The sequence below is a fragment of the Pongo pygmaeus genome, chromosome 22 (genome assembly GCF_028885625.2).
Source record: "Pongo pygmaeus isolate AG05252 chromosome 22, NHGRI_mPonPyg2-v2.0_pri, whole genome shotgun sequence".
Lineage (NCBI taxonomy): Eukaryota > Metazoa > Chordata > Mammalia > Primates > Hominidae > Pongo > Pongo pygmaeus.
The window spans coordinates 31,335,255-31,407,343 of NC_072395.2; positions in this window are offsets into that span (position 1 = coordinate 31,335,255).

The following is a 72,089-nucleotide window of genomic DNA, read 5'->3' on the forward strand; positions in this document are numbered from 1 at the left end:
AAAGCTACAATAGTCTGTTTGGAAAACATTCAAATTCTATTTCCAATTATGTGTCAGTGTGAGGTTTCCTGGGTTTTGCTCTTTATCTTTCTCTTTTAAAATCTCAATGTGATGATTATGGATCTCTCTTCTATAAAGAGACAGCTATAAATGTGAACAAGCAGTATATATTTGGAATATTATGAATGTGTATCCAAATGCACCTCCAAGACACATACAGTCTTCATAAAACAAGGTTTATTTATTTTGTGAGTTAAGCGAACTAAATAAAATGTCATATTTAGGTTACTAACTCAAAATTAGGAGTTATTTTGATCCTTAGTATATTATCAGAAAAATCTTAGTACACTAAGTGAAAAAAAATTTATGTCATTATTAAACACTCAAAAACTATTTTCTCATGCAATGTGAACATTTTAAACTCTTACTGGCTCTCATCAAAAATTGGAAGAAAATATCCCAGAGGATTTAATTCATTCATAAATGTTTTCCTGTTTTTTTTTTCTATAATTTGGCCAATGTCTATCTCTGAAAAAACATGCCCAATTAAGTCCAATATTCTATTTCAAAATATGACATAAATCTTTCTCTATAATGAAACAGGTAGTTTTCTATTGAGGTGGTCCAGATTGCAAGAAGACTAAAATGATATATTTTTTAAAAAGGAAGTGAACATGGTATTCTAATTTCATTTCAAGAGCAAAACAAAAATCATACATATGACTATACAATAGTATTGAACTCCAGTATAAAAGTGAGGTATGAGTTACTATTTTCCTCTTTCTTAAAATAATAACAAGAATAAAAATATAAGAAAATGAGCAAAAAAAGGACAACATTTCTAGTAAAACTGTGAGAAAGGCAAAATTTACACACTCCCAAATACATGTGCATCTTTTCAAAGTTGAGTTTGAACATGAGCTGTGTGGGAGGGCATGAAAAGGACCAGGAGAACACCTCAAAAATCCCCAACAAAAATTCACATGCTACAGATGAGAGTCTTATTTGATGTAGAAACCAAATAACTTGTTCTTTACCCTGTGCCAGCTGGATTCAGAGAAATCTTGCCAACATGGCTGTGTAAAGAATCATCCAGGCCAGACGTGGTGGCTCATGCCTATAAAGCACTTTGGGAGGCCGAGGCAGGTGGATCGCTTGATGTCAGGGGTTCGAGACCAGTCTGACCAACATGGTGAAACTCTGTCTCCACAAAAAAAAAAAAAAAAAAAAAAAAAAAAAGCCGGGTGTAGAGGTGCGCGACTGTAGTCCCAGCTACTTAAGAGACTGAGGCAGGAGAATTGCTTGAACCTGTGAAGGGGAGTCTGCAGTGAGCCAAGATTCGGCCACTGCACTGCGGCCTGGGTGACAGAGTAATACCTCTTCTCAAAACAAACAAATAAACGAACAGAAAAGAATCATCCATATGGCCTCTGAGACTACATAAAAAGGGGAAGAAAGTCAGCTTCCCAGCTCACCCCAGGAAACCTGCAAATTGTCAAACCAGGAAACTGCAATTTATTATGATTAGTAATACAGAGAAACTAAAAACCATTGATAAAATGCTATTTTAAATATAGATGATAAGCAAAATCAGAACTTACTGAAAGATGATTAACACTGACAGAAAATATAGAAATATTGATACAGAAAAAAATTATGATGAGATATTTTGCAATAGTTTTTTTTTTTAATGGAACTTTTACCCATTAAAATATTAGTGGGAGAGAGAGCGAGTAGGAAAGAGAGAGAGAGAACGAGAATAAGGAGATGACATATATGAGCTACCAGTTCTTAGAAAGCGGTGGAAGTAGAATGATCACACTTAAGGACAAAATGAATTAGTGCAGGGGAAAAAAAAAGATGGGGCAGAAAAAAAAAAAAACGGAAACAAAGAGAATAGATACTGAAAAATAAAATAAAATGGCAGCCTAGAGGTAAAAATAAATGCAGGTATGTAGAGTATACCTCGATGAAGTCCTTATGAAGGAAGAGAAGGAAGGAAGACTACAAAGAGACAGAGCCCTTTGATTTCAGTCTGGGCAGCCAAGCACCTGAAGCTACACTGCTGATCAACAACAAGAACAAAAAATCCAGTAGAAATAATTGTATTTCGGCAAAGGCACTTGAGAGTGTTTTATGGTCACAAAATAGAAGGTACATCAGCGCCCAGAATGGAAGTCAACTGTGACTCCATAGGAAAAAAAAAAAATCCAAAATTGCATCAGTTCTTGGTATAAATGGAAATGAAACAGTTGGAAGTGCCTGTTCTGGAGAAGATTCATAAAGATCCAAGTGAAGATTCCAATATTCATCAAAGCACCAAGAAATCAGTGTGAAAGAGAACATCTCAACTGCAGGATCAGTACACGAACTATCATTATATAATGGTATAGTTATTTAAAAAATACATGAAGATACAATCTACATATAGGCAAAGAGAAAAGTAGTTCTAAAATGCAAACTGAAGTTTTGTTGCTGTTTTAAAATTTTAAAAGTCCCTACCATATATATTTAGAGTTTCTCCATTTACAAAGTTTACTTGACTCTATTACTACTAAATTTAATAAATATATAAATCTTCAACATACAAGAATATAATTTTGAGGAATACTGTGAAATTTAGTTTCTCTAGAAATTACTATGGGTGTCCTAAAATTATTAAGTGGACTTAGAGTGAATACTGCGTCGCTAAAAGTACAATATAAAGCATTGCAATGATTTCAATCCATTTATCACCTACCTCGTTTCTTATGCTTTAGATTTCAGAAGAATTACGTCTATATACTATAAACATCTTACAAAACATTAATATGTTTTGTTTAAATAATGATATATATTTTTAAATGTATTAAGAGGAAAAATTGTGGGATTTTTAAACTTTTATTTTAAGTTCACCAGTACATATGTAGATTTATTACATAGGTGAACTTGTGTCATGGGGGTTTGTTGTACAAATTATTTCATTACTCAGGTATTCAGCCTAGTACTCATTGGTTATTTTCCCTGATCCTCTCCCTCCTCTGTTCCTCCAAAAGGCCCCAGTGTGTGTTGTTCCCCTCTTTGTGTCCACGCGTTCTCATCATTTAGCTCTCCCTTATAGGTGAAAACATGTGGTATTTGATTTTCTGTTCTTGTGTTAGTTTATGTAAGGATAATGGCCTCTAGTTCCATCCATGTCCCCTCAACGGACATGATTTTGTTTTTTTTTATGCGTGTGTAGTATTCCATAGTGTATGTGCACACATTTTCTTTATCCAGTCTATCACTGATGAGAAGTTAGGTTGATTCCATGTCTTTACTATTGTGAATATTGCTACAATGAACATACCTACATATGCATCTTTATAATATAAAGATTTATATTCCTTTGGGTATATAACCAATAATGGCATTGCTGGGTCAAATGGTATTTCTGTCTTTAGGTCTTTGAGGAATTGCCACCCTATCTTCCACCTGGGATAATTATGTTTTATATTTACCTGAAGATTTGTCATTTCTGATGCTCTTCTTTTTTTCCTGAAGGTCAAAGTTTCTATACAGTATTCATTTCCCTTAATCTCAAATAATTGCCTTTAACTTTTTTTTTGAAATGTTATTCTTTCAGCAACAATTTTATTCATTTTCTTTGATCAAAAATATCTTTATTTTTGCCTATATTGTAGACTATTTTCTTTGGATATAGATTTCTAAGTTCAGAGTTATTTTCTTTCATCAATTTAGATATGCTGTTTCATGGTCTAGTGCCCTCTGTTTTTTGTGATAAACTGGATTTCATTCAAGACCTTCAAATCTATGCTTTCAATAATTTAATTATGCTGAGGCTGGAACTGCTTTCGCTTGCAAATATCCTGCTTGGGGGGTCACTGGGTTTACTGAATTTCTAAAATATTTGCCTTTTATTAAATCTGGGAAACTTTTGGCTATTTTTTCAAATATGTATTTTTTCTTTTCAATTCTTTCTCTAATTCTGAAATCTCAAGTTTAAAAATATATTAACCTATTTGATCCAGAGTTTGCTGACTCTATGTTTTTCTATTTTTTCAGTTTTTTAGATCAGATGATTTATATTGACTTATCATTTAGTTTAGTGAATCCTTCCTCTGTCTTCTCCATTCTGCTTTACTTCAGATGCTTCATTTTTTAAATCCTGTATTTCCTTTTGCTTCCTTTTTAAGTATGTATTAATATTTCTCTCTGGTGAAGTATCTTTTCTTTTCATTGAATGTGAGTGTGTTTTTCTTTATTGATAATATGATATTAGCTGCCTTAATATCTATGCTTGCTAATATTAATAACGGGATCATTTTTCTTTGTGGTTCTTGCTTGATTTTTTTTCCTCTAAAGACTGGATTACGTTTCACTGATTTTTTATATTCACATGTTGATTAACTCTAAATTTTAGCTTGAATATAGAGAACTTGCATTATGCTATATTCCTTTGAAGAATTCTATTTCTTTGTTTTAGTGGGCACTTAGCTTGGTTGGACAAAAACCAGCAAACTCAGTGTCTTGGAAACATGTCTCAATTCAATTATTTTATCTTCAACTGGGTTGAACTGAATCTGCCTCACACATGCTTGGGTCAGTATTAGTATATCAGACAGGTTTTTGGAGACATTTTAAAAAGAGATTTAGAAACTTGTCAACTCACAGTATCTCCTTTCTGTGAATCCCCTTATTTCTAGCTGTTGTGGTTGCTTCAAACTGTCCTCTAGCTCTAAAATCTGGCAAGAATGCAGGTTTTCTATCAGTTTTAGCCTCCAGGTACAGGAAATGACTGTGGCTGTCAGGTGAATAGTTGTAGAAACATAAAAAAACTTTTCTTGTTAGTTCCTGCTTCAAAGTATTGACTGCCCTCCAAATTTTACTTACATTTGCTCATGATCCAGGGTCTTCAGGTGTTGAGTAAAAATTGTCTAGAGTTTCTGGCTATTGTCTGAAGGAGGAATAATCTTTAGTAGGAAATTACTGACCTCTACGGTAAGCAAAATGTCAAGACAAACAGGCATAAACGTAGAAAAACTGAGAATATTTCATTGCCATGATTCTTTTTTAAGTAAGTACTATAAGGACAAGATATAGTTTGGATATGACTGGGAAAACTATGACAAAATGATTCTTATCAATACTGACAATATTTAGCTGCAAAGCTTATTTAACTGTACATAAAATTGAATAAAATGTTGTGTGCCTTAACTAGTTTGATGAGGTAAGAGAAGAAATGGAGGAGGATATAGATTTAAGTTTGCTGAATGTCCAATCCCTGAGAACAGAGTTAAATAGAGTAATAAAAATACAGGTATATTTCACATTATAAAGGTAAACATGCAAGGCCTAATATTAGTAACTAAAATTGTCAGCAGAAGAGTAGAAGGGGGGTTATAGATGAGAAAACATGTTACTGTTTTATTGCTTACAGTGACTGATACATGTAATATAAATAAATGTCAAACTGAGGAAATACACTTGTAGTGACAAATAACTAAATGATAAACTAATTATATATCTATATCTATTTATTTATCAACATCTATCTATGTATTGAAAGAGTTTTGTGTGGTATATTCATATGTATTATAATACACAAAAAAGTAGAAGTAGTATGGAAAATATTTTCTGATTACAGTGCATGTAATTAGAAATTTATAACAAAATACAAATTTAAAACACCTTTGTCAACAGAAATTTCAAAATGTTTTCTAAGCAATTCTGTGGTCTGAGAGGCAATATTAATTGAGATTTCAGACTTTTAGAACATATCAAAAATAAACACAGTACATAGAGGATACAGCTTAAATTAACAAAATTTAATACTTCTATTGATAATCAAATAACAATGAAAACAAATAACAGCCTATTGAAAAAGATAGAAAAATAACATCAAGATAATAAAAAAATAAACAGAAGAGAAAACAATCAAACACACAAATCAAAGTGTTAAAAAATGTACCCAAAAAAACAGGTTTGAAACAAACAAACAAAACCGGGAAAGATTTGCGACTTGAACCAGAAAGATCTGCTATCTATTAAATACAGAAATCGTACAGAAATTGATTAGTAAAACATTACCCAATAATAAATAGAAGTGTTGAATTTTTTGTACAACATTATCAAGAGCTGTGATAAATGTACAGATCACAGAAAGGGGCATATAAATGGGGTTTAAGCCTATAAAAATATTTAGTTTACTCATAAGATAAAAAAATTAAGGTTTCATTAAGATACTATTTTTGTCTATCATACTAGTTCTAGTTATCAGTGGAGAACATTGCAATTTAGGGAGGTATTTTTAGCGGGCTTCGAATATTTAGAAGATAGGGAACATTGAGGTACAGTCCCTGTAGTAAATGGCATAGATTCACAAAAGGAAAAAAAATAAGCTGGTGTCCCACAGAATTTCCAAATGTCTTGCCAGGCATTCATGTATTAAAAAGAGTTTACGATTTTATGAGCCTAGAACCTCTATTAGGTTTATATATTTCCACAAAATGCACAGAGAATGGGATTCAAATTATATTCAGCATCTTAGTAACATAACTTTACCTTACGAATAAATAGAAGTGTTGAATTTTTTCTGCAACATTATCAAGAGCTGTCCACAATTTGCAATGTCACATCAACCACACAAACTCCGCAGGAGGTATCTGAGTAACCAAAACAACTTGTCTTTGCAGGACACAAATTCTACTTTGTACACACAGCAGATGACATAATTATAATTTCTTATATAGGCACATCTGTGTACTGACATATCAAAACACAAAGATTGTTAAAAGTTTATTTTATTTTCCTTTTTTATTCGAGTTATAACATCGTATTAATTTTTTTTTTTGAGACAAGTTCTTGCTCTGTTTCCCAGGCTGTTGTACAGTGGCATGATCACGACTCACTGAAGTCTCTATCTCCCATGGTCAAGCAATCCTCCCACCTCAGCCTCCCTAGTAGCTGGGACTACAGGTGTGCTACCACACCCAGTTGATTTTTTTTTTTTTAACTTTTAATAGAGACAAAGTTTATCTGTGTTGCACAAGCTTGTCTTGAACTCCTGAGCTCAAGCAATCCTACTTGCCTTGGCCTCCTGGGATTACAGGCATGAGCCACCATGTCCAGCTGAACACTGAATTAATTTATCTTTGAAATTGCATAGATATACAAAGACAAAGTGAATTTCACTACAGCATAGTACAGAGAAGCATGACAATTACAATTTACATATATAGTGTATGTGTACATAAGAAGCATTGTACTTAATATGAGAATAACTGATACATCCAAACGACCACAAAGAAAATGTTTAATAATACACTTACTTTGCAAGCCTCTAGGGAAACAAGCACTTTAATATATTAAAGGTGGGTGTGCGACTTGGTACAATTCTTAGGATTGAAAATATCTGTAGATGTTTGGAAATATCTGTACCATTTTCTAATGTATGTACCATTTCATATCTGAGAACTCACTTGAAAGATGTAATTGCATGCATGAAATGACATTAGTACAAAATTATTCATTGTAGCATTGCTTGTATTAACAAAACATTGAAAACAACTATGTTGTCAATGCTTGGGTTCTGGTGATATAAATAAATTCAAATTTACACAAAAAGATACAGTAAAACCCAATAAAATACAATGAGGAAGCCATTTCTGTTTTGATATAGAGAGGTCTCAAATATTTTATTGAGTGATATAAGCAGAATAATGTACAGACTTGTGTAATTTATTGAGGAAAGGAGGACAACTGAGAATATGTGCTTGTATTTTGTTACATATACCTTTAAAGAAATTTGGAAGAACACAGAAATCCTAAGACACAGTGTTCTCTTTGGTGTGTTATGATGGGAGAGTTGCCAATGTAGAGAAAATGTGCTGTTGTGCACAGAAATGAGTGGCCGAATTTTCAGTGCATGCTTTTTAATTTTAATTACTTAAGTAGTTGGATGTAAGAATAGTAAAATTAAATTAAAATTGAGGTAAAATATAATTAAGATCTCTGCATATAATTTATATCTTGAAACCTTTGATTATAAAGTGTTTCCTAGACCCTTTCACAGAAAAATCTCCGTATAGCTATTAATAAGAGAAAATCCATTAGCACATGAATAACAGATTGTGAATAAAAAGCTAAACAAATACTCATCTCCATTGCTGAATTCATACAGCGCAGTGTTGCATACCTTAATCCTTGTCACTTTATTACAATGACAAAAAAAGTAGCACGTAAGCAGTGAAAAAAATAAAATGTCGAGATATTTTCTGCCTGGAAGGAGAAATCATGCAAAGATTGTCTATTTGTGTTCTTTAAGAAAACATCACCAGGACAGAAAAAGAAAGAAATCCAAGCTTTCTCAGTAGGACGAAGTTTGAGGAATCTGGCTTAAAAAGTCTATTCTCTCCTGCTATCATCTCAACAACAAAAAATACCCATTCTACACTTAAATTTTTCTTGCTTGCTTTCAGCAAAAATAGAGTCATTTTTTAATAAAAGGTTTTTATTTTAGTTTTAGTTAATTATTTGTGATGCCTTCTTCATACACTGTATCCTATTCCAGCAGAAAATCTACTTGGATTTATAGCTGAAAAAATTGTGATACACACATTACCTTTGATCATTATTTTTCATAATGAGAGTCAGCACTAAAATTCCTACATTATAGAAGCTTGGAGGAACAATTCGGTCAGCAAAGGGATGAGTGTGTAGATGATTTTGAATCAGTAGTTACTTAGAAAAAAACTACTTTTACTTAGATTGTTCATTTGAGATTACTAGAAAGAGGCAGATAAAATACATGGTGTTTACAAAGTATGGTAGTAACTCAATGAAAGTCTGAATGCATTAATAAAGATGGAAATATTATAAATAAGAGTAACACAAAATTTGACAGCTATCAAATGTCCATTTGAGGTAGTGACTCATGTATAGCTGTATAATATCAACCTCCTTTACTGCGTATAGCTGAAAATAAGTAGTAGGAAACATAATTTTTTTTAATTTTTAATGGTTTATTTCTTCTTGAATATAAGGATATGTGAGCTCCATCAACAAAAATGCAGTGACTAACAGAAGACAAAGGTAGACAAATGAAACAGATTTGACTTGTCATTTGTTTTCATAGATTCAGATTTCCTGTGTGTTTCCTTTATTTAAAAAGTTTTAGTAGTGTTGTCACACTTCTCTTAGGTTTTAAAAATTAATTTGAAATTTAAATAAACATAAGTCTAATGCTTTGAAGCAATAGAAATGATTATTTGGTTTGTAATTAATGCAGTTGTTTACCATTACTTTTTATAATATTTTACTTAATGTAAGGAATATGATGCTTATTAAACATGAACTATGTATCAGAGTTAGCATGTATATTATTTATTTAATCTTGAAAGACAAATATACATTCACCCACACAGAATGAATAGGGGAAATTGCAAATGTATTGTATGATTTGCCCATACTCTGTGAATCAAGACTCGTTCACACTCTTAAACTTAGTGTCTATGGAACATAGTGGCCTGTTGTGTAAACGATGTCACCCTTTCATTTATTGTTTTATCATTTAAGGTCTTATTTACTTTTATGAGATTTTTCACATGACTGGAAGAGTGTCTTAAGTATGTTTTTCAATTATTTTATTTAAAATAATGACTTTAACAGAGCTGTCATACTTTTAATGGTTTGTCAAATCAATCAGTTACAATCTGTCCAAAAGCATTCTGCTTGTCTATCCCAATTATTACCAGTGTGTCCAGTGAGTAGGTGAAATGTATAATCTGAGAAACTTAAATGAAAAAACAGAAATAGTTCTATTTTATTCGCAAATAAGCAAATCCAAATTACTCATTTTGTATGTTTTTCAACTATTCAATTTGGAGTATGCAATTATATTTGTTTTACTGGCAAAGAGACAATAGCAATGTAACTCATCTCAAATAGGATATCTGATGAATTTATTGGTAAAACAAAACATTAGTTCATAAGTGTATTTGGAGGGTCAAGCTATTTCCAAAAGTCTAAACAATCAAAAGGTAACCAGAGTACTCTTTTACTATTGCTTTCCAATGTTTCTCCAAAGAATTAGAATTATATTTATTTAGAGTTCAATCTAATCCCCAAAAAATTAAGAAAAAAGTTATAATAGTCTAGTTTTAGGTTAAATCATTATTTTTTAACATAATTAAACATTCAAACCTAATAAAGCATTATTTAAATATTAGCAACCTGAATCACTTCACTGACTATTCTAGATAACTATGTAATGTGTTTGGTTTCATGAAATGTTTATATAAATGAATAATTTATAAAAGGTATAATTAATACAAATAATAATACAATATACACTCAAATATTCACTATCTTAAGTGTTATATTCCTAGTATCTCAGAAACTCCTTGTAGAACACTTTTCATTTGTAGCTACTGTTCTCATTCCATGAATGAAAGCCTGTTCATATTAGAAATTTTTGTTTAGAAATAATATTTATAGTTTAGTAATTTTGAAATTTATATTTAAATACAGTCATGTTGTGTGCAATGTTTTGTGATTTGGCTGTTTTTTCCAACATTGGTTTTGTGACGTTTCTTCAGGTTGATTTCTGTAACTACGGTTTTTTCTTTTTTTTATGCATTTTATGTTCGGTCTACTCTTGACACTCATTTAAGGGGTGTGAACGGGTTTTTGTTTGGTTTGTCACCTCTTTTGTTTTTAATCCCAGCTATTTCTAAGAAAAGCTCCTTTATACATAACTCCTAGATTATATACACAGGAGTTTGTTTAGAATTGGAGTTGCTGGGCTGCATATATTTAACTTTAGTAGATGAACTGGGCTAAAATAGATGTCTCCCCATATTTATTGATGTCAGAATCTTGGCTACTTGTTCAGTGGAGAACCTCAGTCATTGTCTTATCCCCAAAAACTTTCATTGTGCTCAACTTGGTAGTTGTCACTTTAGCTAGAGGTTTTGAGACTAATCCAGCCAGATCACACAAGGCCTGAAGCGCCTTTCTACTGCTCTGAAGTGCTCCAGATTTTGTACAGACTGAGATGCCTTTTAATCAAGAAAAGACAGGAAACGGGGCTTAAAAGAGCACATTTCTCACACTCTGTCTCTCTTAATAGTCTTTTCTTCAGTGTGGTGGGTTCATAAAACTTCTCCAGAGAAAATTTACTTCACCGAGCAAACAGCAGTATTTCCTGGGAGGTTTCAGTGCTACTCTACATTACTTTACTCTCTTCCTTCCTCGCTTCCCTATTTCCTTCACTCTTTATTGAGCTAAGACTTTAAGTACACCAAACTCCCTCTAAAGTAAAATGCTCCACTTTCACATGAACCAGCAGTGAGCAACAGATCAATTCCTCCACTACCTCCTTCACACTCTCCATAATCTAACTTCTAGTTTTCTACCAAAATCAAGGACTTAAAAATGGCCTTAATTTTCATTTCAGATTACATTTTTCTGGGTATTATCAGTGTCAAAAGATTAGAGACTATTCCTGTCTCCTCCATGGGATCTCAGTTCACGATGCTTGCATTTCTTCCTTGCTGGTTGTTTGTCTTTTTCTTGTGTTTTTTAATTTGTATGTTTTTTTCATATTTCTATAATGTAGATATTAATGTTCATCAGTTATTTGATTAATATAGCTTATCCTGATTTACTATTTGTACAGTCAGCCCTTTAAATCCCTGGGTTCTGCATCCATGAATTCAATCAATTGCAGATTCAAAATAGTCAAATAAAATTTTGCAAAATTTCAGAAAGTAAAACTTGAATTTGTCAAACGCTGAGTCCTGTGTTGAGCTCATGTAAATGGAATGATATGTAGGCATTGTATTATTTGTTACAAGTTAACCTAGGGATGATTTAAAGTATACGGGAGAATGTGTAGTAGGCTATATGTTAGTACTATTGCCATTTCATATAAGGGACTTGAGCATCCACAGATTGTGGTGTCCGCAGGGGGAGAGGGAGAGTGGGCCCTGGAAAAAAAAATCTCCCATGGATATAGAGGGGGGATGATTACATTTTTACTTTTTATGACATATGCTAAAACAGAAATTTGTAACTTTAATGTTGATAGAGTTATCAGTGTATTTCTTTATATTTTATATGCTTGTTTCTTTTGAGAAATCACCTGCTGTTTCAAAATTGTGGATTATTTCTTATTGTCCTCTAAAGTTTTATAATGTACCTTTCACTTTTAAGTGTTTAGTCCAACTGGAGTTGATTTTCTGCCTGTGTCTTAAGGTGGAGCTAGAAGCCTTGCATCCTTTATTATAAAGTCGATATTATACCCACCTAATATCAATGTCCACTCTGATGTAAATCAAGATTATGTTTACTTATTCTATATTCCATACAACAGCCTAATGTTCTAATTTTGTTCCGAAACTCCACTGTCTTATTTAATAATGCTATATATAAAACGAGGTGTAATATTTTTTAAGTAAAGTCCTACCACATCATTTTTCTTTCTCTGTTTTACTGCCTGGAGGTTCAGAAGCCTTCTTGAAACCATGAACATAGCTGAAAAGAATGTGACCCTAATGTCAATGAGCTTCTGAGTGACTGTCACCATATGCTTATCTCAAGATTTCTCAGTAAACCATGAGAAAAGGAACTCTCTGTTTTAAAGCCAGTGTTATTTGAAACGTCTGTTATGTGCTGCCAAATGTATCCTTAATTGACAAAACCATTCTGGGAGAATAATTTCTAGATTCTAAAAGGTGCTTTTTACTCAGGGCTAATGCCCAGCCACAACACACATTTCAACTAGTGACTTAAACCTAGTGGACATTAAAAGTTTCAGAGTCAACGTCCCCTGTGGTTTGTTGAACTTTTTCATTGTCACTCACATTTTCTCTATTGCACAGTTTTCTACAGAATCACTCAAGATCTAGATGTTCCATATTCTCCCTAAGTACCTTTTCCATATCAAGCCTCTCCTGAGAAAATCTCAGAGAATAAATCTATGAAATGGCAGTTTGCCATGTTAATTTCAAAAACAAAAAATGTCTCCAAAGATTTTGTGATACTTTAAGCAAAAAAATCACAGATTTGAGATTTAAAAATATATAAACAAGAAATATGCCTTATAGAGAATAATGAACAGATCTTACACTTATAAAAGATGGATTTGGGTAGTTAGGACATATCGAAGTGTGTCCAGAGCAATGATGAGTAGCTATATAATCTCACTTAAATTAGTCACATAATTTCCTGGGAGTCCAGGATACCTTCTTCCTAAATGAGAAAGTTTTACTCGGGTCTCAGTGGTTCTTATTTCTTTCATTGTCCAGTTGATACTGTTACATTCTTTGAAAATGAATGTCACAGATTGTTTCGGCACAAATGCTGACCTACCACTTTCCTGCACCTTGTATTGTACCATTCTGTAGAAAACATTTGGCCAGTATTATAAATTATAGAGCCAGAAAGTAAAATAGTGATTGCCAGAGGCTGAATTGGGGGCAATGGGAATGCAGGATTATTATTTAGCCAGTGTAGAATTTGATTTTTACAACATAAAGAGTTCTGGAGGTGGATGATGGTTGTACAACTTTATAAATTTATTTAATACCATCAACTATACACTTAAAATGGTGAAGATTGTAAATTTTATGATATGTGTATTTTATTGCAATAAAAAAGGGGCAACAAGAATTAACCGTTCTTTCTTAATGTTCCCAAGACTGTCATCAGACAATTCCAGCGTTAAAGGCTTCATACCGGCCAGGCATGATGGCCCAGGCCTGTAACCCCAGCACTTTGGGAGGCGTAGGTGGGCAGATCATGAGGTCAAGAGATCGAGACCAGCCTGGCCAACATGGTGAAACCTCGTATCTACTAAAAATACAAAAAATTAGCTGGGCATGGTGGCACATGCCTGTAGTCCCAGCTACACGGGAGGCTGAGGCAAAAGAAACACTTGAACCCAGGAGGCAGAGGTTGCAGTGAGCTAAGATAGCGCCACTGTACTCCAGCTTGGGTGACAGAGTGAGACTCCATTTTTTTTGTTGTTTTTTGTTTTTTTTTTTTTTTAAAAAAAGACTTCGTAACTTGAGTGCAAGCCCACTGCATATAGGAGCTAACTTGAAATGTCATGTTCAAAAGCAGTTTATAAAACACTTAGAGATACTAGTTATCTTTCCCTTAAAATAGCAAGCTGGGGCACAGGCCAGCACAAACTGTTTTGTCTTTAACTGCCTCCATTAGAAGAAACCAAACACACATGTTCTTCAAAATAGTTAATTCTCTAAAAGTATCAGTCAGGAAACACCTATAATATGCGCAGTGTCTTCTCCTATGCATGGTTTAGATTGCAATTTTCCCTCTAACCCAGGTTTCTCATTTATTCCATTACTAATTTTTCCTATATTTTCTAAGAAATTCTGCAAAGTGTCTGGTTTGCTAATGACTCCCTTTCTAGAAATTAACACTGTGGTAGATCTATTTTTGTTTATATCATTGCTATCATTTTAATGCAAGATTATGAGAAAAGAGTGACATTTCAAAAAAAAAAAGAAACAAAGTGTAGAAACATTAGTGTACAGTTTAAAACACTGGAATAGTAAACAATGACCATTAACTTATTTGTCTTTGTAAAAATAAAAGAAAAAACAGTACTCGAATTGTAAACACAGTAGTGGGGAAGTAAAACGTGTTTGGAAAGAAAGAGGAAAAAATTCAGTGCCTTATTGAAATAGAGAAAATTTTGTATTTATTTGAAGAGTGCTCTCTCTATCTCACTGATGCAGTAGGTAGGAATAAAATAAATAGTTAAGGTTACTTATATATTGAGGAAAATATTATGAGAGTTAATGAGCTATTTAATGACATTATCACAATCTTTTCTCAATAAACTAGGAAATGACCTCAGCTTAATAAGAGTGAAGATTGTGGCATGAGAAGAAATGAGACCCTTTTTTTTTATTATTATACTTTAAGTTTTAGGGTACATGTGCACAATGTGCAGGTTAGTTACATACGTATACATGTGCCATGCTGGTGTGCTGCACCCATTAACTCATCATTTAGCATTAGGTATATCTCCTAATGCTATCCCTCCCCCTTCCCCCCACCCCACAACAGTCCCCAGAGTGTGATGTTCCCCTTCCTGTGTCCATGTGTTCTCATCGTTCAATTCCCATCTATGAGTGAGAACATGCGGTGTTTGGTTTTTTGTCCTTGAGATAGTTTACTGAGAATGATGATTTCCAATTTCATCCATGTCCCTACAAAGGACATGAACTCATCATTTTTTATGGATGCATAGTATTCCATGGTGTATACGTGCCACATTTTCTTAATCCAGTCTATCATTGTTGGACATTTTAAGCAGGACAATTAGAGACTAATCAAAATATCAATGACCCACAACAAAAATCAAATTTAAATTAGAGGTCATGAATCTGTAATTTATAAAGTTTTTATGTCTCTTCCTATTTTTCCAACAATGTTTTGTTCCTCTGGAGAGAGAGGCGATGAAAAGAGAGAGAATGCGGCTAGTGTGATATAAATTAATTAATTCATTCCACATTTTATTTCATTCAACAATTATGTAATACTTATGATAAGCTAGGCATGTTTAAATCAAAGCAAATGAGAAGCATTCTCTGTCAGCAATGAATTTTCAGGCTATCAGGCAACCGTTATTTAAAGAGGGTGATAGTATATTTTGTCAAATGTTTTTAAATAGTTATTTAAATGCAGGATTAAATTATTGATTAATTTGTAGAGAAAATATATTTTTGTTTTTAAAAATGTGTATCAAGCTGTGATATGGTTTGGCTCTGTGTCCCCACCCAAATCTCATCTCCAATTGTAATCCCCATATGTCAAGGGAAGGATCTGGTGGGGGGTTATTGAATCATGGGGGGAGATTTCCCCCTTGCTGTTCTCGTGATAGTGACTGCTCACAAAATCTGGTTGTTTGATAAGTGTCTGGCACTTCCCCATGTTTGATGTCTCTCACCTGCCACCATGTGAGACCTGAGTTGCTTCCCATTAACCTTCCACCATGATTGTATAACTGGGAGTCAGTTAAATCTCCTTTCTTTATAAATTACCAAGTCTCAGGTAGTGTCTTCATAGCGGTGTAAAAACAGACTACTACAGGCTCTAATGAAATAATTTGGGCATTTTCAATTGTCAATGGTAATGTTATTTCATTGGAGTTTTCACAAATCAGTAGGAAAAATAAACTGCCCAAGAAACATGGATTGAGTATCATGTCCGTAATTTCCATGCAATGGACACATGCCAGTCTCTGTGCAGATCTCTGAGAATTACGTTTTTATATAGAAATGTTCTAAAGAAAACATATTTGGTATAATGTTTAAAAATAATCTCTAAAAGATCATTCTCTAGGTGAAAATAAGTTGAAATATATAAATTACTTCAGTTCAATGCTCTTATTGCCTTTCCTCTGATGAGGAGATGTAACACATTAAGAAAAAAATCATATGTGGTTTTTGTCCCAGCTTCCTGACACAGAGCTGCTAAAACTCTTGAGGTTTCCTGAGTAATGAGGGTGACAGGAACACCTTACACAGAGCTCCTAAATCCCCTTGATGTGGTTTGGATCTGTGTTCCCACCCGAATCTCATGTTGAATTGTAATCTCCAACATTGGAGGTTTGATCTGGGGAAGGTGATTGGATCATAGAGGCAAATTAGCCAGGTGTGGTGGCGGGTGCCTGTAGTCCCGGCTACTTGGGAGGCTGAGGCAGGAGAATGGCATGAATCTGAGAAGCAGAGCTTGCAGTGAGCTGAGATCCGGCACTGCATTCCAGCCTGGGCAACAGAGAGAGACTCCATCTCAAAAAATAAATAAATAAATAAATAAATAATCTGATCTCAGGTATTTATTTATGGCTGTGGGAGAAGAGACTAATACACCCCTGGAATTTCCTGGGTGATAAGAGCATCACTTATCCTAATCTGGTGATTCCTGGTGGGTTCCTAGATAGCTTCAGGATAAGAGCTGTTCATCAGGAAAACTAAATTATGATGAGAGAAGCTTAGAACTTTCAGTCCAACCCCCATCTATCAGAGGGTGAAGAGAGGCTGGAGATTGAGTTAATAAATGATCATGGCTATGCCTATAATAAACGATCTTGCTACCTGTCATTTTTATGGAAGCTTCCATAAAGATCTATAAACTATAGGGTTTGTAGAGTTTCTAGGTTGGTGAATGCATCCAACATACCAAGACAGTAGAGCACTCCAACTGCGTGGGGATAGAAGCCCCTGAGCTCCAGACCCCCTGGAGCTCACCCTATGTACCTCTTCATTTCTCTGTTCACCTGTACTCTTTAGAATACATTGGTAAATGTAAGTAAATGTTTCCCTGAGTTTTGTGAACTGCTTTAACAAATTATTAAAACTGAGGGGAGAGATGTGGGAACCTCTGACTTTGTAGCCAAGTTGGAAAGAATTGTAGGTACCCTGGAGGCCCATTATTTGTGACTGGCATCTGACATGAGGGCAGTGTTATGGGGACTGAGTCTTTAAACTTGTGGAGTCTGACACTACCTACTTGGTCACTGAATCTGGGTAGATAGTGTCAGATTTGAACTAAATTATAGGGCACCTATTTGGTGTCTGGGGAATTAGAAAATTGGCTGGTGTGAGGAAGAAAAAAATGACAAAGAAAAAAACATACATATGGTATCAGAAATACAAAATTTCTGATCTCTGTTTTGTGAATAGGGATACAATTTTTCCTTTAAGAGACAATTATTTTTCAGAGGAAAAATGTCTGTTTTTTGACAATTAATGGTAATTAGAACAGATATGAAGATTTTAAAGACTTTGCCTGATTTTGCTTTCTTAATAAAATCTGTGTGTGTGTGTGTGTGTGTGTATATATATAGTGAGATCAGTTACCTATTTGAGCATGAAAGTACAAATACTTTTATTTTTTTTTTCCTTAATCATTGCTTATCAATCTAATCTTCTGATAATGATAAAAATACAGGTGAAAAGTGAAAGAACAATGTAAAAATCTAAAGCAACTTGATAAAATACCATCAAAACATACTGATTTTCTATACTTTACAAAATTTTTCCATAAAGAAGTGTGACTTTGGAAAATATTAACATTGCACAATTCATTCAATATCCCATATTAATTAAAATAAGTAAATCTGAGACCCTGTTTTAAGATACTGAAGATCTGCACTAATATGTACATGTTTTATCTGTGTGTACCTGTTTGTGGGAGTGGCATTTTCATTCAATGTAGTTGTAATGCACTTCTTTAGATGTATCAGGGAAGAGGGGAGGTATTTGAGTAATTAGAAGTTAGGACAGCTAGCTTTTGAATGGAATGAGAAATTATGAAATCTTTAACTCATGAAAGCTACTCGAGAAACTGAGAGCACATTTGTAAAATGGAAATTAATATGAAAACATCTTAAAAACTTTTTATTTTTCATTTTTGTGAGTACATAGTACATGCATATATTTATGGAGTACATGAGATATTTTGATGAAGGCATACAGTGCACAATAATTGCATCAGGGTAAATGAGGTATCCATTATCTCAAGCATTTGTTCTTTCTTTGTACTAAATTCAATTATACTCCTTTAGTTATTTTGCAATGTACAATAAATTATTTTTGACTGTAGTAACCCTGTTGAAATATCAAATACTAGATCTTATTAATTCTACCTAATTATATTTTTTAATCCATTCACCATCCCTTCTTCCCTCACATCCGCCCACCATGCTTCTCAGCCTCTGGTAACTATCCTTCCACTCTCTGTCTCCATGAGTTCAATTGTTTTAATTTTCTGGTCTCAGAAATAAGTGAGAACCTGCAAAGTTTGTCATTCTGTGCCTTGTTTATTTCCCTTAACATAATGATCTCCAGTTCCGTCTATGTTGTTGCAAATGTCAAGATCTCATTCTTTGCATGGCTGAATAGTACTCCATTTTGTATAGCTACCATATTTTCTTTATTTATTTATCTGTTGGTGGACAATTAGGTTGCTTTCAAATCTCAGCTATTGTGAACAGTGCTGTAATAAACATGTGAGTGGAGGTATCTCTTTGACATATTGATTTACTTTCTTTTGAGTATATACCCAGCAGTGGGATTGCTGGATTATATGGTAGTATTACTTTTATTTTTTTGAGGAATCTCCGAACTGTTCTCCATTGTGGTTTCATTAATTTAAATTCCCACCAACAGTATATGAGGGTAGCCTTTCTCCATATCCTGGCCAGCATTTGTTATTGCCTGTCTTTTGAATAAAATCTACTTTAACTGGGGTGAGATGACATCTCATTCAAGTTTTGATTTGCCATTCTCTGATGATCAATGGTGTTGAGCATTTGTTCATATACCTATTTTCCATTTTATATCTTCTTTTGATAAATGTTTATTCAGATCTTTTGCTCATTTTTAATTGGATTGTTATGTTTTTCCTATTGAGTTGTTTGAGCTTCTTATATATTCTGGTTATCAATTCTTTGTCAGACGGGCAGTTTGCAAATACTTTCTCTCATTCTGTGGATTGTCTTTTCATTTTGCTGATTGTTTCTTTTGCTGCGCAGAAGGTTCTTAACTTCCTGTGGTCCTATTTGCCCATTTTTGTGTCTGTTTCCTGTGCTTGTGGGATATTACTTAAAAAATATTTGCCCTGGAGTTTCCCCAATGTTTTCCTTTGGTATTTTCATAGTGTGAGGTCTTAGATTTAAGTCTTTAATCCCTTTTGATTTGATTTTTGTGTATGTTGAGAGATGGAGGTCTAGTTTCATTCCTCTGCATACGGATATTCAGTTTTCCCAGCACCATTTATTGAAAAGATGGCCCTTTTATGAATGTATGTCTTGGCACCTTTGTCAAAAATGAGTGCACTGTAGATGTATGGATTTATTTCTCAGTTCTGTATTCTGTTCCATTGGTCTATGTACCTCTTTGTATGCTAGTGACATACTGTTTTGGTTACTATAGATTTGTAGTATTATAATTGGAAGTCAGGGGATGTGATTCTTCCAGTTTTGTTCTTTTCATTCAAGATAGACTCGACTATTCTGTGTCTTTTCTGGTTTCATATAAATTTTAGGACGATTTTTCTCTATTTCTGTGAAGAATGCCATTGGCATTTTCATAGGCATTGCATTGAATATGTAGATTGCTTTGGGTAGTATGGACATTTTAATGTAATGATTCTTCTAATCCATGTACATGGAAAACCTTTCTATTTATTTTGTGTCCCCTTCAATTTTTTTCATCAAAGTTTTATACTTCTCCTTATAGAGACCCTTCACTTCTATGGTTAATTCCTAGCTATTTCATTTTATTTGTAGCTATTGTAAATGGGATTACTTTTTTATTTATTTTTCATATAGGTCCCTGATGGCATATCAAAATGCTACTGATTTTTGTGTGTTGATTTTGTATCCTGCAACTTTACTGAATTTATTTATTAGTTCTGATATTTTTCTTGTGGAGTCTTTAGATGTTTCCAAATAAAAGCTCATAACATCTGCAAACAAAGATAATTTGACTTCTTCCTTTCCAGTTTGGATAACCTTTATTTATTTATCTTGTGTGATTGCTCTAGCTAGTATTTCCAGGTCTATGTTGAATAACAGTGGTGAAAGTAGGCATCCTCATTTTGCCCCAGACCTTAGAGGAAAGGCTTTTAGTTTGTTGCCATTTAGTATAAAACTAGCTGTGGGTCTCTCATATGTGGCTTTTATTGTGTTAAGGTATATTCTTTCTATAGCAAGTTTTTTGAGAGTTTTTATCATGAATGTATGTTGAATTTTGTCAAATGCTTTTTCAGCATCAATTGCAATGATTATATGGTTTTGTCCTTCATTCTATTGGTATGATGTATCATGTTAATTTATTTGCATATGTTGAACTATCCTTGCATCCCTGGGATAAATCCTACTTGGTTATGATGAATGATCATTTTAATCTGTCATTGAATTTTGTTTGCTAGTATTTTGTTGAAAAATTTTGCCATCAAGAATATTCATCAAGAATACTGTCCTGTAGTTTTCCTTTTGTGATGTGTCTTTTTCTGTTTTTGGTATCAAGTTAATACTAGTCTTGTAGAATGAATTTGGAAGTATTCCCTCTTTCTCTGTTTTTCAGAGTAGTTTGAGTAGGATTGGTATTAATTCTTTAAATGTTTGGTTAAATTCGGCATTGGTGCCATCATGTCTCAGGCTTTTCTTTGCCAGGAGACTTCTTATTATGGATTCTATCTCAATAATTATTATTGGTCTGTTCAGGTTTTGGATTTCTTTATAAATTTCTTTATAAATTTCCTTATAAATTTCTTTTTCTAATTTTTTCTAGTTTTTAAAATAAATTTCTTTATAAATTTCTTTTTCTTTATAAATTTCTTTATAAATTTATAAAATTTATATATTTTATGGATTTCTTTATAAATTCCTAGACACACACCAAGGTTCAGCCTTGGTGTGTGTGTAGGAATTTAACCATTTCTTCTAGGTCTTCTGATTTATGGACATATAGTTGTTCTTATTATCTTCTAATGATTCCTCAAGTTTCTGCAGTACCAATTTTAATGTCTCATTTTCTTTATCTAGTTTTGTTTATTTGGGTCTTCTCTCTTATTTTCTTAGTCTGGCTAAAAGTCTCTCTATTTTGTTTTTCTTTTCAAAAACAAAATTTTTATTTGGTTTACTTTTTGTATTTTCTCTTCATTTCAGTTTTATTTATTTCTGCTCTTATCTTTATTATTTCTTTCCTTCTACAATTTTACTTTTGGTTTGCTCTTGCTTTTCTGATTCTTTAAGATGCATCATTAGGTAATTTATTTGAAATCTTTTCTACTTTTTGGTTTAGCACTTTTTGCTATAAACTTTTCCATTAGAACTGCTCTTGCTGTACTCCATATGTTTTGGTACATTGTGTTTCCATTTTCATTTGTTTCAAGAAATGTCTTAATTTCCTTCTTAATTTCTTCATTGACCTTCTGGTCGTTCAGGAACATATGGTTTAATTTCCATGTTTTTGTGTAGTTTCCAAAAGTTCCTATTGTTATGTATTTCTGGTTTTATTTCATGCTGATCACCAAAGGTACTTGCTATAATTTCAACTTCTAAAAAATTTTTAAGACTTGTTTTTTGGCCTAAAATATGGGCTATCTTTGAGAATGATCCCTGTGCTGAGGAAAGGAATGTGTATTCTGCAGCCGTTGGATACAATGTTCTGTAAATATCTGTTAGGTCTATAATGCAGATTAAGTTCAATATTTCTTTTTTTGATTTTCTACCTGAATGATCTGTCCAATGCTGGGGGGCAGGGGGTATTGATGTTTCTAGCTATTATTGTATTGGATTCTAACTTGTTCTTAAGGTTAATAATATTTGTTTTAATATACCTGGATGCTCCAATGTTGAGTGCATATATTTATAAATATATTTACAATTGTTATATCCTGTTACTGAATTGACCTCTTTATTATTATTTAATTACCTTCTTTGTACTTTTTTTTTTTTTTTTTTTGATGGAGTCTCTCTCTGTTGCTCAGGCTGGAGTGCAGTGCTACCATCTCGGCTCACTGCAAGCTCCGTCTCCCAGGTCCACACCATTCTCCTGCCTCAGCCTCCTGAGTAGCTGGGACTACAGGTGCCCACTACCACACCCGGCTAATTTTTTGTATTTTGGTAGAGATGGGATTCCACCGTGTTAGCCAGGATGGTCTCGATCTCCTGACTTCGTGATCCTCCCGCCTCAGCTGCCCAAAGTGCTGGGATTACAGGTGTGAGCCACCACGACTGGCCCCCTCTTTGTACTTTTTACAGTTTTTGTGTTGAAATATATTTTGTCTGATAGTAGAGCTACTCCTGCTCTTCTTTGGTTTCCATTGGTATGGAATGTCTTTTTTCATCTCTTTATTTTCAGTCTATTTGTGTCTTAAAAGGTGATGTGAGTTTCTTGTAGGGAACAAAACACTGGGTCCTTTAAAAAAAAAATCCATTCAGCAACTCTCTGTTTTGATTGGATAATTTAGTCCATTTACATTCAATGTTATTATTGATAAGTAAGGACTTAGGCCATTTTCCTATTTGTTTTCTGGTATTCTCTTTCTTGTTTTCTTCCTTTCTGCATTACTTTTAATGAAGGTGATTTTCTCTGGTGGTATGTTTTAATTTCATGGTTTTTATTTTTTGTGTATCTGTTGCATGTTTTTGGATTTGAGGTTGCCATGAAGCTTGCAAATACCTGACAGTGTTGATGTTGATGATAATGCTGTTTGCATAAACAAACTAACAATCAAGCAAAGAGAAGACATTAAAAACTCCACACTTTTTATCTTTTGGTGTTTCTATTTTTATTGTACTGTCTATGTTTTGAAAAGTTGCTGTAATTATTGTTTTTCATTAGTTCATCTTTTAGTCTTTCTACTCAAGATATGAGTAGTTTACATACTACAATTACTATTTTATAACATTCTGTGTTTTTCTGTGTTCTCACTATTACTTGTGAGTTTTCTGCCTTCAAACGATTTCTCATTGCTTGTTAATGTCCTTATTCTTTCAGATTGAAGGACTCTCTTTAACATTTCTTGTAGTACAGGTCTAGCATTGATGAAATCCCTCAGCTTTTGTTTGTCCAGAAAAGTTTTTATTTCTCCTTAATGTTTGAAGGATATTTTCACTGGATATAACATTCTAGAATTAAAGGATTTTTTCTGTCAGCAGTTCAAATATATCTGCCACTCTCTCCTGGGCTGTCAGCTTTCCACTGAGAATTCTGCTGCCAGAAATATTGGAGTTCCTCTGGATGCTATTTGTTTCTTTTCTCCTGCTGCTTAGAATCCTTTCTTTATCCTTGACCTTTGGGAGTTTGATTATTAAACGTCTTGAGGTAATCTTATTTTGGTTAAATATGCTTGGAATTCTATAAATGTCTTTTATTGAAATGTTGATATCTTTCTCTAGGTTTAGGAAGTTCTCTGTTCTTATCCCGTTTCTACTTTCTACCCTGATTACTCTGTCTACCTCCTCTTTAAGGCTAATAACTCTCAGATTTGCCCTATTGAGGCTGTTTTCTAGATCTTGAAAGTGTGCATCATTCTTTTTGCTTTTGTTTCCTCTGTGTACTTTCAAACAGCCTGTCTTCAAGCTCACTAACTAATTATTTCTTGTGCTTGATCACTTCTGCTGTTAAGAGGCTCTGATGCATTGTTCAGTATGTCAATTGCATTTTTCAGCTCCTGGATTTTTGTTTTTTTTTAATAATTTCAATCTCTTTGTGAAATGTATCTGATGGAATTCTGAATTTCTTCCCAGTGTTATCTTGAATTTCTTTGAGCTTCCTCAAAACAACTATTTTGAATTATCTGTATAAAAGGGCATCTATTTCTTTCTCTCTTGGATTGGTTACTGGTGTCTTATTTAGTTCATTTGGTGAGATCATGTTGTCATGGATGACCTTGATGCTTGTGAATGTTTGTCGGCATTGAAGAGTTAGATATTTGTGGGCCTTGAAGAGTTAGGTATTTATTATAATTTTTGCAGTCTGGGCTTATTTTACCTATTCTTTCTAGAAAGGATTTCCACATATTCGAAGGGGCTTGATTATTGTGATCTACATCTTTGGTCACTGCAGCTGTATCTGCATTGGGGGCACCACAAACCCAGTAATGTTGTGGCTCTTACAGACTCAAAGATGTCCTGCCTTGTGTAGGTCTTGTGTAAGATCTAGGAGAATTCCTTGATTATCAGGCAGAAACTCTTGTTCTCTTCCCTTACTTTTCCCCAAACAAACGGAATCTCCTCTGTGATGAGCTGCCTAGAGCTGTGAGTGGGGTGACACAAACACACCTGTGGCTACCAACACTGGGACTGTGCTGGGTCAGACACAAAGCCAGCCTAAGGGTCTTGCCTAAGGCCAACAATGACCCCTGCCTGGCTACTGCCAATGTTTATTCAAAGCCCAAGGTCTCTACAATCAGCAGGTGGTGAATCATCCAGCCTTGTTTCCTTCCTGTCAGGGCAATGAATTCCCCCCTAGTTAAAGATGGGCCCATATATGTCAACTGGGAGTCAAGGCTTCAAGTCAGGAACCTTAGGAAACCTGGTGCTCTACTGTAGGTGAGCTGGTCCTCAAGACACAAGAAAAAGTCCTTCGTACTCTTCCCTCATCTTTCCTTAAGCAGAGGAGCCTCACCCTGTGGTGATCACTGCCCCGGGCCTGCAGTGAGGAGTGCCTGGCTCCTGCCAATGTTCCCTTAAGGCTCCAAAACTCTTGAGTCAGCTTGTAGTAGATGCTGCTACTCCTGAGTCTGTTTCTTCAGGGGATTGGACTTCTTTGTGGCCCAGGGAAGACCCAGAAATGTCATCCAGGAGTCAAGGCTTAGAATTGGGGACCCTAGGAGTCGGCTTGGTGCTGTACCACACTGTGGTCAAGCTGGTACCCAAGCTTCAATACAAAATCCTCTTTACTCTTCTTTTTCCTTTCTGATCGCAGAAGGAGTCTCTCCTTGTAGCCACCACAGCTTAAAATGTGCTGCATGACACCTGAAACCAGCGCAGCTCTGAGTCTCACCCAAGGACCTGTGGTGCACACTGCCTGACTGTCACTATTGATTATTTAGGGCCAACAGCCTCTCTCTTTAACCAGCAGGTGATGAATTCTGCCAGGATTGGGTCCTTCCCTTCAAGGCAGTGGTTTCCCTTCTGGCCCAGGGAGTGTTTAGAAATGTCATCTGGGGGATGCAATGGGGGACTCAGGACTCTGCCTGGTGCCCTGTTCTTCTGTGGCTGAGCTGGTATCTAAATTGTAAGAAAAAGTCCTCTTTATTATCCCCTCTCCTCTCCTCATCCAGAGGGAAGGAGTTTCCCAGATCTGCCAGCTGCGCTGTGTGGGGCTGAGAGGGATGATACAAATACTCCCTTAGCCACCCTGGCTATTGTCTTGCTATGTCACATACACCACAAGTCCACAAGCTCTGAGTCCAGCACAGCACCAAGACTTGCCCAGAAAGTGTAGTCCCTGTGGCTTAGACAGCCTTTCAAGTTCATTTAGGATCCCAGAGCTCATTAACCAGTGGTGGCAGTGCTTGCTGGAACTCAGTTTCCAACCACTGGGACAGGTGATTTCCCTCTGGCTAGGGCTGGGCTGCCGGCTCCCTCCACTGGCACTTGCTGAGTTCTGTTTCATGCTGCTTTTCACTGCTACAGGGCAGCACTGAGTTCCAATGCAAAGTCCCACATCACTGCTCTTTCCCTCCCCTAAGTGCTCAGATTCTTTCTGTACCATACAACTTTGCCGGAAACCTGGTGAGGGGTGGTGTAAACAGTTCAAGATGGTCTTTCCCACCATCTTCTCTGCCTCTTTCCTTAATATGATGTTAAAACCAGGTACTGTGATCACTCACATGATTTTTGGATCTTATAAAGTTGCTTATAAAGGTTTTTTTTTTGTGTGTATGTGAATAGTTGTTCAATTTGGTATTCTTACAATGCAGTTGTTGGAGGCTTCTATTTGTCCATCCTGCTCTGCTTCCTCCCAACGTAAAAACATTTTAATGTCCAAAATTAGTTAATGGTATTAAAGGAAAAACCCAAGACAAGTTAAATTTAACAGAGTTTATTTGAGCAGGAAAAAAATGGTTCAGGAACAGTGTAGCACTCAGGATAAAAAGCAGTTCAGAGAGCTCTGTTCCGGAAGGAGTTCATGCACATGTACAGAAAGAGAAATGGAAATGACCTACAGAAATAGCCTGACTGCATTCAGTTTAGCTTTTGCCTTATTTGGGCATGTTGTGGTAGTTGTCAGCCTATGATTGGCTGAAGGTTTGGCTATTAAGAGTGGCTGAGAATAGGCTACTTGTTACAAGAGTATACACTCAGGTTAGGTTGCAGTTTGTTTACACATTAAGTTAGGTAATAATTCACTATGTATGGAGGTAGCTTTCCACCAAACAATAGTTAGTAGTAAGTAACAATAGTAATAAGGAGCAATACTTAATATTGCTTGTCTATTTCATGATTTGCTTAGAACCTGCTCTCAATCAAACAAATTAAAGGCATTTTTCTCACTATGATTTGCATATTAAAACATTCTAAAAAATAAATGTTGGCATTTGGAAGCTATTTGCAAGAAAAAATTAGAATTTCAAATTTATATCTTTCTTACATTTCAAAGATGCGTAATAAAAGTTAGTTGTGAGCAGTTCCAATTTAGGTCTCTATTCTTCCTCTTCTCTCATTTTTTTTTTTTTTGTGATCGACTATATTCCTCCATTTTTTTCCCTCCATAAACTGAGAACAATTTCAAGTTTATTTTCTGCACCACAAATTTCCTTTTTCCTACAAATGTGAATGTGGTAAATCTTAATTATGTTGTCTTTCTGAGTTCCTTACAATCTGTCCTAATCACATCCACCTCTATTTTTGTATCTGTAGAATTATCTTGTTGTTTTTCTCAGAAAGCCTAAGATTTTTTTTTAATTAAACTAAAGGGAAAATAGATAATTCTTTAAACCTTTTTTCAAACATTTATATAATTGTCTTCTATTGTATTTACTATTTTTTTTCCTAGAGTTTGAGTTTGTTTGTTTTGTTTGTTTCCACTGGATGAAAGATGCAAGCTGGATTTGTGGACTGTCCTTGAATCTGCAACCCCATTCCTGTGCCCCCTGGTTGCTGGGCTTCCTGACTCTGTATTATAAACTTAAATGGTCAGTTCATAAATTCTCCCTGAGAGAAATGATAAGGAAATATGGAGATTTCCACAAGAGAGGTAGGGAGGTTAACCTATATGCTGGTATTTTCTGTGGGCCTCATTATTTCTCTTTTTCTGTCTCTCCTTGTATATACACATTATTTATATATGTTACATATATTATGCAATATATTATTCATGTTGTGTATGTGTGTGTGTGTGTGTGTATATATATGTTCACTGCTCAATCCAGCTTAGTGCTCTTGCTTGAAAGATACATGTAATTTATAAAACATTATCTTAGCTTTACAAATCAGTATAACCATTAATTTAGTAGCATAATAACAGTTGGAGAGATCTGATTCCTGGCACTACAAGCTCCCTGCCCTCACTTAGGGCAAAGACTACCTCAGACATGGATGTGCTTTGTGTCTAGGTGTACTCTGAGATATGTAAGCAGTTCAGCACAGAGTTTGGGGTGTTCCAATTAAATGTAAAGGAGATTTTACTGTAGATAAAAGTTCTTGTTCTTCTTTACCTTATACTCACCCTATACTTCTTTACCTTTTACTCACATAAAGGAAAAGAGAGGACCGGTTTCTTGTTCAACTACTATGGCAGTATTAGTTTGATGGAGTAATGTCTCTTGTAGAAGCGGTGTAGAAAAATATGTAGCACAATAAACATGCTACAAGGCTTGTTAATGTATGTGTGGCAAATGTTCATTCAGACTGTTTCTGGATGAACTGGTTGTTCTGCTGCAGAGCCTCATCCTTCCTCAGTCACAGCACATTTGGTGATGGCCTGGAAGGTTTCTTTAAACATTTTCCACACATACATTAACAAGCCTTGTAGCATGTTTATTGTGCTACATATTTTTCTACACAGCTTCTACAAGCGACATCACTCCATCCAACTTCTACTGCCATAGTAGTTGGACAGGAAACCAGTCCTCTCTTTTCCATTATGTGAGTGAAAATATTATTTCTCAAAGGCAAAGTCTTGCTAAATATACAAACAATACATAATAAAATGATAATATTTTAGCATTTTAGTTTTCAGCATCTGTATTTACATGTACAATGACACCACAGTTTTGTTTTTTATTTCCCCCAGGAAAAATATGAGGTTATTCTATAATTTTTTTGTTAGAAAAGATTCCATTTTGAAAGTATTTCCAAAATAAGGGAATCTGTCATGAAGATAAACTGTTGAAATTGAAAATCCAAATGATTCACGACTTTTACAGAAAAGTTCTGCTAAAAAAATAAAATGTCATATCACAACCTCTACGTGCATGCCCATCATATCCATATATCTGTCTGTCTTTCCTCTGGCTTCGGTGACACATGTCACACGTGTCTGTCAGGGAAAGAGGTGGTGGCTGTGGAGATGGAGGCAGCATTCTGTCTTGTTTTTGCTGTCTAGTCTGACCTCTCTTGTGGACACATTATGGCTATGCATTGCCACTGGCTGGGCTTCTGCCTACTGCGTCAAGGAGGAGCCTCTACTGGTTGTAATTGCAAGGACAATCAGAGAGGTGCTACGTTGGAATTCCACGGGTATACAGTCATAAATTGCATTTTAAATAAAATTTTTCCATGCCTACAAGACCCAGGCTCCAAACTGAGGGCTTTGGGGTGATGGGGATCTTCTTCTGCTTGTTTCTTTTTTACATAAACCACACTGGAAGGTAAGAATTTTCAGGAGGAAAAACATTGTCTTACTTCCGTGTTGCCCACCTGCTCTGTATTTTAGCTGAACTTCCTAACCACGGTGTGTGGAAGGTACTATCCATGATTTGGGGCTGGACTTGGTTTGCTGATGCCCTTTATAGGCCTAGAGATTTCAGTGTGACCCAGATGTCAGGCAAGGATGGGGAAGTACTTTGTCTGGAATAATTTCATGAGTGTCAGCAGAAAAGAGCCTACAAAGGAGTGCTCCAAACCATCCCAAGATCGGGCTGTTTGAGATTCCAGAGAAGCACAAAACACCTGGTGGACCAGCCCGAAGCATTTATTACACCGTGCTTCAGCAATCCTCTAGAAGACAGCGAGAGAAATGCACGTTCTACCTAAATATGGCTCTAGTGAAGGAGGTCCAGTTATGGCATTTTCAGGAAGGTTTAAGAAATTTGGCTCAGGGCCAAGGCCAGTTTCTTTCAGTGCTTTGGGCAAAAACCTAGAAAACTTTATCAGTGCCTGGGAATGTTTGAGATCTCAGTTTTGTTTGAAGCTTACTGGGAAAAATCTAAAGTTGGCTGGGTCACAGAGCTGTCAAAGCATTCTGTGATTTTCCACCAGGAGAAAGAAAAAAGACAGGGGAAACTGGGAGACCCTGCAAAGAAACTAGACACATGTGTTCGCATTGCTTGCAGGCAGTCTTCTAGATTGGAATGAATCTTTTTTGATATTAACTAAAAAGCTGGTAATCATTCACTTTCAATTATAGTAAAGAAAGTTGACTGAGGTAGTACTGCAATGGTTCCAAGTTAAGCCGAACATATTATTATAACATCTTGTGCAGTTGACTTGGTGCTTAATCACTTAGTTTCTTCATCTGTAAAAGGGATAGGATAATAATAGTATAAGTCTCAATGGTCTCTTGCAAAAATGGAAAACAAAGCAAAACATATCGATAGTATAAATAATATGAACAGGTCTGGCATACATTAAATTTATATATTCTTTCTCTTCCTCTACCCTACTTTTTCATCATTATCATTACAATTATAAACAAAATAAAACCCTAAGTCTTGCAACTGAATAAACAAACCCCATCTTGGCCAAAGGGATCCCAAAGAAACCTTAAAAATTAATTCCTAGTCGTGATGGGATGGAAGGTCAGACAGGCCTCACCCACATTATACCCACTCCCTTTTCCAGACATTAACCAGCATTCACGTTAAAATAGAGATCGTTAGACTGACAGAATGGACTCTTTGTGTCAATAAGATGCCAACTTATAAATAAGACCTAAGACCATGCCAGGCAAGGGTAAAGTCACACACCCCTACACTTAAAGAATAAACTATATACTAACTGCCATAGGTTTTTGTTTTGTTTTGTTTTTCTCTGGTAGCTAGACAAACACTGGCCTAAGACAAGAATTTTAAAACAATTTTCAGCCCAGCCACCACCAGACGTAGACCTGCAGCCTGTGTTCTGCAAGCCATAACTACAGCTTTGATTGCACAAGAGACTGATACCAGTGACTTTCTCGTGATAAGACCACTAACTATGGACTGATTCCAGCCAGTTTACAGAGGGTGCACACTTGAGCCCCTTTGTGTCCTGAAAAGACCTTTTATATGGATAGGGGCTAATTGTATACCTTTAAATGATAAGTCTTGGGTGAACATGGGTGTTATGTAACCTGCATGTTTATTCAGTACACATGTGTTAGGACCACCTTCATGAATAAATATTCATAGCTGCTCCTATAACCTGCTGAATATGTATGTTTAGCCAGCCCATTTAGCATAAAGCCACCTCCCCAATGCCTCCTCCTTCAATGTGTCCGCTGACAGCTGAAGGCCACACTTCCCAACCTGTCAGGAGGGCCACCTTGTAGGTGATAAGCCTTTATATAAAATAAAATCTTCTTTCCAAATGTATAAATTGTGTGAATTTTTTTAAGTTAGCACAAGGGTGAGTACTATAATTATCAATGGCTTGAACACTTAGATGAGTGACGCCACTCAAACTGAATTTAGAATTCAAATTACTTCACTATTCTAATCTCATACTTATAGCAGTTAAATAATTCCAGACTAAACAGAGGAAAAGCATTAATACCATCTAAATTTTAGTCTTTTTGATGTACTAGTCCACTGTGTATCAGTCTTTTTAAATTAATTCACTCCAATCTTCCCAGCCTTCTCTAAAGAAAAGACAAAGTGGACAAATGGTAAGATTGAGGCTTAGTGGGGAGGAGCCAAGATGGCTGAATAGGAACAGCTCCCAGCGCGAGCGACACAGAAGACGGGTGATTTCTGCATTTCCATCTGAGGTACCGTGTTCATCTCACTAGGGAGTGCCAGACAGTGGGCGCAGGTCAGTGGGTGAGTGCACCGTGTGCCAGCTGCAGCAGGGGCGAGGCATTGCCTCACTCGGGAAGTGCAAGGGGTAAGGGAGTTCCCTTTCCAGGGGTGACAGACGGCACCTGGAAAATCGGGCCACTCCCACCCGAATACTGTGCTTTTCCGACGGGCTTAGGAAACGGTGCCCCAGGAGAGTATAGCCCGCACCTGGCTCAGAGGGTCCTACGCCCACAGAGTCTTGCTGATTGCTAGCACAGCAGTCTGAGATCAAACAGCAAGTCGGCAGCGAGGCTGAGGGAGGGGTGCCCGCCATTGCCCAGGCTCCCTTAGGTAAACAAAGCAGCCAGGAAGCTTGAACTGGGTGGAGCCCACCACAGCTCAAGGAGGCCTGCCTGCCTCTGTAGGCTCCACCTCTGGGGGCAGGGCACAGACAAACAAAAAGACAGCAGTAACCTCTGCAGACTTAAATGTCCCTGTCTGACAGCTTTGAGGAGAGCAGTGTTTCTCCCAGCACGCAACTGGAGATCTGAGAACGGGCTGACTGCCTCCTCAAGTGGGTCCCTGACCCCTGACCCCCGAGCAGCCTAACTGGGAGGCACCCCCCAGCAGGGGCAGACTGACACCTCACATGGCCGGCCAGGTACTCCAACAGACCTGCAGCTGAGGGTCCTGTCTGTTAGAAGGAAAACTAACAGAAAGGACATCCACACCAAAAACCCATCTGTACATCACCATCATCAAAGACCAAAAGTAGATAAAACCACAAAGATGGGGAAAAAACAGAGCAGAAAAACTGGAAACTCTAAAAAGCAGAGTACCTCTCCTCCTCCAAAGGAACGCAGTTCCTCACCAGCAACGGAACAAAGCTGGACGGAGAATGACTTTGACGAGTTGAGACAAGAAGGCTTCAGACGATCAAATTACTCCGAGCTACGGGAGGATATTCAAACCAAAGGCAAAGAAGTTGAAAACTTTGAAAAAAATTTAGAAGAATGTATAACTAGAATAACCAATACAGAGAAGTGCTTAAAGGAGCTGATGGAGCTGAAAACCAAGGCTCGAGAACTACGTGAAGAATGCAGAAACCTCAGGAGCCGATGCGATCAAATGGAAGAAAGGGTATCAGCCCTGGAAGATGAAATGAATGAAATGAAGCGAGAAGGGAAGTTTAGAGAAAAAAGAATAAAAAGAAACGAGCAAAGCCTCCAAGAAATGTGGGACTATGTGAAAAGACCAAATCTACGTCTGATTGGTGTACCTGAAAGTGACGGGGAGAATGGAAACAAGTTGGAAAACACTCTGCAGGATATTATCCAGGAGAACTTCCCCAATCTAGCAAGGCAGGCCAACATTCAGATTCAGGAAATACAGAGAACGCCATAAAGATACTCCTCGAGAAGAGCAACTCCAAGACACATAATTGTCAGATTCACCAAAGTCGAAATGAAGGAAAAAATGTTAAGGGCAGCCAGAGAGAAAGGTCGGGTTACCATCAAAGGGAAGTCCATCAGACTAACAGCGGATCTCTCGGCAGAAACCTTACAAGCCAGAAGAGAGTGGGGGCCAATATTCAACATTCTTAAAGAAAAGAATTTTCAACCCAGAATTTCATATCCTGCCAAACTAAGCTTCATAAGTGAAGGAGAAATAAAATACTTTACAGACAAGCAAATGCTGAGAGATTTTGTCACCACCAGGCCTGCCCTAAAAGAGCTCCTGAAGGAAGCGCTAAACATGGAAAGGCACAACCGGTACCAGCCACTGCAAAATCATACCGAAATGTAAAGACCATCGACACTAGGAAGAGACTGCATCAACTAACGAGCAAAAGAACCAGCTAACATCATAATGACAGGATCAGATTCACACATAACAATATTAACTTTAAATGTAAATGGACTAAATGCTCCAATGAAAAGACACAGACTGGCAAATTGGATAAAGACTAAAGACCCATCAGTGTGCTGTATTCAGGAAACCCATCTCACGTGCAGAGACACACATAGGCTCAAAATAAAAGGATGGAGGAAGATCTACCAAGCAAATGGACAGCAAAAAAAGGCAGGGGTTGCAATCCTAGTCTCTGATAAAACAGACTTTAAACCAACAAAGATCAAAAGAGACAAAGAAGGCCATTACATAATGGTAAAGGGATTAATTCAACAAGAAGAGCTAACTATCCTAAATATATATGCACCCAATACAGGAGCACCCAGATTCATAAAGCAAGTCCTGAGTGACCTACAAAGAGACTTAGACTCCCACACATTAATAATGGGAGACTTTAACACCCCACTGTCAACATTAGACAGATCAACGAAACAGAAAATCAACAAGGATACCCAGGAATTGAACTCAGCTCTGCACCAAATGGACCTAATGGACATCTACAGAACTCTCCACCCCAAATCAACAGAATATACATTTTTTCCAGCACCACACCACACCTATTCCAAAATTGACCATATACTTGGAAGTAAAGCTCTCCTTAATAAATGTAAAAGAACAGAAATTATAACAAACTATCTCTCAGATCACAGTGCAATCAAGCTAGAACTCAGGATTAAGAATCTCACTCAAAACCGCTCAACTACATGGAAACTGAACAACCTGCTCCTGAATGACTACTGGGTGCATAACGAAATGAAGGCAGAAATAAAGATGTTCTTTGAAACCAACAAGAACAAAGACACAACATACCAGAATCTCTGGGATGCATTCAAAGCAGTGTGTAGAGGGAAATTTATAGCACTAAATGCCCACAAAAGAAAGCAGGAAAGATCCAAAATTGACACCCTAACATCACAATTAAAAGAACTAGAAAAGCAAGAGCAAACACATTCAAAAGCTAGCAGAAGGCAAGAAATAACTAAAATCAGAGCAGAACTGAAGGAATTAGAAACACAAAAAACCCTTCAAAAAATAAATGAATCCAGGAGCTGGTTTTTTGAAAGGATCAACAAAATTGATAGACCGCTAGCAAGATTAATAAAGAAAAAAAGAGAGAAGAATCAAATAGATGCAATAAAAAACGATAAAGGGGATATCACCACCGATCCCACAGAAATACAAACTACCATCAGAGAATACTACAAACACCTCTACACGAATAAACTAGAAAATCTAGAAGAAATGGATAAATTCCTCAACACATACACCCTCCCAAGACTAAACCAGGAAGAAGTTGAATCTCTGAATAGACCAATAACAGGAGCTGAAATTGTGGCAATAATCAATAGCTTACCAACCAAAAGAAGTCCAGGACCAGATGGATTCACAGCCAAATTCTACCAGAGGTACAAGGAGGAGCTGGTACCCTTCCTTCTGAAACTATTCCAATCAATAGAAAAAGAGGGAATCCTCCCTAACTCATTTTATGAGGCCAGCATCATCCTGATACCAAAGCCTGGCAGAGACACAACAAAAAAAGAGAATTTTAGACCAATATCCTTGATGAACATTGATGCAACAATCCTCAATAAAATACTGGCAAACAGAATCCAGCAGCACATCAAAAAGCTTATCCACCATGATCAAGTGGGCTTCATCCCTTGGATGCAAGGCTGGTTCAATATACGCAAATCAATAAATGTAATCCAGCATATAAACAGAACCAAAGTCAAAAACCACATGATTATCTCAATAGATGCAGAAAAGGCCTTTGACAAAATTCAACAACCCTTCATGCTAAAAACTCTCAATAAATTAGGTACTGATGGGTCGTATCTCAAAATAATAAGAGCTATTTATGACAAACCTACAGCCAATATCATACTGAATGGGCAAAAACTGGAAGCATTCCCTTTGAAAACTGGCACAAGACAGGGATGCCCTCTCTCACCACTTCTATTCAACATAGTGTTGGAAGTTCTGGCCAGGGCAATTAGGCAAGAGAAGGAAATCAAGGGTATTCAATTAGGAAAAGAGGAAGTCAAATTGTCCCTGTTTGCAGATGACATGATAGTATATCTAGAAAACCCCATTGTCTCAGCCCAAAATCTCCTTAAGCTGATAAGCAACTTCAGCAAAGTCTCAGGATACAAAATCAATGTACAAAAATCACAAGCATTCTTATACATCAATAACAGAAAAACAGAGAGCCAAATCATGAGTGAATTCCCATTCACAATTGCTTCAAAGAGAATAAAATACCTAGGAATCCAACTTACAAGGGATGTGAAGGACCTCTTCAAGGAGAACTACAAACCACTGCTCAAGGAAATAAAAGAGGATACAAACAAATGGAAGAAAATTCCGTGGTCATGGGTAGGAAGAATCAATATCATGAAAATGGCCATACTGCCCAAGGTAATTTACAGATTCAATGCCATCCCCATCAAGTTACCAATGACTTTCTTCACAGAATTGGAAAAAACTACTTTAAAGTTCATATGGAACCAAAAAAGAGCCCGCATCGCCAAGTCAATCCTAAGCCAAAAGAACAAAGCTGGAGGCATCACGCTACCTGACTTCAAACTATACTACAAGACTACAGTAACCAAAACAGCATGGTACTGGTACCAAAACAGAGATATAGATCAATGGAACAGAACAGAGCCGTCAGAAATAATGCCACATATCTACAACTATCTGATCTTTGACAAACCTGACAAAAACAAGCAATGGGGAAAGGATTCCCTATTTAATAAATGGTGCTGGGAAAACTGGCTAGCCATATGTAGAAAGCTGAAACTGGATCCCTTCCTTACACCTTATACAAAAATTAATTCAAGATGGATTAAAGACTTAAATGTTAGACCTAAAACCATAAAAACCCTAGAAGAAAACCTAGGCAATACCATTCAGGACATAGGCATGGGCAAGGACTTCATGTCTAAAACACCAAAAGCAATGGCATCAAAAGCCAAAATTGACAAATGGGATCTAATTAAACTAAAGAGCTTCTGCACAGCAAAGGAAACTACCATCAGAGTGAACAGGAAACCTACAAAATGGGAGAAAATTTTCGCAACCTACTCATCTGACAAAGGGCTAATATCCAGAATCTACAATGGACTCCAACAAATTTACAAGAAAAAAACAAACAACCCCATCAAAAAGTGGGCAAAGGACATGAACAGACACTTCTCAAAAGAAGACATTTATGCAGCCAAAAAGCACATGAAAAAATGCTCACCATCACTGGCCGTCAGAGAAATGCAAATCAAAACCACAATGAGATACCATCTCACACCAGTTAGAATGGCAATCCTTAAAAAGTCAGGAAACAACAGGTGCTGGAGAGGATGTGGAGAAATAGGAACACTTTTACACTGTTGGTGGGACTGTAAACTAGTTCAACCCTTGTGGAAGTCAGTGTGGCGATTCCTCAGGGATCTAGAACTAGAAATTCCATTTGACCCAGCCATCCCATTACTGGGTATATACCCAAAGGACTATAAATCATGCTGTTATAAAGACACATGCACACGTATGTTTATTGCAGCACTATTCACAATAGCAAAGACTTGGAACCAACCTAAATGTCCAACAATGATAGACTGGATGAAGAAAATGTGGCACATATACACCATGGAATACTATGCAGCCATAAAAAATGATGAGTTCACGTCCTTTGTAGGGACATGGATGAAATTGGAAATCATCATTCTCAGTAAACTATCGCAAGAACAAAAAACCAAACACCGCATATTCTCACTCATAGGTGGGAATTGAACAATGAGAACACATGGACACAGGAAGGGGAACATCACACTTCAGGGACTGTTGTGGTGTGGGGGGAGGGGGGGAGGGATAGCACTGGGAGATATACCTAATGCTAGATGACGAGTTGGTGGGTGCAGCGCACCAGCATGGCACATGTATACATATGTAACTTACCTGCACGTTGCGCACATGTACCATAGAGCCTAAAGTATAATAACAATAATAATAATAATAATAATAATAATAATAAAAAGAAAAAAAAAAGATTGAGGCTTAGCAGGGGGTCAGTAGCAGGTGCTTGTGCTGGTTCAGATCATACTCCTGGATTTGAATCCAGCTCTACTACTTATTTTCTATGTAAATTTGGGCAAGTAGCTAAAAATCTGTATGGCTCGATCATCTTTTGTAAGTCAGAGAATAATAGCCCATACCTTAATGAGTTACAGGAAAATGTAATAAGGTGATCATTAATCACTGAACATACAGCCTGGCACATGAATTTAGTTTAACAAATGGCTGTTATTCTTTCATTAGGAGTATTATTAGTGATTAAAATTTTGAATAAATCAGGGCTTTAAGCTTATGCTGCTACTTAACAATCCTTTTAAAATTTCTCGTAATTTCTCTGCTCTCTGTTAGCCATGAGGTTTGCCCCAGATTTTCACCCAGGGACAGGTGAAGATGGCCACTCCCATCCCTTACAGCCAGAATAAGTTTTAAAGGAATGATAAGAGGCCAAGATAAAATTGTGTGTGGATTAGCTGATTAGTCTTGATTGTTGGGCCTGTTATATACATTATCACTGTCTTCAAAATCCGAATCTCCATCTCTGACAGCACATAACTGAGAATAATGAGATATAGTTTTTATAAATAAAAAACATCTTGTTAATCAACTAACCTAGAAATTATTTATATGAACCTTAATATGCGTGTGTGTGTGCATGAATATAATGTAAAAACTGTGTACATATCTTAATTTTTTCTACATAAGTTGAAACATTAAAGCAATGAATTACTTTCAGGGTTAAATTACAAGTATATCCCATATTCATCTAATATATATAGTTGTTTAATCACATTACAAGTTATTCTAAATAGTTTATTGAGTTTTTGAAGATTCAACTAGTTAAAACATGCAAATCAGCCAGGTTACTTTCTGGAAGACATTATGAAATCACTAATATATGGATGTGCCAATTGTTCATATTTTGAGATTTAACATTCAATACCATTTTCTAGAGGCTTTAGATGTGGTTGAAAATAAAATATAAATTCAGAAGGAAAATAACTGTTTGAGTGGATATCTTCCTTCTAAGAAAGACTGTGTCCAGTGGTGCTACTTTTTTATGGGAAAGGTGCTTTATATCATCATTGCCCTCCAAATAGAGAGAGAGAAAGAACAAATATTTCTAATAAATCAATAGCTTCCAAACTTCCAGCACATTAATTGAGTCCTAAGTAGTATTCGATTTTATACAAGTATTCAAAGAAAGGTATATTATAAAAGTATAACTATTTATAATTCTACATGTTCTACTAAAAATGCAACCTTCATATTCCTACTTCTCAGAGGTGTACTAAAAATGTAAAAAGTAATTGTGTTGCAATCAGTTACATAAATGTAATATTGCAACGGAAAAGCACCAGTATATCATTATATTTGAAATATGACAAAATATTTAGGAGGTTATATTTGTTTGCCAGGGCTGACATAACAAAATAACTAGGTGGATTAAAAAATAGAGATTTTTTTTTTTATTGTTCTGGAGGCTAGCAGTCTGAGATCAAGGTGTCAGCAGGGCTGGTTTCTTCTAAAGCTCTCTCCTTGACTTATAGCTGGCTGTCTTCATGTTCATGCTATACACATATGTGTCTGTGTCCTAAATTCCTCATATTAAAATAGGGCCCACCTAATGACCTCATTTTAAGTTAGTTATCTATTTAAAGGTTGTATCTCCAAGTACATATTCTGAGGTGCTGGGTGTTAGAACTTCAATATATGAAACTTCAGAGGAACACAGTTCAGCCCATAACAGTCAAGAGAAGTTACACCTTCTGAGGAAATGTGTGCTATCTGGAGAATGCAATTGCCTTTTCCAGCCTCTAGAGGCAGCTTGCATTCCTCGGCTTCTGGTCCCTTCCATCTTAGGGCCAGCAGCAGCAGTGTTCTCCCCGACATAGCATCACTCTGACACTGACATGTTTGCCTCTGTCCTCCACATTTAAAGACCCTTGTGGTTACACTTAGCCTCCCTGCATAATTTAGAATAATTTTCCTAGTTTAACATCAGCTGATTAGCAGCCTTAATTCCATCTGCTACCTTAATTCCCGTTTATCATGTAATATAACCTAGTCACAGGTGTCTGGGAATAGAACATAGACATCTTTGGGAGAAGAGAAGTTACTCTGGCTATCACACTTACTAACTGAAATAATAAAAATCAGTCTTCTGTATTGAGATTTAGAGCCATCCAGGACGCCAGTCTCTGACAAATATTTTTGCTTTGGGGCTTGGAATAAGAATATTAATGACACAAGCTTCATAAAAATCTATTCTTAAAAGAAGATTATCTTAAAAGTTACTCCATCAAAATGATGAACCAAATTGTATAAATAATTTCAAACTGATATATAGCTTCCATTTGAATTCCCATCAAAAGTAGCACTTAAGTAACCCTTGATCAGGCAGTTTATGTGATAGATATTGCTAGGAAGTACAAGCGAGGCACATGGGATTGTGATACGTGAAAAAAGGAAAGTAATAACAGGTTCATTAACTAATAGCAATGTTAAAAGCAACGAGGGCTCACTCATGCTGTGAGCCTTTTGCAAACTATGTAACCCACATCGGAATGTTTTCTTAAGAAGCCAGGGAGGCTGGCTGTTTTCTTCTGACTCTTATCTTTTATTGTTTGACTATTAACCCTAGGAGATTGAAAAAAATCACAATTCCAGGTTGCACCTGAGTATGGCAAAGTGTGGTTTTGTCATGCTTGAGAAAGACCTCAGTCAGAGGAGCAGAGAGATATAGAGGTAATTAATGTAGGAAGCTGTTGGCATGCAGAAAACTGTGTACAAAAGTTGCAAGTCAATCCAGAAGTGTTCTCGGCAGATATGCGTGAGCAACTCTACGACTCACTCCTTGTTCATTTTAATCTATACATGTCCTATACCAACCACACTCTGTTACTTCAGAGTAATTGCCACAATTTCTATGAAAGCCATAAAATGAAAGCTTAGTGAAACCAGCTACAGTCTGTGTTGCTCTGGCTGATTCTGATGCCATAATAAATGTACATCATTCTCCCTCTCTACCACCCATTCTATATTTCCCAGATCCTTGGCTAGCAGTTCTGAACACCTTGCCTGTACCCAGGCCCTGCTTATAATGCTGGGACTGCAATTGCTCTCTGCTGCTATCATCAGGCATGGACACACTATGAGGCACTGAAGTGAGGGTCTCATATTCAGATCTACTGCTTCTTGCACCTCAGTAGGTTGTGACAATCTTAGCTCTATGTAATAATTACTGCTGAGAACCTAGTAGCTCCTTTATTTGGTCTGATATTTTTGATATACATGAGGCCCAAAATTGCTAGATGGCAGTCATAGTTTTAGGACAAGAAATATTCTGATTTTATGGATCGTCATAGAATCTTTTACCTACAATCCATCCCACAAAGGGACCATGACATTTAATCCTTCAGAGACTAAAATTGCAAGGTTAGGAGGCCTAAACTTCTCCAAAGGGTCAAGAATGATAAAGAATGCTGTTAATCCTACTTTCACCCTTTCTTTCATTTTGCGTTTTAGCTATTGGGGACACGTGATGTGTACTGCATTCCAGAGGACAGATTGGCAGCCCTACAAAATGCCATCTCCAGGCTGACATCCTAGCTAAAAAGTCGTTCCACATTCTATCAATTAGGCCACTAACTTTTGGGTGATATGTAAAGATATAGATATAGATATAGTAATAGATATAGGTATATTGGTTATAATGGTTTCACTTTTTATGCATCCAATGTCAAAATTATTAGCTACAAAAGGATCCTTTGGTCCAAAGGGAAGTTTTACAGAATTCCAGCCACTCAGAAAGCCCTGGCAGAGGCATCGTGGGCAGAAGAGGCAAAACCACGTGCAATATATGTATGAATCACAAAAAGATGAGTTATTGCCTTCTCCAGGAAGAAAGGGGTTTTAAGTAATTAACTAGACATCAAGTGGATGGTCTCTTCAAAGAATGGTACCATATTGAGAGTTGGGGCAGTCGCCAATACTGGATAGGTCAGATATTCAGCAGTGGGAATAATTTTATCAGTCTTGATGTAAAAACAAGCACATGAGTGGAAGCAATGCTAGTACAGTCATTCCTAACCTCCAAACCAGCCACCAAGGATTCACTGTGGGAGGATAGGGTGGCTGAGGACAAATGCTGGCTGGTGTACTTTTAATGCACCATTATTTCCGTTTGGTTTTTGGTGGCTCTGTGCAGTAGATACTCTTTGGTGGGTGGTGATAGGATACACCAAGATCCACCCGCTTTCAGTGCCTTCCACTAGTCCATTCTCATTCCACGTTCACAGACATTATTGTTTTCAAACTCGCTCCTCTCAGGTACTTGGTTATTCAGCCATGTCATGGCCAGTACCCATTCATAACTCAGAAAAGCAACTAGAAATTGATAGGTTGGGTCTAGGAAGATTCACATGTATTTATGTTCTTTAGTTAGTAGAGAACAACGAGTAATTTTCTTTTTTGAATGTAGATAATAACTTGGAAACATCTATTTTCCCCATTGGCTATTAAAGAGATATTTATTAAAATAGTTTAAGCCCAAAGCCTCACACTAGAAAACTACTAAGGTAAAATACATGAATTTACATAATACGTACTCTACAAATAATATTAACTCTAATTATTTTAAGAAAAAGTGTATGAGAAAAGGATTGGGAAGCCCTGTTACACAAATATGAAATATGCATAACCTAAGCACAAAACACTGATTCCCATTAAATTAAAACAACTGTCTAAACATATATGTAATTCCCATTTACATAAAATGTACAGAACAGGCAAAACTATAAAGGCAGAAAGTAGACTAGTGGTTGCCTAGGAATGGGCTGGATGGAGTGGCGTGAGAAGTGGGGAGTGTAACAGGGAGTCATTGCTAATGAATGCAAGGTTTATTTTGGGAAATATTAGTTCATGTTAATGCTCATACAATTTTGTAAATATGGTAAGAACCATTGCATTTTATGCTTTAAATGGAGGGATTTTATATATGTAAATTATATCCCAAAAAGGCTGTTAAAAATGAAAGTAGAGGAACCAAATATGTGTCCCATAATATGAAAGGCTCAATTATTAAATATCTCTCTTTTTTACTGGAGGTTGGAAGGGGATAGAGCATGACATATTGGGATATACCTGGTTTTCTTTGCTCCTGCTTATAATACTGAGAGGGCATTAGGGCCAGACCTGATATTTGATGGAAAGGCTAAGCATGTTCCATTAGGATGTTAACATAGGTTGCTAATTTTAGGAGATCAAGTGTTACACTTCTTGCTTTGTTAGATAAATTGAATCACAGCAAATTTTACAAACATAATTTGTCCATATTTTCATAATAAACTCTATGTAAACATCAGTTTTCTTGTTCCTTTAAAAACAAAATAATTCATACGAAACTATCTTGAATAGGAAAGACAAACCAGTCTTGTTCCTTTAAAAACAAAATAATTCATATGAAACTATCTTGAATAGGAAAGACAAACCAGTCACAAGTCCACAATATTAAAGCAGAAGTAAAGTGATGAATTTTCTGCTTAATTTTCAAGTTCAGGATCTTCAAAAGTTAGTTTCTAAAGGGTACAGCAATGCTGTTTGTGTCAAATAACTAGCTCATCAGCTGAATAGTCCACACCAACTTTCCAACAAAACACACATCACCTATACTCAATTTGTGGCATCCAGGGTGAAATGATGTTAAATCTTTGTGGGAAGTTTTCTCTGATCTTCGTCAAAATCCAGATATGTTTATTCTCTTAATTAAAGTACCTAATTATATCCAAAAATATCAAACTTCATCATCTGATGGTAAATCCTTGTCATGAAATATCTTATTCTTTTCTTCATTATATATGGTTTCTTTTCTTTGCTTTATTTTGTTTTGCATATGTTTCTGTATCCAGTCAATATAGTTTCTCTATTTTGTAATCCTTTCTAGTTTAGGACCATTGTAATGGTTGACAGCTTTGAGCTTAATGCATTTCAGTCTTCAGTTCTGCAACTGTTCCTGGAAAAGTCAGAGAGCATCCAAGTATTGCCAAATCCTTTGTTCACTCTAAATTTATTTTTCATAGACATAATGTCACCGAAATCTGAGTTAAATAACTCAACTTCCATGAATTACACTTTTATTAATCAATTACTCCAACCTGGCAATTGTTGCAGCAGAAGTTTCAACAAGAAGAGCAACTCCCAGAATATTTAAAATGGTATTTTTTTGAGCCATTTTGTGCCCTTGATCAATACTACTTGGTCTGTAATTTTTCATTGAAAGGTAGATATTTTATATTATTTATAGTTTAGGTCAAGTAACTTAACATATTTTGTTATGCGTTTACTATTTTTCAGTGTCAGAAATAATTTCAAGAAAGAAGGCTAAATTTTAGTAAAAAGTATGTATGTGCAAATATGTCACATAAAAGACATAAGAAAAATACTACTTAGATGTAGAGGTAGATGTGTTAAATTCTAATAATTTTGGAGAAATCCAAGAACACTTTATAAAAGATACAGAATCGTATTATTTCTTCAACGTAAGCAGCATTCCAGCTGTAAGAACTATGATGAGCAAAAACGTAAGGGCAAAAATACTCAGAGAATGATGAACACAGCCAATAGCAAAACCATATCCTTCCTTTGTACTGGTAATCTGATTTCAGATTAAAAATATGCATGTTGAGCTCAGTTTGTAGAGTTGTTTAACCTCAGTTTGTAGGAATCCTCATGCAAGACTGCTCAAAACATAAAATCTTTGATAGAGAATACTCCTTCAGTCTGGCAGTCTTTTTTAGAGCCACGCTGCAATCTGAGGCTCTTCCTATTCAATCTTCCTCATTTCTTTCTCTCCTTTTGTAGGTGGCTGAAGGCTCACCACACCTGTTCCTGTTTCTTAACTCTTTCATCCTTCACACGTATTTACTGTAATAAGCCTGGTACATGTCTAATTCAATCTTCATGATTGCTTCGAAGGGTGACCAAACTGACATAGCACGCCCCTAGTCTTCCTTTCCAATTTCCCTTAACACTGACCTTTTCCCAATCGTCCCAGGCAACTGAATGCCTCTTTGTCTTGTTAACCGCTATTTCTTCTGCCTGAGATTCCATTTTTACATTCTATTCGTTTTAGTCAAATAATATTCATCTTGATTGTGATTTCTGTGATAACATAATTCAACAAGACATTCTCTCACCTTTTTACCAAAATATGTAAACCTCAGAAAGTTATCTATAAAAGTCTGTATTCCTAAATGGTACAAATTTAGAAATGGAAACTGTAAGTTATATCACTTTGGGCTTCAACATTTTTATATGAATCAGTATACATGACCTTTTGGGGATGAAGACTGTTATTAGTAATAATTAGCGTGTGAAAAGCATGGACTTAAAATATATTTATGTAAGTTCTTCCTCCCTCCCTCCCTCTCTTTTTTCCTTCCTTCCTTCCTTCCTTCCTTCCTTCCTTCCTCCCTCTCTCCCTCCCTCCTTTCCTTTCTCCCTCCCTTCCTTTCTCCCTCCTTCTTTCCCTCCCTTTCTCACTCCCTTCCTCCCCTCCTTCCTTCCTTTCTCAGTGGTATGGGAGAAAGAATAGAGAGTAGGAAGACAAGGAAAGACAAAGCCATGATGCCTAAGGGAGAGACTGGCCTGAGTAGGTTATTAATAGAGAGATCTATGAGCAAACAAGGTATACCAATAATATGAACATCAGCAGGGTATTGATGAAGAAATCAAAAAGACAGAAGGAAAAATAATTATAAGAGATTTTCATTATACTTTCTTATTTTCTAGAGGTCTAACACTAACCTTAGAAACTTGATTTGGTCATGGCTGCCCATTCAACAAAAGGAATATTATCTCTACATAATACAACCTTCCTGAGCATATACTTTCAAAAGGCCTGAAGCATTCCTTCAGGCATTCTGGAAAGAGGTTTCTGAGGAAACTGAAAGGAAAGACAAGGTTGCAATGTTAATATCTAGACTTTTTGAAGACGTATGTGTAACTTCGGGGTGTGTGTGTGTGTGTGTGTGTGTGGTTTCTTTTCTACCAGAAACTCATTATAGAAGGCATATTGCAGGGCCGGGTGCGGTGGCTCACGTCTGTAGTCCCAGCACTTTGAGAGGCTGAGGCGGGTGGATCACGAGGTCAGGAGATCGAGACCATCCTGGCTAACACGGTGAAATCCCGTCTCTACTAAAAATACAAAAAATTAGCCGGGCATGGTGGTGGGCACCTGTAGTCCCAGCTACTCGGGAGGCTGAGGCAGGAGAATGGCGTGAACCCGGGAGGCGGAGCTTGCAGTGAGCCGAGATCGTGCCACTGCACTCCAGCCTGGGAGACAAAGCGAGACTCCGTCTCAAAAATAAAAAGAATGCATATTGCATAACTTTATCACTTTAGGGATAGGGTAGCCAGATCACGATGTTTTAGCAATTTGCCAAAGGAATGTTAGAATATTAGAAATCAATAAGTAGATAAAAACCGTATTTAATGTGCCAGAGAATACGACATGCTGCAGTACTATTTTGCAAAAAAAAAAATTTTGCTTCATATAATTTTTGAAATAAACTCATACATCATTAATATATTTAACTCATATATACATACTTCTAAGAAATATACCTGCAGACTTACGTTTCTAACACATTTTATATCATCTCCCAAGTTGGCAGTTGCCATAAGATGCTTGGAAAATCAAGGTTTAATACTCAGCACCATCGATATGACCTTGTGTCCCTGATAAATGGATGCATTAAGACTCTACCAAACAGGGTTGCATTTCCCACCTGCATTTTGACCTGTTTCCTTAATGACCTTGCCAGCTGATATAAATTGCTCTTTGGAGGGAGCCCAGAGGAGTGATAGCAAGCTTGAAGGTTTTGCTACATGTTACAGTAGATGGCTTTTAATGGTGAAAAAAAGTGGCAAATTCTGACATATTAGATATGCCTCTTTATCTGGACAGTAGAGAACAGCACCTCTTCTTTTAAGTATCAGGGAAGGGGTGTTATTTAAAAAGAGATATGCTAAATAAAATACACTAATGAAAATGATGTGCCACTTTTTCTAGTATTTGTATTGTGACCTCTGTATAGGCTGTCCCCATTGTGATCACTTACACTTAACTAATCCAATATATTGTCTATTGTTTTCAACATAAAAACGGTATGTATCTCCAAGACAAGAGGTGTTTCAATCTCATAATTAGGCATGCAAAATATTATCTTCAAATCATATGCATGAGGTCCAGGGAACAGCTGAAGATCATTGCTCCTCTGAGGTTTGTAAAGAAACATAATTTTGTGGTGTTCCAAAGTGACTTCATAATTTTGTCATGTAGTCTCCTATTTTGACTTGAAAATCTATTATAAATAAAGTGATAAAGTAAAAAACATCCGTAGCAGGAACAAGATAAAGCTAATTTGGCATTTTCAACCAATGTCCATATTAATATAATTTACTTTTATATTTATCATATCAAATATAATTAAGATGTTCCAGGTCTGCCTAATGTATGAATGACTTATTGAAAAGATATATATGCCAAATAAAGTATTAGATGATTTCACTTTAATGTAGACTTACGCGCACATACACCCACATGCGCACACACACGTACATACACACATGATGTTAATTTATTTACCCTACATGATGTTGGAAATTATTCAGGCTTTCAAAATGTATTTACACAACAAATTTACATTGTTTTATCCAGATTCTATGTATATTATACATTTTTTGTCATGCACAGTCTGTTTTTTATTTCTGTATTTTTTGGCAGCATCAGAAATAAATGCCATCTTTACACATACATGTATTCATCATTCCTCACCCACTCCACCAACACACAATCCCAAGAGAACAAAAAAGATGTGAAAATGAAAGTAACAGAGTGTATTACATTCCTCTGAGTAACTGAAATATCTTAAAAAATAAATTGGACAGCAAAATGAAAAATGTAGAAACAGACCTAATGTTTTAAAATACAGCAATCAAATGTGTAAAGGTATGATTCACTTGGGAAACATCGCAAGCAATTTAAATAAAGTTTAACAAAACACTTGAGACAATAAATTGCTTTCTGTTCAAGGAAATTTACCTTTTACCAGCCTGGCATAATGTCATCTGGCAAAATGTACCCCATTGGTATTTCCTGGAATACTTCTTTCCCCTAGAGATTCTATCAGAATATTCTATATTCAAACATGCATAGAAAACAGAACAATATAGAAACAAAAATACCCCCTTTAAATCCAGACTATCACTACAGAGTATCAACACAAAGTTATGGTATAAAGTTAGAGTTATTCAAACCCCAATTGATCGATATATTCATTTCACTCACATGATATAAACAGATTGAAACTTTCACAGTAAAAATCCAATTTTACCTATCAATCATTGTGGCATAGGCTGTGACCAAAATTATGGGTCCAGTAGCCATTTTCAATGTAGCTCAAACATTTGGTTTCTGTGAGTAAGATATAATACAGCTAGAAAATTATAAATTGCTTTTCATTGGTTTGATGCATGAGCAGGTAGGCAATATCATAAAACTGTCTATTTCATGTGGTTAATATTTTTTGTTTCTGTAAACATTAATTCACACTTCTTTGGAAAGTTTTGCTAACAGAGAAAGAAACTAATGAAACTACTGATGGTGTCATAACTTTTTTCTAGTACCTTTTGTTAGAACATAAATATGGGTTGACATTTCTTTCATTTCCACATAAACCTGTGAAGGTTATCAAAAAACCCAAAGATGATAGGTTTAAAATTACAGTGAGGATGGGTTAATTAGTTGGAACATCATCTTGATAGGAAATTCATACCCACTCATTTGAAATTCATGTGCAATTTTTGTTATGAAAGTAGGGAAAAAATCAAAGTGCCATGAATGCCTGACAAACAACAGAGTCCTTCTCTACAAGGCTGACCTTTTTTAAAGTTTATACTTCCATTGTATGTGATGATTATAACAAGTGTTACTGTGTTCTGGCTTCTTTGTATTCAAGAATTGCAGTGGAACATTTAGATACATTGTTGGACATCTAAAAGAACTCAAATTTTCAATCAGATACAAATTTATATAAAATTGTACTTCAGAGATCCTTAGACATCATTTTATTTTTATAAATATTAAGATTCAGAGAAAAGGAAGCTCAGAAATGGGGTGTAAAAAATTCTAAAGAGATGATATAAATTATTCTCTCAAACTCCAAATCAGCCTCCATGCCTTAGCAATAAATGCCTTCACTTTTCTCTCCTTCACATCAGGCTTCAATATTCTTTTCTAAGGAAAACTTGTTTTCAGTTATCCTTAGTCTCAACAGGGGTTGCAAACTGAAAGAGAGGTGTTAGGTTTTGAAGCACAGTTGCTTTTTCAGTCATGAAAGAAAAAGAAGAGAATTGCTAATAAAGATAAAATTTAAAGTAAAGATGATATGCTTTAAAATAAAGAGTATTCAAAATGAAAATTGGCATTGCCTGCATTTATATTTTATGCTATTTTTCTTTTGATATAAGAAAGCAAAGATTTTCAATTTTTTTTAATTTTTATGAAAATAACTCCCTGTCTAAACATTTTCACCTATATAAGGCATGTGTAGCCCATTCTAATTCGAATACATATATATTTATTCAAATAAATATAAAATTATATATTATATATAGTTAAAATATTTTTATTATTATTCAGAAGCAATTTACAGAGCTTCTATTATGTATAGGCATCATACAAGGTGTGTTGATACTAGGTGAATAAAATCAGACCTGGACCTTGCCTTCAAGTAGAGGAGAAAACATGATACCTATCAACTATAACAGAAAGCAATATGGTACCATAAGCATATGCAAGAAGAGGATATAATATAGTTGATTCCTGAGGAAATGCGATTTGAGATGGAATCCAGAGGTTGCATAGTAATTAAACAACTCAAAGCAAATAAAATTGAAGAATCCCTATAAATATTATAAGCAAGATTAGTTCATGTGATAATCTTTTAACAGGATGGTGTAAGACACAGTCAAATGTGAACAAAGTTCAGTATGGAAAGAGAGAAGCAGGTTGTAAAGGCAACTGTTAATTTCTAACCAAAACATGTCATTCTTCTTCACACACATTCTGTCATGTTTCACACACAGCAATTTCCTGTCTTACCTTACAATCGTGTGTGGCCACGTGACTGAACTTTAGCCAATGAAAAATGGATGGAATTTATATGTACTGATTCCAAGTGGGGTCTAGTAAACTTTCCTCTCGTGCTTCTCCAGACTGGTTGCCTTTCCACCAACTGGTTGGAGATGACCATAATGACTTTGAGCATTACCTGTTGAGATAGGCAAAGTATCCATCTGCTTCTGTTACTAAGTGACAACATGGAGTAGTATTTCTAAATCACTGGTGTGCGACAGAATCATCCACAAAATTAGTAAATCACAGATTATTAGGCTCTGCCCCAGAGTTTCTTGTACATTAGGTCTAAGAAAGATCTGAGAATGCTGTTCATAACAAGTTCCCAGATAATAATAATGCTGTTGGTCAAGGAACCACAGTTTGAGAACCATTTGCGTACAGCAGAGTACTTCCTCTCTCCTAAGAAAAATCCTGAATATTATTGAGTATGTAAGAGAAACATTTTATCTCTTTTTTATTGTATATATTTGGCTTGTTTGTTAAAAAGGAAACGTTACCTGAATTACCAATATGGAACTTCATGTAATATAAAGTGGGTAGTCTTCTTTGTAAAGATGCCTGTTCTCCAATCACTACCACTGCTTTACACAGTCAGCATGTGACTCAGTTCTGATTAATGTTAAGAAAGAGGGAATTTGTTGTGAATGATTAGAAACTTTTTTTAAATTGCACATCCACATAGCAGGTATTGTGGAGACGGTCAGTTTCTGCCTTGTCTGAAGCCAGTGCCTAGACCTCCTGCAGCCACCTTGTGATAATGAGAAAAGACAAAATGAGGGCAAAGCTATGTCAATAAACGTGACAAAGCTGCTCTTCAGAAGGGAAATCTTGCCCAGAATAATGGAATGGAGACCAGAGGCACTGACATTAGAAACCAAAAGAATTCAAGGGTTGTGCTAGATGGCAATATTTCAGTGCTTCTTATAGTATTAGTTAAAAACTGTATGCATTATTATATATATGTGTGTGTATGCATATATATGTTACTTTTATATATACATATTTAAATATATGTTACTTTTAAGTTGTTTCTATAAATAAAATCAAGGCTGGGTGCGGTGGCTCACACTGTAATCCCAGCACTTTGGGAGGTGGAGGCAGGTGGATCATGAGGTCAACAGAACGAGACCATTCTGGCCAACATGGTGAAACCCCATCTCTACGAAAAATACAAAAATTAGCCAGCGTGGTGGCACGCACCTGTAGTCCCAGCTACTTGGAAGGCTGAGGCAGGAGAATAGCTTGAACTCGGGAGGCAGAGGTTGCAGTGAGCTGAGATCGCACCACTGCATTCCAGCCTGGATGATAGAGTGAGACTCTGTCTCAAAAAAAAAAAAAAAAAAAAAAAAAATCAAATAGAACAAAGGAGATATATGCTGAAATAATGGACCATTATCTAGTTTATTAAGATGAGTACTCAATTTTTTCTTCCGTGAGTAGTTACCTAAAATTTTTTCAGGGCTGCTAGAGCTGAGAAATTAATCGCTCCAGCTCCAACTGACTTAGAATAACTCATATTACTAATATCTTATAATAATTTAACTTACCTTGCAATATTTACTCTAAGGTATGTAACTTCGATTTTGCTACTATTTGAGGCATAAAATGCCATTACTTCTAGTTCAAATCACTAATTTTATAGAGACTTTCATGAATAATAGCAAAAACAAGTTATTCTTAATATATTAGAGAGTTGTAAGATTTGCATTATTGACAAGGAACTTAAATGAAAAATCTTGACTTGAGCTTTAAGAGATTATTCATCAGTTAAATCCATTTTTCCAGAGTAAATAACAATTTATACAAACATGCTTGATACAAAGTACATGGGCAAAGTCTAAAGGCATTTCTGAAAGGAAAAAATAAATAAAAGTAAAAGAAGATAAACTCGAGATAATTAAACTTCAATGTTAACAAATATAAAATTTTCAGTTATTCAGTTTATTAATGATTAAGATCATGAATTACTAATTCTCTTTTTTCTTCCTTTTACCAAAAATCAACTCATTCATTTTTTTCTCTCGATCCCAGTCTTTCTCTTTCTCCAGAATTTGTAAATATTTCTTATTTCTACTAAGTGTTCAACCTCACTCTCTTACCTGTTTTTATCCTATAATCACTTAAAGTTCCTAGCTTTCCCATCCAAAAGAGAGAAAAAAAATGCATCAACAACAATCTGAACAATTCATTCACTCTCTCTTAGTACCTCATCTTTCTCTTCCTTTATATAGCCAGACTTACTTGAAAGTGAATATCAACATTAAAAATGCAAATGACTACAACAGGCAACTTATTATGTCAACTGTGATGGCCGCCAAATTTCTATTTTACTTGTATACTTTTTATATAAGCTTAGTTTTGATTATTAATCGTGTATCAATATATTTTTCTGTCTTGAAGTCATATTCTTCCTTCATCTTTCTTAATATTGGTGGAGCTTTTAATGTATCTTTAATTTGTCTGTTTTTGTTAGAGGCAGTGGGTGAAGCAATATTTTTACCTCTTAATTTTCCAATAAGAAAACAAGACCATGAACAATATGCAAAATAGCAAGTGATATCCAACTCGATGTCAAGGAGATTGCAAAGAACAGTTGGCACGGAGGCAAATTCTAGAGCAGTCCAATTCAAAATCACATTTGTGGACTTTGCTGACATAGACACGCTTTGTCAGTGGTGCTCACAGAAGTAAGTATAGAAATCACGAATAGGCTTTTATCTTATCTCTTTACTGATTGACAGTTTTAAAGAGCTCTATGTGATTATCTCATTGTGAACCAATACAAAAACCAGACCCCACACAGAGAAATACTTTCCAAAGAACACTATCTATTGAACAGAGACAGCAGGTACTCATTTGTAGCCATTCTTAATTGTCTATGGTGTAATGTGAGATAATGCATTATTGAATTATGAGATTTTTCAAGAAAAGCCAAGGAGCTGAAAGTTTATATAAAATAATTTCATGTTTAATATTGTTAACTAATGCCATTGAAATAAAAGACTCATCATAGTGGGTTAAATGCGTTCTATAGTGCCTTTCTGGTAAACAATCTTTCTCTCAAATTTCTCATTTCCTATTCCAGTATCAAAATACTCCAAATTGTGTTGTGTTTTTACATTCTACTAAGATTGTTCTCACTAACATCATCATTAATCTTCATGTGGCTAAATACAGTAAATATATTTTTAAATTTTCACCATATTCTATATCTTAGCAGAATAGGGCACCCTTAACCTGTACTAACTACTTGAAGTATTTTTTTCCCTCAGGTTTCCTTCCATGTCTCCAGGAGTTCCTTTTCAACTATATTTATTGGCTTTTTTTTTCTCCAAGTTTACTTTTAAATGTTGAAGTAAATCAATTCTCTTCCTACATTAGAATCTCATCTAAGAAGTCTCATGTTTTCTTATGACTTAATTTACCATCTGATGCAGACAGGACACATATTTATATCAGAATCCCAGATTGACATTTCTTGCATATCCTAAATACCTTTCATTAATATCATCTCCAATATATTTTATTAGTCATTAACTCTTACTTATTCCAACTCCTAAATATTGCTGATTTCAATCTAGTTTGGTATACCTTTATTGTCCTTATCTAAAACAAACTGTATTGTAAACAACCTTACTGATTACATTACCAGTAAGAAATCCAGTGAATGTATTGCCCACTTTTAATATGTTATACACAGCACAGCCAGAATAGTTTGTTGAAAACACTCATGTGAATTAGGGAATTTGCTCTTAACATCGTTCAGTCTTCCCCTTTTCCCTCTAGAGAAATAAGAAGCAATAGCTTTACGTATTTCTCTTCAGACTTGTTTTGTGCCTTTTTCTCACTTGTCATTTAAGATCCATCCAATGCTTGGCTTCTTTTATTTCTCAAATGGGTTTTTCAATTTCCTACCTCAGTCATTTTACTTTATCATTTCTTTTTCTTGAAATGTTATTTCCACTTCTTCAGTTAATTCCAGCTTTTTTTTCCCCCAAGAATTTTTCCTTCTCACTCACTCCATTTCCCTATCTTTTTTTGTTAGATTTTAGTTATTTTTTTAAATTTTATTATTATTATACTTTAAGTTTTAGGGTACATGTGCACAACGTGCAGGTTTGTTACATATGTATACATGTGTCATGTTGGTGTGCTGCACCCATTAACTCATCATTTAGCATTATCTCCTAATGCTATCCCTTCCCATTCCCCCCACCCCACAACAGTCCCCGGAGTGTGATGTTCCCCTTCCTGTGTTCATGTGTTCTCATTGTTCAATTCCCACTTATGAGTGAGAACATGCAGTGTTTGGTTTTTTGTCCTTGAGATAGTTTGCTGAGAATGATGGTTTCCAGTTTCATCCATGTCCCTACAAAGGACATGAACTCATCATTTTTTATGGCTGCATAGTATTCCGTGGTGTATATGTGCCACATTTTCTTCATCCAGTCTATCGTTGTTGGACATTTAGGTTGGTTCCAAGTCTTTGCTATTGTGAATAGTGCCGCTATAAACATATGTGTGCATGTGTCTTTATAGCAGCATGATTTATAGTCCTTTGGGTATATACCCAGTAATGGGATGGCTGGGTCAAATGGTATTTCTAGTTCTAGATCCCTGAGGAATCGCCACACTGACTTCCACAAGGGTTGAACTAGTTTACAGTCCCACCAACAGTGTAAAAGTGTTCCTATTTCTCCACATCCTCTCCAACACCTGTTGTTTCCTGACTTTTTAATGATCGCCATTCTAACTGGTGTGAGATGGTATCTCATTGTGGTTTTGATTTGCATTTCTCTGATGGCCAGTGATGATGAGCATTTTTTCATGTGTTTTTTTGGCCACATAAATGTCTTCTTTTGAGAAGTGTCTGTTCATATCCTTTGCCCACTTTTTGATGGGGTTGTTTGTTTTTTTCTTGTAAATTTGTCTGAGTTCATTGTAGATTCTGGATATTAGCCCTTTGTCAGATGAGTAGGTTGTGAAAATTTTCTCCCAATCTGTAGGTTGCCTGTTCACTCTGATGGTGGTTTCTTTTGCGGTGCAGAAGCTCTTTAGTTTAATTAGATCCCATTTGTCAATTTTGGCTTTTGCTGCCATTGCTTTTGGTGTTTTAGACATGAAGACTTGTTGAAGTCCATGGCTTCTACATTACAGTAGCTACTTGGGTTTCCTCTCGATGACAATTGCATTCATTTATTCACATCTATTTTCCTCATTGCACTGTAATCTCCATGCAGGCAGCCATTGCACTGGTTTTCTCTTTCACAACTTGAAGTTTTTCTCCTACATAGTGTATGTCACACATATATCTGTAAAATGCATGAATAGATGTTTCCAAATTTGGGTGGAGGTGAAGCTAGCTTTCTTTTATTTTTATTTTCTTCTTTCTTTTCTTTTAACGCTACAAAATAAACAATTACTGATTACACATTTAAACTATTTTCACATGTTCTAACATATTTAACCTATTAAATATTCTATTGATATTCTGATATGATTTTACAAACCATATAAAATTTACCTTTCATTTGTTTTATTTAGCTAGTTAAGATATACATATATCTTGTTTTTAAAAAATATTGAAACAATTGTATATGTATTCTAATTTTACTCTAACTGGTATACTTATTCCATAAAGTTTGTCAAAAGTAACTTCTTATTACTGTATACATATGTGTGTGTGTAAAAACAGATAGAATATAAAGCTATTTTTAGAAAGCCAAGATTCTAGTATTGACTCCAGGTAAACATCATTGGTAGTTCATTAAACTATGCCACCTTTTGATTTCTATCCACGTAAAATGGGAAATAGAAAAATGGAACAGTGACAGCATAATTATTCAGTATTTCTAATGAACTAATAAAATAATGTGAAATGCCTTTGTTAATTTTAAAATCTTAGTCAATTCATCCTACCATTAATTATTATTAAATTAAACCTGTAAAATTATTCCACATCTTTATTGTATATTAAACTCAGATGTAGCATTTAAATATATAAGAAAAAGAGTTACAGATTATTTGTTATACTTTTAACAATAAATGTAATATTCTAATCTTTGGAGTGATACAGATCTGGTTTTGAGGATTTTCTTTCATTTTTGCATATTTAGGCTGTTGTCTCCACTCAAAAATTCCTTACACAGTCTCACATATTTTCTCTTTAGACCAACCATCTAATTGCCATTTTTATTCTCTGCTTTATAATAGCTGTCATTGGATAATGGAAGAATCAATCAAACTCTCTTTCCTTCATGTCCCTGCAGCAACAGAACTTCATTATTTTTACTTCAGTGACACTGAGAAGCTTGAATCAATATTGACAAAACATCAAGTCTTTCTGAAAAACTTTGCTATGATAGCACTCAAAGCTTAACCATTTCACATCTTTTATAGCCATGGAAACTCAAAATTTATTTTTCCCACAAACACGTACATCTTAATCCCTTGGAAAATCATTCTGCTGCGTTTGAAATGCAGTTACCATAATTGACTTTCAAGGCACAGAACTGGGATTCATCTCCATATCTGAGAATAGAATCAAGCCCTAAACAAAGGGAACTTTATAATCAGGTTTTGAAGATTAATGTTTCTTTAGAAGGGGAAGCTGGCCTTGGAAGCAATCTGATTTTCTTCCTGCTATTGATAGGAAAGTTGAGTTTCTAGCTGAACTAGTAGAAAAATTTATTTGTAGATAAGTGGACACTTCAGCCCTCAAAACAATTTACACTTAACCCTTATTGTTCATTGATATTGATCACTTGAAAATGCTCTGAACCACATGCATAACAAAACCTCTTCCTATTGAACTACTATTAATATAATTCAATATGTTTTAATTTTTAAGCAGCAAGATGAATAATATAATACCCTGTTACTTGAATAGCTCACATACTTTACTATCCAATTCTATGATTACTCTAATAAATTATCTCAAAATCCAGCATCAGATCCCGGAAGCTGTTTCGTGGTTTGGTTCGTTTTGTTTGTTTTGGTTTGTTTCTTCGGCTCTTTTTGCCCTTTAGTGCTGAAAAAAAAATTATGTTACCTAACTGAATCTCCAGCGTTGCCATTGAGTAATGCTCCTCAAACAGGACATATCACTCAATAGTTGATCTCATACTTAGTTATGAGCTTAAAACTTGAAAAGAGACAGAAAATCTGTAATGCAGTAAATGGGAAATCAGACTATGGAGCGTGAATGCATAAGGATATTTGTTTTGTGAAACTCATTTACACGAGTCTTCTTTGGTCTTCAAAGCAACATGTGTTTTCACTAAATACACTTGTGCTAAGTACACAGCCTGTGATGCTGGCATCTTCCTCCTTTTACGAGTATGGATCCTAAGTCAAATCTCATTACACAGTGTAGTGTAAAGAGTTGATAGATTTCTAACTGTAACGTAGGCCTCCCATCCATAGTTTCAGGGTTCTTTGTATTATAGCATACTGCCTATTCCAATTTAAATATAAGTGTGGAAGTTCTCATCCTCTGTTCTTTCTGAGTTTTGACTTTATGTGCCAATTATTACTTTTTTTTTCTGATTCCCTCGCTCTACTTTCTCTTCTTTGTAATCAGTGGCTTTAATATCTGAGATCACTGGCTTCTGTGTAAGAAAGAGTTACTGTTTTTAAAACTAAATAGTATTTAGTGATTTGCAAACTGTTGAATATTTAAATTGATGTGATTGTCATCAAAACCTTAAAATTAAAAAAAAATTTAAATCATAGTGCTTTTAAAAAGCACTGAGAGTAAATACTTCTATATGTATCTTTTAGTTATGCAGCATTGTATAGGCATCCAAACTATGTTCTCATAAAACCAATTTTATTTTTTAAATTTATTTTTTCATTAAAGCCAATTTTAATGTGTTTGAGTTCATGGTTAAAATGTTTCTTGATTTTTATATGTGACTCATAATAATACCTGAATTAATCATGGAGCCTGGAAAATTAGTAATAGCAGTTCTAAAAGGGAAAATAGGTCTATTATGTATGTGTGTGTGTGTTTGTACGTGTGACACATTTTTACACATTTAACAGAGAGATGAATTCTTATATCTGTACCTATTTATTAATCTATGTAAAAGTAAATGCCACATCCTTTCAAATTAGCCTCATTTAATATGTCTGCATCTATATTATCATTTAAATTATCTTTTTTAACAGCTATGTACTGAAAACAATCACAAAGTTGATTTTCTCACATGGCAAAAATGAACCCCTCACTTTCAGTTTATATTGGTCTAAGTATATAGTGGCTTGCAGAAGGAATTTTGAGCAAATAAATTAGAATATAAGTCAAACCTCTTGTTTCAAAAGAGTCAAGCATGATAGAAAACACTAAATTTATTTAACCTCCATGTTCCATCTAGCAGAATTAAACTTTCCAAAGAGAAAAAACATAGATTGATGTTTTTAAAATTACTAAAGGGTAGAAACTATGCTTCTAGTACTCTACAACAAGCCAAACTTATTGGCAGAAATTGTCCATAAAATTGACATTTTTAAGCAAATTTACATTCCTTCATCAGTGTTATGCATGCTATTGCGGATAAAGTTGATGATTTGAATTCCTAATTGATTTATGAGTGTCATAGAAATGAGGCAGAAAATATTGGACTTCGTTGCCAAGGAGTTCAATTTGGGCAACCAGTAATTACACTGAGGATTAGATTGTATGAATTTGGGAAAGTGTAGAAGAGTCCATGACATCAGTAATTACAATGAAAATAAAATGAATATCATATGGAATATGCTTTCATATATAATTCCTCCTCTGGATATTGCATTTTCTTTATGTCCATTTTCAGAGCTGGCTCATATTACTCTACTGACATCTGTTTTAAAGTGAAGTAAGAAAAAAGAACTAAAGTAAATTTTTCTTTAAACTTCATACATGAAAATAAAAGTAAGTTTAGGATGCAATTTTTAAATTAATATTAATGCACTTTCATAAACACAATCTCTGTCATTAACCTATCTTTCTGTTAATAACTGGCCAGCTAAAAGTTGGCAAATTCATTCATTTTAAATGCTAGAGGCATTAAAAGTTCTTGTTGAATAGGTTATTTTGTTTTCTTGGTTAAACATACACATACATATACACGTAAACATTTTATTCATTCTATAGTTCAGAAAGTTTTAACAATAAGATGTTCAAATCTTACTGTCAGCAGCAACTCTACAACTAAATCATCTTTTTAGTAGGAAGCTCCAAAGTTAAATACAGAGTTTTTAGGAATATTGAAATTTCCTTTAAGCCTTACCACATGTCATTCAAATCAGAATATTTGATATCACTTTATTATAATGTTAAGGAAATACAATTTATATATATTTTTTAAATTATAAATTCAACTAATTATAATTTAAGTGCATGAATAAAATAAGTATATTTATAAGTTTGGTTACATACTATTTTCAGACTGAAATACTCTTCCAGCCATGTCAAAATTTTGCCTAATGTCTCCTAAAATGTTTATTTAGTGATAGGAACTAAAAATGTTTTAGATCAACCACAAATTGTTTTGCTTATGACCAGTAGATTAATCTTAGTAAAGAGATGTTTTCAAAATGTCATTCTCTATTTCAAGAATCTACAATCACTCTGAGTTTTTTGTAAAATAAAGTCCAAAATAAAATTATCTTAAAATGGATTTACTGAAGGTGGCCAAATAGGAACAGCTCTGGTCTACAGCTCCCAGCATGAGCGACACAGAAGACGGGTGATTTCTGCATTTCCATCTGAGGTACCGGGTTCATCTCACTAGGGAGTGCCAGACAGTGGGTGCAGGACAGTGGGTGCAGTGCACCATGCGTGAGTGGAAGCAGGGCAAGGCATTGCATCACTTGGGAAGCGCAAGTGGTCAGGGCGTTCCCTCTCTAGTCAAAGAAAGGGGTGACAGACGGCACCTAGAAAATTGGGTCACTCCCACCCTAATACTGTGCTTTTCCAACGGGCTTAAAAAATGGCGCACCAGGAGATTATATCCCGCACCTGGCTCTGAGGGTCCTACGCCCACGGAGTCTCGCTGATTGCTAGCACAACAGTCTGAGATCAAACTGCAAGGTGGCAGCGAGGCTGGGGGAGGGGCGCTCCCCATTGCCCAGGCTTGCTTAGGTAAACAAAGCAGCCAGGAAGCTCGAACTGGGTGGCGCCCACCACAGCTCAAGGAGGCCTGCCTGCCTCTATAAGCTCCACCTCTGGGGGCAGGGCACGGACAAACAAAAAGACAGCAGTAACCTCTGCAGACTTAAACGTCCCTGTCTGACAGCTTTGAGGAGAGCAGTGGTTCTCCCAGCACGCAGCTGGAGATCTGATAATGGGCAGACTGCCTCCTCAAGTGGGTCCCTGACCCCTGACCCCTGAGCAGCCTAACTGGGAGGCACCCCCCAGTAGGGGCAGACTGACACCTCACATGGCTAGGTACTCCTCTGAGACAAAACTTCCAGAGGAACGATCAGACAGCAGCATTCGTGGTTCACGAAAATCTGCAGTTCTGCAGACACTGCTGCTGATACCCAGGCAAACAGGGTCTGGAGTGGACCTCTAGCAAACTCCAACAGACCTGCAGCTGAGGGTCCTGTCTGTTAGAAGGAAAACTAACAAACAGAAAGGACATCCAAACCAAAAACCCATCTGTACATCACCATCATCAAAGACCAAAAGTAGATAAAACCACAAAGATGGGGAAAAAACAGAGCAGAAAAACTGGAAACTCTAAAAAGGAGAGCGCCTCTCCTCCTCCAAAGGAATGCAGTTCCTCACCAGCAATGGAACAAAGCTGGACAGAGAATAACTTTGATGAGCTGAGAGAAGAAGGCTTCAGACGATCCAACTACTCCAAGCTATGGGAGGATATTCAAACCAAAGGCAAAGAAGTTGAAAACTTTGAAAAAAATTTAGAAGAATGTATAACTAGAATAACCAATACAGAGAAGTGCTTAAAGGAGCTGATGGAGCTGAAAGCCAAGGCTCAAGAACTACGTGAAGAATGCAGAAGCCTCAGGAGCCAATGTGATCAACTGGAAGAAAGGGTATCAGTGATGGAAGAGGAAATGAATGAAATGAAGCAAGAAGGGAAGTTTAGAGAAAAAAGAATAAAAAGAAATGAACAAAGCCTCCAAGAAATATGGGACTATGTGAAAAGACCAAATCTACGTCCGAGTGGTGTACCTGAAAGTGACGGGGAGAATGGAACCAAATTGGAAAACACTCTGCAATATATTATCCAGAAGAACTTCCCCAATCTAGCAAGGCAGGCCAACATTCAGATTCAGGAAATACAGAGAACGCCACAAAGATACTCCTGGAGAAGAGCAACTCCAAGACACATAATTGTCAGATTCACCAAAGTTGAAATGAAGGAAAAAATGTTAAGGGCAGCCAGAGAGAAAGGTCGGGTTACCATCAAAGGGAAGCCCATCAGACTAACAGCGGATCTCTCGGCAGAAACCCTACAAGCCAGAAGAGAGTGGGGGCCAATATTCAACATTCTTAAAGAAAAGAATTTTCAACCCAGAATTTCATATCCAGCCAAACTAAGCTTCATAAGTGAAGGAGAAATAAAATACTTTACAGACAAGCAAATGCTGAGAGATTTTGTCACCACCAGGCCTGCCCTAAAAGAGCTCCTGAAGGAAGCACTAAACATGGGAAGGCACAACTGGTACCAGCCACTGCCAAATCATGCCAAATTGTAAAGACCATCAAGGCTAGGAAGAAACTGCATCAACTAACGAGCAAAATAACCAGCTCACATCACAATGACAGGATCAAATTCACACATAACAATATCAACTTTAAATGTAAATGGGCTAATGCTCCAATTAAAAGACACAGACTGGCAAATTGGATAAAGAGTCAAGATCATCAGTGTGCTGTATTCAGGAAACCAATCTCACATGCAGAGACACACATAGGCTCAAAATAAAGGGATGCAAGAAGATCTACCAAGCAAATGGAAAACAAAAAAAGGCAGGGGTTGCAATCCTAGTCTCTGATAAAACAGACTTTAAACCAACAAAGATCAAAAGAGACAAAGAAGGCCATTACATAATGGTAAAGGGATAAATTCAACAAGAAGAGCTAACTATCCTAAATCTATATGCACCCAATACAGGAGCACCGGATTCATAAAGCAAGTCCTGAGTGACCTACAAAGAGACTTAGACTCCCACACAATAATAATGGGAGACTTTAACATCCCACTGTCAACATTAGACAGATCAATGAGACAGAAAGTTAACAAGGATACCCAGGAATTGAACTCAGCTCTGCACCAAATGGATCTAATAGACATCTACAGAACTCTCCACCCCAAATCAACAGAATATACATTTTTTTCAGCACCACACCACACCTATTCCAAAATTGACCACATAGTTGGAAGTAAAGCACTCCTCAGCAAATGTAAAAGAACAGAAATTTTAACAAACCATCTCTCAGACCACAGTGCAATCAAACTAGAACTCAGGATTAAGAAACGCACTCAAAACTGCTCAACTACAAGGAAACTGAACAATCTGCTCCTGAATGACTACTGGGTGCATAACGAAATGAAGGCAGAAATAAAGATGTTCTTTGAAATCAATGAGAACAAAGACACAACGTACCAGAATCTCTGGGACACATTCAAAGCAGTGTGTAGAGGGAAATTTATAGCACTAAATGCCCACAAGAGAAAGCAGGAAAGATCCAAAATTGACGCCCTAACATCACAATTAAAAGAACTAGAAAAGCAAGAGCAAACACATTCAAAAGGGAGCAGAAGGCAAGAAATAACTAAAATCAGAGCAGAACTGAAGGAAATAGAGACACAAAAAAACCTTCAAAAATTAATGAATCCAGGAGTTGTTTTTTTGAAAAGATCAACAAAGTGATAGAATGCTAGCAAGACTAATAAAGAAGAAAAGAGAAAAGAATCAAATAGACACAATAAAAAATGATAAAGGGGATATCACCACCGATCCCACAGAAATACAAACTACCATCAGAGAATACTACAAACACCTCTACACAAATAAACTAGAAAATCTAGAAGAAATGGATAAATTCCTCAACACATACACCCTCCCAAGACTAAACCAGGAAGAAGTTGAATCTCTGAATAGACCAACAGCAGGCTCTGAAATTGTGGCAATAATCAATAGCTTACCAACCAAAAATCCAGGACCAGATGGATTCACAGCCGAATTCTACCAGAGGTACAAGGAGGAGCTGGTACCATTCCTTCTGAAACTATTCCAATCAATAGAAAAAGAGGGAATCCTCCCTAACTCATTTTATGAGGCCAGCATCATCCTGATACCAAAGCCTGGCAAAGACACAACAAAAAAAGAGAATTTTAGACCAATATCCTTGAAGAACATTGATGCAAAAATCCTAAATAAAATACTGGCAAACTGAATCCAGCAGCACAACAAAAAGCTTATCCACCATGATTAAGTGGGCTTCATCCCTGGGATGCAAGGCTAGTTCAACATATGCAAATCAATAAATGTAATTCAGCATATAAACAGAACCAAAGACAAAAACCACATGATTATCTCAATAGATGTGGAAAAGGCCTTTGACAAAATTCAACAACCCTTCATGCTAAAAACTCTCAATAAATTAGGTATTGATGGGATGTATCTGAAAATAATAAGAGCTATCTATGACAAACCCACAGCCAATATCATACTGAATGGGCAAAAACTGGAAGCATTCCCTTTGAAAACTGGCACAAGACAGGGATGCCCTCTCTCACCACTCCTATTCAACATAGTGTTGGAAGTTCTGGCCAGGGCAATTAGGCAGGAGAAGGAAATAAAGGGTATCCAATTAGGAAAAGAAGAAGTCAAGTTGTCCCTGTTTGCAGATGACATGATTGTATATCTGGAAAACCCCATTGTCTCAGCCCAAAATCTCCTTAAGCTGATAAGCAACTTTAGCAAAGTCTCAGGATACAAAATCAATGTACAAAAATCACAAGCATTCTTATACACCAATAACAGACAAACAGAGAGCCAAATCATGAGTGAACTCCATTCACAATTGCTTCAAAGAGAATAAAATACCTAGGAATCCAACTTACAAGAGACGTGAAGGACCTTTTCAAGGAGAACTACAAACCACTGCTCAATGAAATAAAAGAGGATACAAACAAATGGAAGAACATTCCATGCTCATGGGTAGGAAGAATCAATATCGTGAAAATGGCCATACTGTCCAAGGTAATTTATAGATTCAGTGCCACCCCCATCAAGCTACCAATGACTTTCTTCACAGAATTGGAAAAAACTACTTTAAAGTTCATATGGAACCAAAAAAGAGCCCGCATCACCAAGTCAATCCTAAGCCAAAAGAACAAAGCCAGAGGCATCACACTACTTGACTTCAAACTATATTACAAGGCTACAGTAACCAAAACAGCATGGTACTGGTACCAAAACAGAGATATAGACCAATGGAACAGAACAGAGCCCTCAGAAATAATGCCGCATATCTACAACCGTCTGATCTTTGACAAACCTGACAAAAACAAGCAATGGGGAAAAGGTTCCCTATTTAATAAATGGTGCTGGGAAAACTGGCTAGCCATATGTAGAAAGCTGAAACTGGATCCCTTCCTTACACCTTATACAAAAATTAATTCAAGATGGTTTAAAGACTTACATGTTAGACCAAAAACCACAAAAACCCTAGAAGAAAACCTAGGCAATACCATTCAGGACATAGGCATGGGCAAGGACTTCATGTCTAAAACACCAAAATCAATGGCAACAAAAGCTAAAATTGACAAATGGGATCTAATTAAACTAAAGAGCTTCTGCAAAGCAAAAGAAACTACCATCAGAGTGAACAGGCAACCTACAAAATGGGAGAAAATTTTCGCAACCTACTCATCTGACAAAGGGCTAATATCCAGAATCTACAATGAACTCAAATTTACAAGAAAAAAACAAACAACCCCATCAAAAAGTGGGTGAAGGATATGAACAGACACTTCTCAAAAGAAGACATTTATGCAGTCAAAAAACACATGAAAAAATGCTCATCATCACTGGCCATCAGAGAAAGGCAAATCAAAACCACATTGAGATACCATCTCACACCAGTTAGAATGGCGATCATTAAAAAGTCAGGAAACAACAGGTGCTGGAGAGGATGTGGATAAATAGGAACACTTTTACACTGTTGGTGGGACTGTAAACTAGTTCAACCCTTGTGGAAGTCAGTGTGGCGATTCCTCAGGGATCTAGAACTAGAAATACCATTTGACCCAGCCATCCCATTACTGGGTATATACCCAAAGGGCTATAAATCATGCTGCTATAAAGACACATGCACACGTATGTTTATTGCGGCATTATTCACAATAGCAAAGACTTGGAACCAACCCAAATGTCAAACAATGATAGACTGGATTAAGAAAATGTGGCACATATACACCGTGGAATACTATACAGCCATAAAAAATGATGAGTTCATGTCCTTTGTAGGGACATGGATGAAACTGGAAACCATCATTCTCAGCAAACTATTGCAAGGACAAAAAACCAAACACTGCATGTTCTCACTCATAGGTGGGAATTGAACAATGAGAACACATGGACACAGGAAGGGGAACATCACACTCCGGGGACTATTGTGGGGTGGGGGGAGGGGGAGGGATAGCATTAGGAGATATACTTAATGCTAAATGATGAGTTAATGGGTGCAGCACACCACCATGGCACATGTATACATATGTAACAAACCCGCACATTGTGAACATGTACCCTAAAACTTAAAGTATAATAATAATAAAAAAAATGGATTTACCTTCGTGGATATTTGTGCTTTGAACATTTATACTTGGAATTTTTTTTGAGATAGAAAAAAATAACCTGGAAGATATTAATAAATTATTTTCCCACTCTATTGGAAAGTCCAGTATAAATGAAATAAGAGCAGTGTCACCATAAACAGGAAATACGTGGTATCTATTCCAAAAATATGAGTATAAGAATAATAAGTTTTGATATATTTGGAATTGTGTTTTCATGGCCAGTAAATGTGCATATCTAAACTCTTAATTAAATGGCATCTATCACTTCAAAAGGTGAATGAAAACTACCAACAATAAAAGGGTCATTGTAACTTGAGTTTCCAAGCTGGCTTTATTTTTCAAACCATAGAGAGGCATAATCTTAAGAGATAGCTATTTCCCTAAAAGGAAAGAGAGGTTCAAGTTCATTAAGAGAGCCTTCCATATCCGAAGTGTAGGTTGACAACCTTCATATAGAAAAGAGAGAAATCAGAGTATTTTATTACTATAAAATGAAATCCAACCCGACAGAGGTGGTGGAAAACCTATTCATTATTGTTCCATAGATAGAGGAAAGAAAAAGAGAGAAAAACGATAATACATTTACTCTAAGAGATCAGTGTCCTTGTTTTTTTCTACTTCTCTGAAAGACCCTTAATAGGGGTATGAAAGAAATACACAGACATAGTTTAAGGAAGCCTAGGGCATCAGAGATGCTGGCTTGCCTTGCTTAGAAGAGTCTGGAGATTTGTATACTTCATGATAAAGCCTCACATCCTCACATTCAGCTTGGCACAATACCCTGTATGTAGTAATAGTGAATCATTGTCCAAGGAAAGTGTTCAGTTGAATGAGTCTATGGACGATCTCATGGCTCTTGAGACACCGGAAGTGATGCATAGGTAATCCAGAAGTTCATGCACGCTCAGGGTCATATATGAGCTGAGATGAGCCACAAACAGCAAATTTAGAAGCCAAAAAACAGAGTTCACAACCTTTGTGATCAGAGTCAAATGTACTTCATTTGCAGTGTTATGAAGAAAGAACCAGTTAAGACCAGTCCCATCTCATAGATACCAGTTCAGTGATAAAAATAGACAAACTGTGAGACGAAAGTGGATTTGTGGCACTTCTATGTTACTGCCATCAGACCCCATCCCAAATATAACCAGATACTATCCTAGAGGTAAGTAGGAGGTGATGGGGGAAGGATGATGTGAAAGCATGAACAATAATCATGAGACAGTTTACACAGAAGAAACTGAGACGTAATTAGTTTGCAAGTTGAATTCTCCTCTTTACCTTAATAAGGTGATCATCCAGAAGACAAATTAAGCACATTTCAGAAAATAAAGAAGCTAATTTTATTTGAACATTTAAGTTGTTAACTCTTACTTGATCGATAGTATGTTATTTTCCTATTGCTTCTATAGCAAATTACCCTAAATTTAGTGGCTTAAAACGACATAAATTTATGTCTACAGTGCTATGGGTCAGGGGTCACCAACGGCTGGGCCACAGGCTAGTACTGGTCTGTGGCTTGTTAGGAACCAGGGCCCACAGCAGGAGGTGATTGCCAGGCAAACAAGCAAAGCTTTCTCTGTATTTTCAGCCTTTCCCCATTGCTTGCATTGCTGCCTGAGCTCTGCCTCCTGTCAGATCAGCAGTGGCATTAGATTCTCACAGGAGCATGAACCCTATTGTGAACTGTGCATGTGAGGGATCTAGGTTGCACGCTCCTCATGAGAATCTAATGCCTGATGATCTGTCACTGTCTCCTACCACCCCCAGGTGAGACATCTAGTTGCAAAAAAACAAGCTCAGGGCTCCTACTGATTCTACATGATGGTGAGTTGTATAATTATTTCACTGTGTATTACAATGTAATAATAGTAGAAATAAAGTGCACAATGTATGTAATGAGCTTGAATCATCCCAAAACCATTCCCCCCAACCCTAGTCCATGAAAAAATTGTCTTCCACAAAACTGGTCCCTGATGCCAAAAAGGTTGGGGACCGCTGCTATAGGTCAGAGGCCTCAGTTGGCTAAAATAAAGGTGACAGTGAGGCTTCATTCCTTCTGAAAGTTCTCGGGGAGAAACTGTTCCCTTACCTTCTTCAGCTTCAGAGACTGCTTGCATTCCCTTGCTCATGACCTTTTGCTGCATTTCCAAAGCCAGCAATATAGCATCTTCAAATCTCACCCCCACCCAATCTCTCTCTCTCTCTTGCACTCCTGCTTCCCTTTTAAAAGGACTCTTTTGATTACATTGGTCCCAGGGCGATAATCTAAAATAATCTTTCCATCTCAAGGTCTTTAATCACATCTCCAAAATTCTTTTTGCCAGGTAAATTGACATATTCACAGTTTTGGGGGATTAGAATGTGGATATCTTTGAGAGAGATACTTTCTGCCTATCACAAATGTGACATGTATATAAAAAAATCCAAACATTCTTCCTAGCCCACAGGGATCTTTACTTAAATATTAAGAAAAGAATTGAGACTTGTTGGATAAAGAATAAATATATCACACTTATATTGGGTCAGAGAATTTACAACTTATTCATTCCAAGATCACCTTCAAAAATTGAAATTAAGTTCTGTACTTAAGTACACAGTTGTGGCTATTGTTTTGGAGCCTTTTGTTCATCCCCCACAAGATTAATTTAGAGCTCATTTTATTCTTTGATGTGTGTTGAAGGTAAATAATATAGAAACCTGGTCAGAGACAACAAATTTTTTCTTAATATCTATACTCCTCATCATCATAGGTCACAAAACACAGATTTTTGTTCAGCAATATTTCCTAATTTAATAAAGCTTATATTTCTCAACTTCAGTTTCAAATAGGTATGGCCATGTTATTAGATTCTGAATGAAATTTATGTAAAGTAGTCTATCAGATGTCCATGAACAGCTCTTTAAAAATAAAAAAAGAATGTCTTTCTCTGTTATTTCCTCCTGGAAATTGCTACAGTTTTGTGTTATAAGGCATTATCTAAGACTGTAGAACAGTAAGACAAGGGGCCCTGAGGTAGTTTACCTCCAAAATGTCTACCTTTTCATTTCTATTTATAAGAAAAAATAAACTTTTATCCATTTTTACCACTGTTAGTTTGAATTTATATGTTGTATGTAATTGAATTTAAATCTGACTAAAGTAGGCCTCATAACAGATCAAAAATCTATTATGTCAGTGAAAAACTTAGTGCAGCAAAGTAACATTTCTATACTAAGTGAACAGTCAAACCTGAAGACTTCTTTAATGAGTGGTTGCTAAGATTATGGAGACATGAGTACAGTTAAGAGGGCAAATAAGAATAAATGGGTTTCTCCATACAAAGAGATAATATTGTAATAAATGAATTTATATTGCAATAGCTATATATTTTTCTCATACTTTTAAAATCTGTTAGCTAGTCTATAGAAACACAAGAACAACATAAAAGTGAGACCTAAACTCAGCTTTCATGATAGCATCTATCTGTTAGCTATAGATTAAAAGACCACAAGAGTGTGAGATGATGATGTACCTCCTAATTCGCTGGGGGACCTCATATGAGATGCCCATCTCCCAGTTGGCAAGAAAGTGGCAGAGCCACTGTAGCTGAAGAAGCTATGACACATGGGACAAAGGAATACCTTGTTAGTAACTAGATTTGTGTAAAGGGTGCTAAGAGTAGAGTTTAATTGTCTGTACCATTGAATTCATGGACTAATATGCATTTCTTTTTAGTTTCATAGTAGTAGACTATACATATATTTCTATTGTGAGAGCCTGAATGTTATATTTTTGGGCCCCTTAAAATTAAAGAAGATTAAATATTCAACTTTATTTCTGAGTGCTATATTTTTTATCATCTACTCAGGCATAGCAGTGGGCATTTTATTAAAAGAATTATTCAAATTATTCATGTTTTGAACCTACATTACCCACTTGTAATGTTTTCCTTATGTAATCTGTAGCACTTTCTGTAGGATCAATTTTGTGTGGTCCTCAGTGTGCCATGCCCCTACACCATCGCTCACGCAGCTAATCCCCCAGTTAATACCCTTCCCATTCTTATTCATTTTATTTCTGAATTTAAGAAGGTAGGAAAATATTTTATGAATAACTTCAGCGAGAATATTCAAAAGTCTCTGGGATTATATTAAAATTTTATACAGGTTCTTCAGAAGATATCCATTTTTGTTTCACACCCCCACCACACACACGCGCACACACACACACACACACGCACGCACACATTGCTGCAAAGGTTAAATAGAAGCAGAAATTTCTAAAATTTCTTGCAATATGTAATTAAAAAAAACATGGTGTAATCTCCTAGCCACATTCCAAATTACTAAATTTCACTCCAGAATAGATGATCAATACACAGATAGATAATAGATAAACAAATATGCAGACATGTACATGTAAATTAAATATATATTTTTATTTATATTTGGCAATTTTATAGAAAAATACTTGTATCTACATCTGTATCTGTAGCTATATTTACATGTAGTCTGAGTTTGTATTTATTTTTACATTTCACCATCTTACATGTTTATTTACGTATTATATTTTCATTAAAATTTCCTGTCCATTTTCCATTAACTTACCAAATGTACATATTTTTCCCTCTTGGGTTCTGGCATTCTTGTCATATTTATGAAGTTCTTTCTTATCCTATGTTTATATACACAATTAAATATATTGACTTCTATTTATATTTTAGAAATATTTGATATTTAATTTTTCTAGAATGCTTTGATAGCAAATGAAGAGTTACTTTTCCCAATAAAATGTATCTTAACGTTTATTTTTGAACAAATCTCATAATATCTGTCACCCGCTTCTACTGTACTTTCAGAAATGATTTTCATTTTATAAGGAATTGCAATTTCTTTGAGGCAAAATGACAGGTAATTTTTCAGTTAGTAAATTCATCCATAGGGGACATTTTTTTGGCTCCCCAAAATCTTTACTGAAACCACATTTACTCCTCAACTTTATTTTTTTCTAACACATGTATCACCCAATCCTGAAATGTTCATTTTCTCAAAAATTGCAATCCCAAGCTCAGCAATGTCACGGCCATACCTGTCCAGCTTGTGAGTTCTTCTCAAACCTGTCAGCCTGGGTCAGGATGCCTCTTCCACTTTCCCACTGAATTCCAATGGGATGACAGTTCTGTTAAAAGTGTGCCCTCTGCTGAGGTCCAGGTAGAAACATAGGATTTTAACCTGTACAGGTGAGCACAAAAATCTGAATAACCTCACAAAATATAGCCAGAAGAAATTCACAGCCCCATGTGGCCCTATTTCAACATTCAAAAAGAACCATCCATTAATCAAAAGTAGCTTAAAATAATTCTAATATTCTTGTGTCTCTTGAAACTCAAAGTACAGTACTTCACAGGTGCTGTGTTGCTCTTCCTCTTGTTCTCTACATGGCTGATCCATGAAGTGGCCTTGAACCTCTCTCTGCCTCTAACACACTTCCCTTCACTCAATGTCACTCACAGGACCTGGGCACCTGGCCCTCTGCTTTCCTCCTTTTTTCTATTTCTTTCCATTTTCTTTTTTTCTCAGTAGCAAATATGTCTGTGCCTACAAACACCCCATTTTCACTTTTGTCCTATCCTGCTCTAATTAATTTGATTTGCATCATAAATTATAACTCTGTGTGTGTGTGTGTGTGTGTGTGTGTGTGTGTATGAGAGAGAGAAAGTGAGAGAGAATCAAGTAGTAATTACCAAAATGTCCTTCATATGTAGAGCTTAGTAAGTCTATCAATCCTAACATGAATTTTTGGTCTATTTTTATTATTTGTTGTATTGCATCTTTATATAACAGTATGGGAATATAGATAGAAACATACTTCCAGCTCCAATTTCTCATTATAAAAGATGAGAATTTAATATAATTTTGCTTTTATTTTAAAAAAGAAAATGAACTCTATAACTATTCCTCAAGTATGGCTCAAGTATTCAGAGATTCAAATTATATTTTATTTGCACGTTTTCAGTTTACAGATTTTGAAATTTAAAATAAAGATTTATTTGGTATTCCTTCTTAATTAGAATGACTAATTTAATGTTTGTTCTCTTGGGTTTGTCTGTTAATAATTTGATTTAGGTGCATCTGTCATACAATTTAGAGATTAATATTTTTTTAACCCCAATTGAAGTTTTGGCCTTTATTGTGGAGGTTAAAATGCTGATATTTATTGTTTTAATGTGTTTATTTTGTTCTCACTATCTTCGTAGACTTGTGTTTTTCCACCTTTACTTTTCATTGTTTATAGTTTTTTAATTTTAATAACAACATGTTTTTATTTTTTCAGTATTATACAAGTAATACATCCTGTTTTTAAAATGTAAATACAATTATTTACATTTAATTCTTTAAGCAACATATTACTAATTGTTAAAATA